At 38.0% G+C, this 71040-nt stretch overlaps 5 protein-coding genes and 5 long non-coding RNA genes across 15 annotated transcripts in view; 6 read left to right on the forward strand and 4 right to left on the reverse strand.

Annotated features, from left to right (window-relative positions):
- The first annotated feature begins 1095 nt into the window (after window positions 1–1095).
- On the forward strand, window positions 1096–4783 carry LOC110047130 (uncharacterized). Its single transcript, XR_002296458.2, has 2 exons — window positions 1096–1288; window positions 4066–4783. It is a non-coding gene; the product is annotated as an uncharacterized LOC110047130 (long non-coding RNA).
- LOC110047127 (carnitine O-palmitoyltransferase 1, liver isoform-like) lies at window positions 4525–18875 on the reverse strand. The gene is made up of 14 exons (XM_020752868.2): window positions 18591–18875; window positions 15643–15932; window positions 15233–15444; window positions 13935–14122; window positions 12281–12412; window positions 11893–11947; window positions 11347–11476; window positions 10632–10771; window positions 9867–10066; window positions 9128–9296; window positions 8618–8689; window positions 7948–8268; window positions 7221–7340; window positions 4525–6847 (listed from the first exon to the last, which is right to left on the reverse strand). Exons 1-14 carry the CDS (start codon window positions 18722–18724, stop codon window positions 6620–6622), a joined length of 2391 nt encoding a protein of 796 aa, XP_020608527.1. The 5' UTR covers window positions 18725–18875; the 3' UTR covers window positions 4525–6619.
- An 87-nt stretch (window positions 18876–18962) lies between these two features.
- On the forward strand, window positions 18963–24461 carry LOC110047129 (dihydrofolate reductase-like). Its single transcript, XM_020752871.2, has 6 exons — window positions 18963–19120; window positions 20207–20256; window positions 21250–21355; window positions 21839–21962; window positions 23484–23596; window positions 24193–24461. Exons 1-6 carry the CDS (start codon window positions 19032–19034, stop codon window positions 24269–24271), a joined length of 561 nt encoding a protein of 186 aa, XP_020608530.1. The 5' UTR covers window positions 18963–19031; the 3' UTR covers window positions 24272–24461.
- Window positions 24462–25092: 631 nt separating this feature from the next.
- On the reverse strand, window positions 25093–27544 carry LOC110047128 (peroxisomal membrane protein 11C-like). The gene is made up of 3 exons (XM_020752869.2): window positions 27261–27544; window positions 26463–26698; window positions 25093–25993 (listed from the first exon to the last, which is right to left on the reverse strand). The coding sequence occupies exons 1-3, from the start codon at window positions 27498–27500 to the stop codon at window positions 25708–25710; spliced, it is 762 nt and encodes a 253-aa protein (XP_020608528.2). The 5' UTR covers window positions 27501–27544; the 3' UTR covers window positions 25093–25707.
- Window positions 27545–29105: 1561 nt separating this feature from the next.
- LOC110047224 (uncharacterized) lies at window positions 29106–36826 on the forward strand. The gene is made up of 4 exons (XR_016201826.1): window positions 29106–29172; window positions 30296–30365; window positions 31366–31488; window positions 35378–36826. It is a non-coding gene; the product is annotated as an uncharacterized LOC110047224 (long non-coding RNA).
- Window positions 36827–37517: 691 nt separating this feature from the next.
- On the forward strand, window positions 37518–44622 carry LOC149118787 (uncharacterized). 3 transcript variants are annotated; one of them, XR_016201818.1, is made up of 4 exons: window positions 37518–37821; window positions 43514–43643; window positions 44077–44117; window positions 44239–44622. It is a non-coding gene; the product is annotated as an uncharacterized LOC149118787 (long non-coding RNA). The 3 variants fall into 3 exon arrangements; XR_016201819.1 differs by having other exon boundaries at window positions 37518–43643; window positions 44077–44122; XR_016201816.1 differs by having other exon boundaries at window positions 37518–43643.
- A 15945-nt stretch (window positions 44623–60567) lies between these two features.
- LOC110047155 (HEPACAM family member 2-like) lies at window positions 60568–65460 on the forward strand. 2 transcript variants are annotated; one of them, XM_020752899.2, is made up of 3 exons: window positions 60568–60700; window positions 62726–62856; window positions 64050–65460. In XM_020752899.2, exons 1-3 carry the CDS (start codon window positions 60679–60681, stop codon window positions 64191–64193), a joined length of 297 nt encoding a protein of 98 aa, XP_020608558.1. In that variant the 5' UTR covers window positions 60568–60678; the 3' UTR covers window positions 64194–65460. The 2 variants fall into 2 exon arrangements, with proteins under 2 accessions (XP_020608558.1, XP_089128956.1); XM_089272830.1 differs by lacking the exon at window positions 64050–65460 and having other exon boundaries at window positions 62726–63261.
- On the reverse strand, window positions 63422–68052 carry LOC149118788 (uncharacterized). Its single transcript, XR_016201833.1, has 2 exons — window positions 67338–68052; window positions 63422–64558 (listed from the first exon to the last, which is right to left on the reverse strand). It is a non-coding gene; the product is annotated as an uncharacterized LOC149118788 (long non-coding RNA).
- A 134-nt stretch (window positions 68053–68186) lies between these two features.
- LOC110047231 (uncharacterized) overlaps window positions 68187–71040 on the forward strand; it is an 11329-nt gene continuing 8475 nt past the window's right edge. Inside the window, exon 1 of one of the 3 annotated variants that reach the window (XM_020752977.2) lies at window positions 68187–68273. Coding sequence is in view for 1 of the 3 variants with exons in the window: in XM_089272817.1 (XP_089128943.1) it covers window positions 69448–69466 (19 nt within the window). In the remaining 2 variants the exon portion in view is untranslated. Of the gene's footprint in view, window positions 68274–69057; window positions 69467–70093 lie in introns of those variants that run through there. The other 2 variants (XM_089272817.1, XM_020752976.2) reach the window with 2 other exon arrangements.
- Window positions 68588–70001, reverse strand: LOC110047232 (uncharacterized). Its single transcript, XR_002296474.2, has 2 exons — window positions 69604–70001; window positions 68588–69060 (listed from the first exon to the last, which is right to left on the reverse strand). It is a non-coding gene; the product is annotated as an uncharacterized LOC110047232 (long non-coding RNA).

The raw sequence follows: 71040 nt of genomic DNA on the forward strand, positions 1-71040 counted from the left end.
GCGAAGGTCCTTAAGGTGATTCGTCAGAATTGCATTGCGCATCCCTACTGCGCACGATTTTCGCGTCATTAGCGCGCGCTCACGAGTGCGTGCACATACACAACAGATACAAAATCGTGGCTCTTGGCTTGTGAGAGACAAATCATTGTTGTTTTTTCTCGGAAACAAGTACCGGGACCTAACGATTTTTTTATATAGTTTGAATGCAGAGATCACATTCTTTCTATACAGTGAATATGGACCAATTTCTATTGCAGAGTAAAAAATTATCACGGAAAATGAGAGCATAGCTAGCACTCGTAAAAGATAATATGTGGCTCCAGAACACTGCATGCTTGGTACATATTGTACCCCTGACAACTAAATATGAGTGCCCTTATCATGAAACGTACATCAAATTGCTCCTTGACCAGTTTATGCAATACATCAATTGTTGTATTTCTCGCTTAACTTTCTCTCTATTTTTCTGCTCTCTTAATGCGTAAGGTGAAAGGTTCAAATATAAAGGTTTCTGAAAGCAGATAATTTCAGGAATTATGGGGTTTATTGAAGGTCCTCCTGCTCCTAAACGAATATTGGGACCCCCCTTTTTTATTTCAAATTTTAAGTTCTCTTAATATAGGCAGCCAACAAGCAAAGTTTGAAAGAAAATCTATTGTGAGTTCTATTTCGATGGAATTACCTTAAATGCACCCTATTGATCTCGTCAAAGATAGATACGCAGTGCGTACACAGATGTTCATAAAAATATTTTTTCGCGAAAACACGTTTAAAAAAAGTGTGCACTATTCATCAGTATTGTGCGACATTTTTCACGAATTTGGAGAATTTGTTCACATGTCCGTTATTGAATCGGCCACTTTATTTTTTGAGTAATTTCCCCTCTACGCCGCGCGCCGCTTCTGCATCTTTTGGCAGGGTTTTCAGGAAATCACCGGCTATATAGGGATGGCCATAGCCAGTTATATCAAACAAAAGGTTTTCTTCCTTAAGAAAGCAGTTAAATAATTGTTACTGAGAAATCATCAAGTCACATCCAGGTGAAAGATGGTTTCCGTTCAACCCGTTAACCTGTTAGTTCGAAGGAACTTCAGGCCAGGTCCCTAAGCTACTCCATGGACTTCTCCAGTTTTCCCACGTAAGCGTTTGATCGTTCCATTGAACTGAAGTATTTATTAATGTTATTTTCTCAAGATGGTTGATTTAAGTGACCCTAAGTCCCATGAGAAATTTTCCGTAGACGTAAAGCTTCTGCTTATACCAGGAGCCCTTCTGTTTCTTTTAGTAGGTAAGTTGAAACAGTTTTTACTATCGGTCGTTCTTATAAGCTTACTGATCATGAAAAAGTCACAATGCCTTATCCCTAATCATTTAGTCTACATAAGCTATGCATCTATTTCCATAACATAAAATAGCCAAATGTAGGAGCATTTTGGTAAATTTTGTGCGCGGTATCTTCTTGTTTTGTCCATGCTGTTCTATTTATTTAATTTTTTGTGACAAAGCTCAGTGTTAAAAACCTTGCAATATAATATTGAATGAAAAAAACTTATGATAACTTTTGTTACGGACAAAAACCGGTGAATGATCTGCAATTTTAGCACGCAGTAGCGTCAGTAAAAAGATTTTGATCACTGAAAATTCTGATTAAAGTAAGAAGCTAATTAACTGGAATTCCCTAAGAGATGGTAGACTCGCACCTTATGGCCCTACAGAAGGCCATGTGTATGGCTATTTTCTCAAGCAACACTTGAACAGATTTTCCCCTTAAAAACAGTGGCTGCTGAAAGGTACACTTCTTTAACTCTTTAGAAATACAGAATTAGCATCAGTTGTTGATGTATTGATGGTGCAAGCAGAGAGAATGTATATTTTGATCATCACAATAAACCAGGCATAGTCAATCGATAAACCGATGATCGATATTAATCGATAACAATCAATATCAATCAAAGATTGCCGATAGAAATTGATGAAAGTCAATAAAAAAAATTGTGAGTTTAATTGTGATCGATTGCCAATAATAATCGATAACGATTGATTCACCGATTGATATTGATTATTATTGATTGTTATGGGAAATTGCTTTTGTCCTTTTACAAGTAACACTGATAAAATGTTTGACAAAATTTGTCTGTAGTGGTTTTATTGAGTCATTTTATCATAGCCTGCATATCTTTTACAATCATTGACAAAACAACAAGAACAGAAACAACTAACAAAAATATTTTGGGCTTTACATCTTTATATCTTGCCAAGATCCTGCTTTAGACCCTAGAAGACCTAGAGAAGAGATCACTCCACCTGGACTTTGAATTCTTAGTTTTTACAAATCATGTCATGTCAACAAAAATCCTTAAGATGAATGCCTGTCTCATATTGTTCCAGGTATTATTTTACACTATAACAAAGCCATCTTTGAATATTCCAGGTGGTTATTGTCGTTTCTGTATTTCAAGCGATAACAATTGATATTCCTGAAGACAGGAATTATCTATTGTTATCAATTTTTCCCAATCGATAGCAATTGATAAATAAATTTTTCTTTGAGTTTGATTGTTATCGATTGCCAAAATCAATTGATAGCAATCAGCGATTGATATCAACTGAATTCTGATATCTATTTTTGATTGACTATGCCTGAAATAAACAAGTCATTTTCCTTTTGTTCGTGCAAAAAATATTTCCTTTGAATTTAGAAACACAGAAAAAGTTGAGAAACTCAAAAAAAAAGCTGTAGAAACAGCTTGTGTGCTCACAGCTTTTCTAATTCTCCCATATTTCCACTTGTGTTGATGTAAAAAGGTTTTCTATTTAAGAAATAGAAAACATTTTTCATGTTTCTTTAAGATCTAGATGTTACATGTTAAATCTAGATGTACATGTAGGAGTTTGGGAGATCAAGAAGTGCTGTGGGAACACTAGCTGCAGGCAAGTGTTTCCACTGGCTCAGAGCTTTTTTTGAGTTCTCCCAAACTTTCACAAGCATTTCTGTAACTCAAGAGAAACAGAAAGAGAAAATGTTTTCTGTTTCTTTTGGAAAACACCATAACAAAACAAAAAGAAAGGAAAGCCGTATGTTCATTTCGAGCATCAAAATGACGTTCTTTTTGTCCACGCCATAGTTAGTAGATGCCCACGCCATCATTACATCAACAGGTTGTGCTAGTTCTGTTATATTAACTATCAAGTTATAGAAATGCATCATTTAGCACCGACGTTCTTACAGAAATTGTTTCATAAAGTTGAAAATGGTAAAAACTAGCCATTCAAATGTTCATTGGTTATTTTTTGCGTCAATTTGCGTAGTTACTTTCTGTTATTAGATGCCTGTAGTGTTTTGGAACCAAGAGGCCATTGTTAGGATTGGGGTTACCAGTAAACATGACGAGATGTTATGATATCAAGCCAACTGATGAAGTACTTACAAGTGTGTGCATTATTTTGGATTGCACAAACAATCTTCTTTTCCCAGTGGTCCGGGAGAGAAGGTAGAAGGTTGAAGACTTGTGTCAATCATCATCACTAAATGGTGACAACCATTAATTAAAATAAATGTACACTGAACACTCCTGATAAAGTCAATCATCAATTTATTCCTGCATTGGCTTGAAATGTTTTTCAACACAACTGCTAGGAATGCATTCCTGCACCACTCTTTCCAGTACTGTGACACTCAGATGTTTTTTCAGTGTTCAAAGCAATAACTGCAAGATGGCAAGGCTTGTTTGAACACAGCAGCTAGACTACAGGCCTGGGTTGTTCGAAAGGTAGATAATGTTATCCACCCCATAAATCACTATCCAGTGGATAGCATGGTTTGTTTTGTTGACGCTTATCCACTGGATAGTGATTATATTTATCTAGTGGATAGCATTATCCTGCCTTTGTACAACTGAGGCCAGGTGATCACATAGCAGGGATAAATGCACCATGACTTACATTCAAGCATTTGCGTTTGACCTTGACTTGCAGCGTTGCTAGAAACATTGTTGGGTGTCATGGTCAACTGGGAATATTGACACAGGTTCAGCTGACTCACACCCTCTGCTTCTCTGGTTTCAGTGTTCTTTATTTACCGGATATTAAAGGCCAACCATGATAGGGTAAAAGCCAAACAAGAGAAGAAAAAGATGAAGCAAGAAAAGAAGAAACAATAACAGATGGCATTCATATTAGGAATAATAGTACAGTTTATGAGTGGTGCTTTTCAGTTGTGATAACGAACTGGATTCTTCAACATTTGGATTTCGCCATGTTTACTGATCTCAGGTCGTAAGCTGTTTTTCTGGATTCATGGAAATCCCTTGTGACTGGATATTTGACATACAGTGCAAGGCCGCTGTATCATTTTTAGGTTAATGGACATCCAGTGGTGTTCAAAAAGATGCCATTACTGGGAAATCTGTGCTCATAATAATAAAATATTTTAATTCTACTTGTAACAAATTTTATAATAGTTAAAGTCTGCAACAGCTGGCATTTAGTTAGTAACGTTTTTTCTCACTGAATAGGAACCTCAAATGTTTATTCAAAGCTTTATTGTGTCATACACAAAATAATTGTCTTTCAACGTGGAATAAGGTAGAAATTCTACATTGGAACTGCAACTAAAGAACAGGACTCTGACAATAATATTCTGACAATTATGAAACTCTTGCCAGTAACAAACAGTTGCATCAACTTGAACTTGATTCTAACCAAGAACCAGTACTGAACTGAATAAAATAATATGCTTAGTTTGTTACGTCTTTGAAAATAAATATTAAATAATTTCACTTCAGATTACATTGACTTTTTTTCTCCAGTGAGCCACAAAAGTTCACTTTCAATAGGCTACTTAGTACTTACACTTGGAGGTAATGCAGCCTACTCCAGCCCAACCTACTCTAACCAGAATTGGATAGGTAAGGGTAGGAATGTGAGTGCAATTAAGGATTTACACTACACATGGTGTTCGAAAATTCTTTCAAAACTGCACAAGCCTTTAGGTGTGTGTAACTTGAAAGAATTTTCAAATATCACGAGTAGTGTAAATCCCTCATTACTCAAACTCTCATACGATTACACATTCATTATATGACTAAGAAATTTATGAACATGCACACAGCAATTTGATGTGCAAATTAAAGATTAACAGGAAATTGGCCTGCTCTCAACCAATCACAATGAAGTAATTTTCTCAGTGATATAATAAATTCTGTATCAACTGCCTCATCTCTTGGTGCATTTGCACTTCGTAGGTGAAAGGGAGCATGATGCTTGATGGTTAGGTCTCAGTTTTTGGGCAACACTATGCACACTATGCTCAAACCAAGGAAAGACACCAAGACGAGGCAGGATTTAGAATACATGACATCTAAGTGCAAGTGGCCTTTTGACTGGCAACACTTCTCAATTATGGAAATCTTCAACTTGCATATTCAAATTTGAAAATTTTGGCTTGATGTCACACAATGGCATGTGACATCATGATACTAGCAAGTGTTGTTTCATAAAAAAAAATTAATATGTGAAAGCACTTTCACAGTACTTTTCATAACTTTGCACACCTTACATGTACTTGATGTGTTGAAAACACAACTTTACATTCTAACTATCGAGCAATTTTTTCAGAGGGAAAAACTGATTCAACACATGAGAACAGTAAATCAACTACCAGCATAGCTGTTAGTTGTTAGTCATCAAGGTTAAGATAAGTCACAAAATGTTCCTGTTACTCCAGTGAACAAAATTAAGATAAAAATGGAGTTTCAGGGCACATGTCAAAATATTTGTGAATTGTTGTCAATGTCTGATTTCCATTTAGACTCTTTCTTTGTTTTGTGATTTGAAAGAACTCTGGTTCCAAGGAAGAGAAAGATCAAACAAGTACAGAGGCACCCCACCTTATGGTCACCCCATTAATACGGCCACCTCGTCATAATGGCCACTTTATTCTGCCGCAAACTAAAGCTCAGTAAATAAGGCCACCCCATTAATATGTCCAGATTTTTGTCAGGCCCGTTGGTGACTGAATTAACAGGGTTCCACTGTACATATAAATTACTGGTACCAAGTAAGTGGGTATGTTTTGGCTTAACACCCTTGGTACAATTTGGTATTTCCCCTGTATAATTTGTTATAATATAGTTGTAAAGTAGGTGAAACAAAGGATAACACCTACATTGCACTAAGGGTGATATTGATCCATAATAGGTACAGCCACGCTCCTGTTGCTGTAACTACTGGGGATTTACAAAAAGTGTTAGCTGTCCTGCAAGCATTCTGTTTCTGCTACCCTACATTCACAGCGAATCATTCCTCATGGGAGAAACAGACTCCCTGCAGGGCAGGTGTTATAATCACAAAACTATTTGTTTAGCTCCAAGACAACAGGATTTCTTCGTATTTAGGTGCAACTACAGATTTTTGAGGTCGTGGTATGGGAAGATAGCGTCCCCTGGTGAACAGTGTCTTAGAACCTGTAATTTTTTACAAGGAGGTATGACTTCAGACATCCAACAAATCTTAGATCAGGCACCACACATGACCCATGACAAAGTACACTACTGTTTAAATACTGTACACAGATGGTTCTGCTACTTTATAATCTGCTAAAAGTACAGTTCATGTTGTACTAAGAATGTGGGCTTGACTCCTTGCTCTTTACTGCTTTGGCAGCTTCAAAAAGTTCTTTAATCTCTGCCATGCTTTCAAAGAGCAACTTGACAAATCTATCAGAGTTTGACTGCTTCGAAGAAATCTTTGAAGAAATGTGAAAGAAAATCCTGTGATCATCAGGAACCATGTAGGAAACACCATAACCATCGTCAGCCACAGGGCCAAATCCTCCTCCAGGAGAAATCTGTTGACAGAACAAATCCACTACATGTCAGGTTCATGTCTATTCTGAGTCAGGGAAAATTGACATTCTGAAGAAAAGACAGCGAAAATTGAAATAATTTAACATGGCTGATGTAAGATCCTTGAGGGATGGAAGAAACATTTGGGGTCATACAGATCTTTTCCTAAAACACAGATCTTTTCCGTAATGAAGAGGGAAAGTTTCTTGGAAACTTAACAGTCGTCAGCCACATCTTATTTCTCACAGAAAATAGCCCCCAGCCTTGTACTGGTCATTATGTCTGCATGACATCTGACTGTTAGTTCCAGCTACGTACACGGTCACAGACAAAAAGACTACTAGCTGAAAAAAAACAAACAAACAAACAACCTACCAAATGCGTAAGTTCTGGTTCTGTAACACTAAAGTGCTGACCAGACATTTGTTGTTGAGGTTGCTGGCTAGTTGAAAGTGTCCATGGAAGGCTCAAGGCACTCTTCAGAAATTCACTTTCCTGGAATTGATGACAAATACATCACAAATAGTTAAGTTGTGAACTATGTTGTGAACAGTCTAGGTTCCTCCTATGCTGAAAGCAAAATCAAAACTAGGAGGTACTGCACCAAGGAAGTTATCTTTGGTGGGGGGTGAGCAGCTCAATTCTGTACATTTTCACACCAAAATGCCACAATTCCATTACTAACTTTCAGAACTGGCAGTTTGCATAATTTAAGTAGTTAATTGTCAGGGGTTTCTTTAAGGGCCCAGCACCGGGCAAATTGACAGACGGTGAGGATGATTTTGCCCGCCTGGTTTGACCATCTAGTGGAAAGTTTTTCCTATAAAGAAGTTCAGTTCCAATAAGTTCTGCCTGCCTGTGAAAACCAGTTGCTCTCCTGCTGAAAACGTTACTGAAACCCCTGAATTGCGCCTACTGTATGATATTTTTGGTGTCTGTTTGTTCACTTTTCTATTATTTTTATGTGTAGAATATGAATTTGAATAAACATGTATGATATGTTAGCTTATATACACTGTAAGTGTGCCTAGCTCATTGAACAAATGTATATACATAAGTTTGTTTCTTTCGATGTTTTTTTCATAATTTTTTTTATACTCACATATCCCTGCCCCCTACACACTACATAGAGTGCAAAAAGATGTCTGTCAATGCCTTTCCCATTCATACAGTCCTTGTACATTTTGGCATGAAGCTCTGCAGCTTTGACAAGCAGTTTATATTTCTCTTCTGGAGAAACTGTTTCATCTACAAATGCTCTCACAAAATCCTTAGCCTCTATTGTCAAACTGCGAACAGTTTCTGTCCTTCCTTGGAGATACAGGCGTGTCATGGAGGACTCATAAGTAAGAGGGTGTCTTCCACCAGAATCTCTGTAGTAAGCAACTTGCAAGGCCAGCTGTATAAATGCATCCGGGCTTACCTGTCAGAAAAAAAGATCATAGGTAATGAAAGTTAGTTCTGAAGGTCTTGCAGACCTGACTTAGACATAAACAACTAAAACTCCAATGTGTGGAATGCTTGCATTGGACACGTTTAGTTGTCAATAACATTTACAACTGTAGTTACTGATAAAAAATTGTAGTTGACAACTAAATGTCTAGTCTGTGGAGGCCCTAGTAATGACAGAGAAACTTTGTTGACATTGAATCTGAACACTGAAATCAAAGCATCATTTTCAGTGAATTTTTGACACCTTTACAGTAGTGTGCATACAGATCTACTAAAAGTTACTTTTCTGTTTTAAATTGTTTCAATACCATTAAACTCACCCTCATAGTTTTGATGAATCCTTTTCCAAATGCATCATGAACTATCACTTTGTGTTGAACATCATCATTGTTCTAGAATGCAAATGAAACATTTCCTAGTTGTTACTTTAATGTGCACAGCCTGATAAGTGCTATAAACTAATGACAAACATAATTTATGTGCAAACCTCGTGTACCTCATCAATATATTAAGAGAGCTAGAGAGGGCAGGATCTGATAAGTCATTTAAGGGTGCATTCCTTTGGGGTGATCTGGATCAGGATCAGTGATCCAAGATCACTCGGGTTATGGCACATCAAAGGAACTGACGAATCCACTCTGGTCACAGATTCATCGGTTCCTTTGATGTGCCATGCATGATCCAAATGACCTTGGATCGCTGATCCTGATCCAGATCACCCCAAAGGAACACACCCTAAATATGTAGGAAAATTAAAGGGATTTCCAAAGCCTAAAGCTCCCTTGAAGATAAAAGTTATAACCGCACAAAATAATGAAGTCTGCAGCTACCTTTTGAGCAAACCTGACGGCATTTTCAATAATCTCTGCTAGTTTGGGAGTTATATCCCAGTATAGCCTGGAGGGCTTCTGAAGGTTATGGGTCCTTAGACTTGAACTTCTGTGAGCCCCACCAATGGGGGTACATTTACCCTTGTCATTGTATGTTCTATAAATGTACCTAATGGACAAGAGAGTAAAAGAAAAACATCACTCAACAACCTCTTTAAGAATAGCTAATTTCTCATTAAAAAGAATTTGTTTGACCAATAAAAGTATCATAACAGACCTCAGAAATGTGTACCAGAGGCATTGCACTGCTCATAATAACTTAAATTTAGCATATCGTCGCTGTTGAAATTATGTAACAGGAATGACATTTCTCAGTTGCCAGGTGACTGGCCCCATGAGAGACCAAGCTCTTGGCTTCCCTTATGGCCATCATCAAGTTTATTAATAGTCAAACTGTTAAAGAACTGAAGAAATTCCTTCTGAGAGATTGCTACCTTAGGCCTTGATTATATCAAAACCATATATCATGATCAATCCTCTCCACAACTGGTGGTAACATGTATACAGAGCCTCAAAATTCTTCTACGGCAACCCCTTTTCTTGAAAAACCTTTGCATTCTAACAGAATCTTAGATATAAGATGTACTCATTGATCACATTTTAGAAAGATTTTACGTCAAAACTTAGTGAGCAACTTGCTCATAATTTTGACAAATAGTAAAACATTGATCAAGCTTACTCGTAAGTAAGAGCATACTCCAACATGTGCCCAACAACCGGTGCATCAGCCCAAGAATGCTCAGCATTGATTCCACATTTACCATCTGAAAACACTATTAAGCAGAAGCTTTTGTCAAACCAGAAACTACGGCCATCGCCATGAAGGAGATACTTGGCACGGTCAGTTAACTCGGTGAACGACTTTTCTTCCAGAATAACCTAAAAGGTCAAAACAACAAATTCATGGAAAACACTCAGAGCAACTGTAGTTCATCTTATTTTCGACCTGCTAAATTCTGACAAAGGCATTACAAGTTCCAACTAGTAATTGAAGTATTTGTTTTGTATATCAACAAAATACAAAATAAATCTTGCAACACGCTGATTCTTGGATGAAGGCTCATTGTTTATTTATACTGTGCTTACTAGTTGAACCCCTTAATTCTTCTGATATTCCACATTAATTTTAATACCACAGTTCAACAATATTCACTTATAGACACAGAGGCCACATAACATCCATCAAACATACATGTAAGCCTAATTTCTTAAAATTAATGTTGTATATTTACTTTTCAGGCAGAATTAGAGATTTTACAAGAATTCTGATTTTCTTTAACTTACATCACGAACAAGCATTCAAAAATTCTCCCTTAACATCAGAATAATAAACGTACAAATCTCCTTTCTAACATAAAACAGGCAAACTTTCAGTGCCCAAATGCCACCAACATCTAAAAGATAAGGAAAGCAACTTACAGTGCACTATCCTGCATTGTCTTACCAGAAACATGGCCTCCTCTATGGCTTCCAAAGTCTGCTGATTAAGGCTCTCTGAGAAGTACTCCTTTCTGATTCTGGCCCATTCTGTTCTAGGTAATGTTGTAAGAGCTGGTACACTGCCATCAGGTTGGTCTTTAGTAACTGTACATGTTTGTTTGCAAATGCAACAGTGTTACAAAATTGTTTGAAACAAAATAGAGCCAGGGGTGAGGTTGTTAGAAGTAAAAATAGCAATACAAGGTTCGCACTCCTTTGAGCTTTTGAAATTCCATGACTTTCCATGACATTTTCCCATGACCTATGTTAAGCAGTTGTTCTCAAAGTATTGTCAAAACAATCTATTATTTAAGGTATTTTCCCAGATTCTGATGCATAAAATGCGTGCTAGTGTTTATTATTTTTTTTACTGGAATTAACTTGTTTTCTGACTTGTCTGTTGCTTTTTCAACTTTTGATATTTTTTGCCTGTTCATTTTCAGAAAGTTTATTGCTTGTCCATGACTTTCCACGACCCATACTTCAATTTCAGGACTTTCCAGGCCTGGAAAATGAAATTATAAAATTCCATGACTTTCTTGCTTTCCCATGACCCATACTAACCCTGCAAATAGCAAAGACATAAGTAGATCATTGTTATTTGCAACTGACGATCAGCACCTACTTGATTGTATACGCAGTAAAAAATATTTAGTATTCACACAGAATACTTTTCTCACCATCAGAATGTTTTGCATCTGCAGTAATCCACTCAAACTGGCTCTCCAGATCCAGCACTGATATGAATTTTCCTCTGCTGTTTGTGACAGGTAACATGTAGAAATTACCTCCGCACACCACAACTATGTGCTAGAGAAATGAAAAATAGTTGCTTAGTTCATTATTTAAGTAGAGAAGCCAAACTATATCAAATATATATACATGTATATTGGTGTGAGACCCAGAAACCTTGCATGGTGCACTTGTCTGGAATATGGAGCAAGAAATCATGAGGGTTAATTGCGCTTTGGATCTAGTTGTTGGGTTCGTGAGCAATGCAACTTTACTATTTCATCGTTGTTCAGTGCTGCATATAAATAGGTACTGGCGAACTACATGCATTTGGAAAAAGAGACTTATTGGTAACCATCTGACTAAGGTGAACTGGAGTAGAAATACTCCTGTTCACTTCAACTGCAAATGATAAGGAAAACTTAAGGGTTGGTCAAGCACCATGCAGAGTACTGTTAATATTAAACTTTTGAATGAAGCATATGCAAACAAACCTCATGCTCTTGGTGTTCAAAATGAACAATTTCATCTACATCCTCCTTTGGAATTCTGAAAGTAGACCATGGTAAAAATATAAACACCTCTTAAATGTAACTCAATCTTTTGCACAAATTAGTACACATTAGGTAATTGTATAAATGCAAGTGCAATTCAAAAAAAGTTTCAAATATCAAATGTACAATTGCACAAGTACAGTTGTACATGTAATCCCAGGAATGACTATCACAAATAGACTACCGTAAAATTGTTGATTGCACATGTAAAACCACAAACAGACCAATTCTTTAAGAAGCAGAAACAGGTACACATTTAGTAGGTCACCTGTCACAAAATTGCATATTATTTCAACACACTGAGACAGAAATAAACAGATACAGGTACCTTGTTGTCTTAAACGTCCTTTCATACTGTGACATACAGATAGGAATGGTTTTCCTGATCAGAAGAGGTTCCAGGTCCTCTGTTTCAATCTCTTGATAGTACTTCAGAATGAGATAGGTCATTGTTGCAGCTCTGCATGAGTAAAAACAACACAGCTGACAAAGATAATATTTTTATTGTGCAAGATTTCCCAACTGAAGTTAAACCCAGAACCATTCACACAAGGCTGTTGCCTAAGAAAATTTTTAAGGAGCCCTTTGGGCTCCTTTCACCAAAAGTTGGGAGCCCAAGCCACCTTTTTAGGGGCCCAGATAAAATTCTCCGTGGTCAATCCGGGGGGTGGGGGGGTGGGGGGGTGGGGGCGGTTGGTGAGTTTGAGGAAGATGGAGGGTTAATTGTGGAAATTTTGGGGAGGGGTCCTGGGGCAGAGATTTTTCATAAGACACTAATATGGTCTAATATCAATCAAATTTTATAAATAAAGCATTCAGCAATGTGATCAGGTCATGGCTCAGAAAGAATACTATTTATGGTCAAACTCAATAATTGGTGTATCCATGCAAGTGCTGCCGCTTTTTTTATAAAAATTTATATTGCTGCTTTTGTTTTTGAGTTTTGCAATTCTATTTTAAAAAGACAAAATATGTTGTACAAATCATGAAATGCAAGCTGCAAATGAAACCAAATAAAATGAAAGAGGCATTGGAGGGGGGGGGGGGGTTGAATTTGGCCTCACTGAAATGTGCGTTCCTTCCCCGGGCTTGGGACATTAGTATAAACTAAAGGTGATTTTGAGGCAGCATTACAGCAATATTGGCCACTTCTTTGGAGAAAATAAATTCTTGTATATTGGGCGGAGTCGCGACAATTCATTTGATAATTTAAAATATAGAACCCTAGTATGCAAAGAGAATTGCAATGATGTGTTCTTTTTGCTGGTTACAGATTACATGGGAATGAAAAGTTCATGTTTAGGCGCCCACTCGGGCTCCTTGAACAAAACTTTAGTCGCCCGCACTCGTAACTTAGGCGCCTCAGGCGACTGGGCGCCCGTTAGGCAGCAGCCTTGTTCACACATCACCAAAAATAGTTGAATCCTCTACATGTATCACAGAGCTACAGGAGCCACACAAGAGCTAGGCCAAACATTGCTCATTTCAAAAGACCACCAATAAAATAATGGAAAATGGATGGACAACATCAAGGTCAGCACAATGCTTTTTTTGAAAATCAGAATCTGGATCCAGAAAATTAAAACAATGCACAACAGAAAGGAAAACTAAACAAGTTTATTAAGTTGTTCAAAAGGTGGATAAAGCTATCCACAAGATAAATAATCAATATCCATGCAGTGGATAGCATGGTTTGTTTTGCTAACACTTATCCACAAAGCATGGCATAATCTATCCTTCAAACAACTGGGGCCTGACTGTTTTGTCCATTGATATTAAATAATGATAGACAAATCTGAACACAAATCCAAAAACAGATACAAAAATTCTTGTAAAGGCCCAAGATTTCCGCCATAAATTGTGTGGCTAATTTGCACCTTTCACAACTCACACTGCCTTCAGGACCACAAAATGTCAGTTACAAGTAAGCAATGTGGAAAAAAGAAAAATCAACAACCAAAAGCAATTGATAGTGACAGTACCTTGATGCTTGATCATATGTTGGGTGCCAGTTCTGGTCTAGACAGTAGTAGTTGCTGTTGATTGGTAGTGGTGATCGGCCCATGCAATACACATATTTTTCCCACCAATCCGTGTGATAATTCGGTGCCCACCATGATTTCAGTTTCAGGATGAACTGCAGTTTAGGACCCAGATTCTTTTCAAAATCCTAAAAACACAAAACATCAAGATATTCCAGGACAATTTACAACGGTTGTAAACTTGTAACACCTGTTATGCCCGAGTACTCTTTGTATGCTTGATGGGACCTTGATGTAACTGATGAACATGCCATTGTTGATACAATTCACCCACAAAGTAACAAGTTTGTTTCTGGTGTGAAGATCAAAGCAACAGATAACTAAAAACGTAATCACATGTACAGTCCCTCCCGTCATTCTGTACGTATAATGGTTTATGATACATAATCATTTACATTTTTGCCAAACCAATTAAGCTCTGTTTGGATGTTTTTTAAAATTTCTTTTGAATTATTCTAATTAAACAAAATTTGTTGGATTCACTGTTCAAGTAGGCACAAGGCCTCTTTCGAGCCTACAATCACAGTAGTAGTTCAGATTTAATTCTGATGTTCATAGCATGAAGCCAAGATGATATCCCATACCATATCACAGGTTATTCACCCCCCCCCCCCCTCTCCCAACCCAATTACAATCTGTCAAAAATTCTAGGATGGAAAATGGCACATTTAAAAAAAACAAACAAATAAACACTGTCTTGCCAAAGAACATAGCCTGCAGTGCAGGCGTTTTCCATATGTTCACGAGTTAGCTGTATTAGCTCACGATCAAGTAGACTCGCTGCCATGTTGGTTTAGAAAAAGTGGGCGGGGAGGGGGTGGTTACTCCTCTTTCAGCCTAACTCCACTCCCTAGGACACCTTTTTTGTCTCTCCCCAAGCGTCTTGGATCAAGTTTGAATCCAAGATGGTGCTCACTTGGTCAAATGCGCTCTCTCGCCAAAATATGCCTGCGTTGCAGGCTACAAGGAACACAATGACAAAACCTTGCTAAGGTTGAATACTAGCCACGCTATCCAGGGTCTTCATCATTGCCAATTCCTATTCAGGCATGTTCATGTGCAGTATAACAAGAGTCAAAGAAAGGAAATTCAGAAGAGATTCTCTGACCAACCAGCCAAGAGACAACTAACTGTTACTACCCTGAAACAAGCTACAAGTACATTGTAGTCTTACAACTCAACACTTAATCAATTGCTTTTCTAGTGGCCGAGAGCTGCCAAGAAATTTACAAACCCACCTTGGCAAGTGTTTCCATCTTTTTGTACTCTTCTTCATCAAAGATTGGTTTTATAGAACGTAAAAGTCCTTTACAAGTGTCACTCAGATTTGGCACAGGCATTCTTGGAAGACTGTTCTGATAACTATAGAGTTTAGGGTAATGACCAGCACAAAGCTTTACCATTGCACCCCACAACAATGTCAGTTTGCTCTGTGATCTTGGAGGTTCATCTTAAAGAAACAAGAATTACCAAAATGAGTTAAACTTGTTCCAACAATTTGTGTTCCTACAACAAGTAGTAGTGCCAATAAGTCTCTTTGTGTAAACTAAACTTTTTCATCAAAATAACACTTGGGACTTTTGGAACTTTAAATTTGGTGCTTTCACCAGTGAAGGGCTAAATAATGAACAAATGCTGGATAACTTACACATCCATTGCCTGTAGGATAAAAGCATCCTTAAAATATACTGTCGCAGATAGAGAAGTGTGACAAAGAATACCACTCCCACCAGAACTGACACAACTATAAGCCGGAAGTTATAAGGATATGCTTCATCAAGATTGAGAAGGTATGTCACTTTCCACAAGACTCCTGTGACTCGCTGAAGTGACGAGAGCTCGTAGAAATCAGCTGCATACAAAAGGGCAGCGATAATGACCACAGCACCTAACAGGTTTGACCATGTTGTCGGCCATAAGCCATTAGTTATCTGTCGGCTGAAAACAAAATACAGAACGAAAGGGATTAAAATACACTATAGATCAGACCAGTGGGATCATAATAATTAGTAATATTTAACAATTAGACCCGTAGCCCTTGCGGGCTATGGGTCAATAGCCCATGAGGCGAAGCCGAATGGGCCATTGAACCGTTGCCCTAGAGGGCGAAGAGTCTAATTGTTTTGGTATCACCCAACTAGTCGGACAGAAAAGACAATAATAAAGTTAGCAAATGTAAATTGAAGAAATATTTATTTGGGAAAAGCGTCACGCTCCATTGCGCCAATTTCGCTACTCGAGGACTATTACTAATAGACCTCTAGTAGCGTAGCCAATTAAAATGCAGGATTTGCATTAGTCCACCAGTTGGGTGATACTATTACATTGTAGATTATGGGTGTAAGATTTCTATGAGGGGATACATGTAGTTGATGGGGTCAAAGGCCAAATCAACCATCACCATATGAGAATTGAGCATGAATAGTCTAATTGTTACAGTAGAATTCTAACTACATGTGAATTTCCTTAAATATTGATTTCTTCTTTCCCTACATTTTAAAGTGGTACTATGATTGAATTTTTCCCCCTTGATTTTTCAGGTGTATCACATAGAATTCCATGAAAGAATAAAAACGCCGTTTATCTGGAGATATTCAAGCATGAAAAATGTGTAAAATATGCAAATGAGATGACTGATGACGTCATACACTTAACCCAATTTTATATCAAGTATATAAATAGAGCTATCTTGATCAATTTGCAGTGCAAACCATTGAAACTTGGTAGACTAATAGTTCTACAGGAAACACACCTACATGTGCCGCTATAAAAAATTCTGTTCCCATGGCAACTCACTCTTTTCCAGTCCCCACCCACTTGATCTCAATATGCTAGTGATTTTCAGCTTGCAAAACATTAAACAAGGTGACAAACTTGAGCTAACATGTGTATATGCTTGCTGGATCAAGCATATGAGGTACCATTTGCAAATATCAAAATGGAATGCCAAAGGTGGCCAGAAATGCCTTTAATTTTGGGGAGGTCTGAAACCCACTATGTTGTCATGGTAACCAAACTGTTAAGTTCATTTTGTGGAGCACATTTAGTAGAATCTTACTGCAAAGAATCAAACATTTCTGATACAAATTGGCTGAGATATCTTTTTTCATCATATTTGATCAAAATTTGGTTCAGAATCAATCAGAATCAAGTAATTTTTTTCATGTATATTATTAATGTCTAAGTGGGATATCTTTGTATAATTGTACATGTGTGAGGTCTGACAAGATGGCTGGATATTGGCCAAGCTCTTTTTCTGTGTTTTTATGTATGGACCAAGAAATGGTTCCATAAACAAGGGGGAAAAAAGAACAAGGCCAATATCAAGCCATCTTGACCCAACAAACTTAGTCAATAAAGGATTTTAGACGTGGTATAAAGAGCACCATTTGCTTGCAGGTGATACCAAGCAGGCAAGATAGCCCCAACTTGCCAACTCAGGTAACCAATCACAGGGCAGGATTTAATTCATTGTGCACAATCATGTCACTTGTGGAGCTGGCCATAAAAGAAAGCGAGTTAACCGTTGCCTGAAGAGTCTAATGGGATAAAAGAATTCAACCCTTGCTACTGTCAGTTAATCAACTAGGTGAAACTGTATTTGATTACAAATTTACATAAGGAAATTTCAATAGAAATATTATCACACACAGTAAAATTAAAATCTGGTCTCTATATAGTCTATATAGATAATAACAGACGTAATTTTTTATTTTAAACTGAATCAAATGACAATTATCAATAATTGGGCGCAGAAAGAATCTCAGAAATCAGCGGGATACCAACATTTCTGGGTTCAAAGTCCGTTCTGAATCACGCGGAAAATAAATTTAAAGGTGTATGGTGTTTTAAAACGCTTCAGGGAGCCAAAACAATAAGAACTACTGCAGTCGAGAAAATGTTAATCGAACATAAAAGAAAAATTCCTCTTCCGCACAAGACAGGGAAACTGGACAAAATCAAAGTTTCTACAAGAACTAGAAGCATATCAGTACTTGTCGTATGTGTCATCAATAGAATATCAAACACATGGTTTCAAAATAACACGAGTATTCCTGGTTTTTGCTCAAAGCTCTAAGGTACTTCAGTTAACGAGCAAATTACAGGTACAGTGATAGCCATTATTTTTTGAATGTATTAGAATGAAACTGAAAACCGGAAATCGTCAATTGCACTCTGTGTACGTGAGCTCCAACTCACACGAAATACACAAAATGTCGGCAATAACTTTTGGTGAACTTAAATAAGAAACTTCTATACAAGTTTGTCAATAACAAAACGGAAGAAGATTTTTATTTTATCTAATGGGTAAAAGAGAGTTTCCTCTGCTTTGTCCAGTAGGTAAATTTGGTAAAGAAGGTTAAGCGCGAGGCTGTAATAACAGACAATGCAAATGATGTAAACACGAACTGCCTCTGAGAAACTGACAACCTAAGCTTACCAGTAAGGCGTTTGAAAACGAGAAATCGTAGATCGTGAGCGAGATAACACTTAATAATTTGAATTAAGTATGGATGGAAAATGACATGATGTGACAGATATAAACTTGAAACAATCGTGGGAATTTCTTATTGTAAACCACGTGCCCCAACTCACCGAGTTCTGAAAGCGCATCTCCTGAGGGATTTGAATGTACTTTTTAGCAATTCAACTTCGCCTTCTGTTGTACTTGTTCCCTCGGCGTGCAGGCGAACATCGGGCCGCGTTACTGCTGCCCTGGCTTCAGCCATGGTGCCTTATAGCGAGACTTTCCCAAACAAAAAGTTCGCTATGAAGGTAAAAGTCCTTTCGACCCGACACACTTCCACTTCATCAAAGTTTAGTTGTCGCTTGCTTCTCGCTCCGCTTCGTGTCTGTTTTGCTTTGATTTGAAAACCAATCATATTTGAGCTAAGAAATACAACGAAACAATGATAACCAATCAAATTTGTTCTTAGTTGATGAATATTAACGCTACGCTTGATTGACCTTGATTGACCTCCATTAGTCTCTGTCTCGCTTCGTTTCCCGCCAAAGTTTTTGAACACAGAAACGGAGATGGCTTCTGCTCGAAAGTTTGCTTGCGTCGTAGCTGTGGAAAAAAACGGAGGAATTGGGAAGAGCAACTCTCTTCCTTGGAAACTGCCGTAAGCTAAACGACAATTTTAACTTAGCTAAGTTTGAAAAACAATACTTGTGTAATTGCTTGCTTCCCTTCGAAAACTTCACGATCTGAAGTAGTGATTTGCACTCAACATCAACATTTAACATGAACTTACATTAGTTGAAGTGTACAATGGAGATCTTGCTTGGAAAGTGAGTTAGAAGTCGATTTCTACTCATGGAAGTTAGGTCTCTACCTCAATTCTTTGCGCGATGTTCAAATTTCATCCTGGGCATAGCTTCACGTCCTACATGTACTGCTAGCAGTAGAAGTGAAGCAGCTCAGAAAAGCTTCGAAATTCGAATGAAGTTGTATTACTCGTACTTGGGAATCAGAAGGATTGAACGCCTCTTTGTCCTGTAAAAGATTCATTTTTGCAACATAGGGAATTCCAAGATGTAATTTCTACTTTTTCGATGCATTTTCTTTCAAACCACGGCGTGACTGAGATGAGAAGGGAGGGGGATAAATGTATATGCAGGGTGGGGAAAGGGTATGGACGAGGTGGGGCGTCCACAACAACACATTGATAAAAATATCCGAATTGCAGAAATAAAGTACAAGAAATATATTAGGGTTAGCAAACCGTTGAAGAAAAGATCAGTAAAATGTAACAAAAAAATACGGGGTGTAAGAAATGTGTCCCATCTCTTGCTCCTCTCCAATATGACCTCTCTGTTATTTTTGTTCTGTCTTGTCATTGTTTGATTGATTGATGCTTAATTGTTTTGATTACTTTCAGTCCAAATAGATGGATGTGTTTGACAACAAACCTTCAATTAAATTTTTAGATTTCTGAATTTTCAATTCTAAGGAAGAAACCAATATACCGGTACCAATCAGTGAACTGAAAAAAATAAATAAATAAAAAAACCACTATGCTTACATATGCTAGCATAATTATGTCACCAAAATAAAGCTTTGTTGGCAGGCTTAAATCTTGGTTTAAAAGCTTTTATCTATGAAACACTTTTACAGTAGTAAAAAGGACTAATAATTTACCATTTGATTTCAGCAGTAGTTAAACTTGTGTATGAATTCAAACTTCTTTTGTTGTTCTTGTTCTCAGTGGAGATATGAGGTTTTTTTCACATCTCACAAAACGAGTATCCACTAAAGGTAAAATACTTGGGCCTGGTTGTTCAAAGTACAATTTAACAAATCTAGGATTGACATGAAATTTGGTTTCACTTTATAATTTCAGTGAGATTTTCTTTTGGCTTCCTTCCAGTGTTGTGTTGAGTAATCGCATACCTCTATACAAGTAAAATTTAGACCACAATCACCTCCTAGATTATCGTTAATTGTTTTCAGAAAAACCCTGCCCTGATCTTTAACCTTGCATGTCTCAATAGTAATTTAATTAGCCTCCTATTTTTCCCTAGGTAAACAGTGAGCTATGTAAAGTAAGATTCAAATAATAAATCCCCATTCCTTAAAAAGTAAGGTAAACCTTCCCAAAAATACCCCCTCCCCCCATCCCTCATCTTAACATTCTAATATCGTTCTGATAAGAAGCCTTACCAAACTGTCCATGCACATAGGCTTGAATTTAGATTTAGCTCTTAAAGAAAGATATAATTTCTTCCAATAAGCTCAACAAAATGGGGTTCATAATTATTATAAACCCCATTTTTGTTGAGCTTCTTTTGAATTTAACATTGCTCTAACATTCTCATTGGTGTATTGTGTTATTAAATTCAGAAAACATTCATACTTCACCACAGATAGTTTTTGCTTTGAAGCCCTTCATCAAGTAAAAATTAGCAGTAAGAATGAACAAGATTTCGGAGTCGTCATGACACCATTTTCAAGTTGAAAGATAGGAAGTAAACTGTCAGAAGAAGATTATCAGTATAGTTTCATACTCTCGTTTCCTCCTGCCCACACAACATTTCCAAATTATGACCTTCAATAGGATTGATATGGATATTTTCTGGAAGTGCACAATGTACAAGTCTGTTCAAGTGAATATTATTATGTAAAACATGTTTTATGTTTCGTATAATTATCACGTTTACTAAACAATTTGACCATATGGCATTCACATACAAAATAACAACATCTCAGGTTATTTTAAAAAGATTGTGTTTGTTTGGTTTTCTGTAATAGGTAAACAAAACGCTGTTATCATGGGTCGAAAGACATGGGAATCCATACCAGGAAAGCACAGACCTCTAGGAGACAGAGTTAATATTCTGTTGAGCAAAAGCCTGAGGTACAGTTGTTAAACTCCACATAAATGCAATTAGGATATTTTCATAAGCTATAATTTTTCATGTATAATTTTTTGTTAGTGAACTATGTCAAACTTACCCAAAACTAAAAGCAAAACAAAAAAAAAACAGATGGAAATTATCAAACAGTCTAAACAAAAACCATGAGGATTATTGACAATGTTTTAAAGGAGCTGTTTCATTTTTTTTTTTTTTCTGGAAACTGTTACAGACCATGTTATTTATTATATGCAAGGGAAATTAATTTTTCAGTTTTTATGTTATTTTGAGAAGTGAACCAGTAAACCATTGAAGCAACCTGAAAATTAATGCTAGGTAGGGTAGGGGGGTGTAGAAAATAGCCAGTAATGGACATGCATCCCATCCTGGAGACAAAGATTAACCTCTCTGAAAGGGACTACTTTGAGCCCAGTGCATTTACATGTGCATCACTGAAAACATTGGTTTCCTCTTTCTACTTGCAGTACAGCACCTGAAGGCACCCACCTCTGCTCCAGCCTGCAAGCTGCCTTTGACCTGTTGTCTACTGACTCATTCACAGAGTCTGTGGAGAAGATCTTTGTTATTGGTGGAGCAGCAGTTTACAAGGTAGGTTTTCACTTCTGCATAAATTTAACAAAAACTGATGACAATGTCACCCTGCAAAATTGCATGGAGAGTGAAAAGCTGATGAGGCTGCAAGCTGAACTGCCAAAGACTTACTGAACAGTAATCAATCGGGTTGCAAGCTTGCCAATAATTAATTAGACTATTAACTGAAGTGGACCCCATATTAAGCGGACAACTCTATTACCAGTAAGTGGACACAAGCTGAAGTCCTAAAATTTTCTTCCCATATTTACAATAAAATAAACCAGCATTCAGCAGACACCTCTGTTAAGCAGACATGGGCACCAATATCAAGCCATTTTGTTGCACAAAACCTGCAATAAGCAGACACTTTAAGGGCTTTTTACTTCTAAAAGTCCAGCTGAGACTCCTTTAACATTGTTCAACAATCTCGTTCTAAAGCTAAGTGATTATTCCAGATTGATGCATCGGTTGATTAGACATTGTACTATACTTGTCTTTGATCTTACACTGTGTTACACTGTGTTACATGAGTTAATTAGACAATAGCTTTTTGTTCAAACTTTGTCCACTGAATATTTGTCATATGATAACTTAAATTTTGAAATAAAAAAGGGGGTGCCCATGCTCATTAAGGAGCAGTGAGGCATTGAAAATGCCCCATTTTGGCATTATTTAATGCTTATTATTTATTATAAGAACGCATTCCCAGTAATTGTAAAATCTTTGTGAGCCCAGACTCATAACAACATGCATTAAACTACAATCAATACATTGTGTCAGACACAAATAAACATTTTAAGTTTGATTCAGACAGAAAGCTAAATCCTTGATTAAAAATTTGAACCAAATTTTTTGACGTGGTTACCGACTGCAAAATAGAAAAGACCACAGTGTATCTGCTATTTTTCTTATTTATTCAATTTTCGGCAATAGAAATTACATCAGTCTTTTCTCACGCAAAGCTTATGATTAGTTGATTAAAATGACTGGAAAAAAAATTGGGGTGCCCGTGCTCGTTGGTGAGCTAGAGCCATTTTTCAACTGACAGAGCTCACTATCAAGGCAAATCTGTCATGTTTTCAATATGTGTGCGCACAAGCGCGCGCTAATGACACCATAAATTATGCACAGTAAGGATGCACAATGCATATGTGAGGAATGACCTTAATACAGGTTTCGCTGTATACACCTGGGTGGAGAGTCTCTGTGAGAGTCAAGTGTCTTGCCCAAAATTGCAGATACCATATGCTGTGACTCCTACCAGGGCTCCACTTTTGACTGCTCAATCCAGGGTCTGGACATAGTTATGGTCTGGAGTGCTAACCTTTTTTGCCACCATTCCTCTTGGCTTTTATGTCAAGTTGAACTAGACATCCATTATGGTGGCAATTAATGACAGTTTTCAAGACTGTTAACCGTATTAGTGTTAATCATGATCATGGTGGTTATTGACAACTGAGATTACCAGGAACAACAAACGTACATGATTAAGTAAAATGTTCATGACTGCCTAATCATGTTATTTCAATCCTTCAGGAAGCCTTGGAGCATCCTAGTGCGCACCGCCTGTACATTACACATGTATTGGAAGATTTCAACTGTGATGTGCACTTTCCAGACTTTGACAAAAATGTTTTTAAGGAAATCAGGTCGGTACATTACCACTTACATGCAAGACAAACCATTTCTTGCAATGCTTAGATGGCATTGCTTGTAGCAGATTGGTCAGTCTTCCACAAAAAAATTGCCTTAAGTTTATTATCATGGCAGTGTGATTTGTTTTTAGTTGGAAATATGGAGTGGCTTAGCAAAGCGGTGCTAAGTGATGTATGCTTATGTGAACTTCAATTAAATGTTACTTGCAAAATAATTTTTTTTGGGGGGGGGGGGGGAGGGCATGTGCTGCTTGCTATAGGTAAAGTACGGGCATGACAAGAGATAAAGGATAAAGTTATTTATAGCTGCAATAATCAATTCCAAACAAAAAAATGTCATTAGTTGAAGCTTCTGAAGGTTTGATATCAATAATCTCTCCTTTTGTATTTCATTTGAATTCAGGACCTAGTATAATTTTTGAGACTAACAGTGACAGCAAAATCTGGATAAATGTTAGCAACCTAGAACTAAAAGGGATACTCACTGTCAATAAAATCAATACAAATACTGACCAAGAAGTTTGCTAGAGTAATAAATCAAACTGTGCATGAAATAAAGTCAATCATTATTGTCTCTTTTTAACTTTTAGTGACTCTGATGTTCCAAGTGAGATGCAAGAAGACAATGGAATCCAGTACAAGTTTCAAGTGTACCAGCGAGATATCTAATTCCATGTATTAGATAGTTTTTATATATATGGCTGCATCACTGCATTAAACTAAATCAATAAAACATGAAACAGAATAAGACGTCACTAGTAAAGCAATGGAAAGCAGCTCTGAAAAGCCTTTGAGGCTTCACAGCACAAATATTAAAAGAATGAACTTAATTGAAATAAATAAAACGATCATTTAGTGATCCTTTGTTTACCTGTGTTGTCTCTATGGGTCATATGATAGTCTAACAGTTGGTTAGAGTCCAGATTGAGTCCATGTCTGTAGTATGTGGCATGCTTGGGAAGGGCACCATCTCTCTCCACCTATGAGTACCTAAACTATTAGGGGAGGGGGGGGCCCTTAGGGATGGACCAGTTTGAGAGGAGTGATACATCTCAGTCACTTGATGCTATGGAAACCAACATAAACTTTGCTAGAGAGGGAACTTTGGCTTGACTGCAGATATTTCAACATTCTTACCTACAAAAGCATATCTAGAGTCACTTCTACACAAGGCATAGAGCCAAGAGAGTTCCTAGCTTATCACAGGTTACCCTAGGCATTTTCTGTCATGTTCCCTTGACAATACAGTGGTACCCAATTGGGAAAGTTGCCATCCCCCAAAACACATAATAGGCCAAGCGGTGGCTACAGTGGACAACACACTGAGCAGTAGACCTCCTTCCCTTCCCTTCTGCAGATAAATTAGTGTTGGCATTCTGCTGTCAAAGAATCACATGCTTGTAAGCACTCGTAGTTATTGCATGCTTAACTGGAGTACTAACAAGGATGGACCACCAGGTTCCTTCAACTCAGAGGAATTAGACAGACTCTACCTTTCTTGCCATTTGTAATTGAAAACAATAACCTTGTCAAGCATTTCACTGTTTTATTTTAGTTGTTTTAGCGTCGCTATCAGAAACACATGCAAATGAATGTAAATTAAACATTTGTAAAGCAACCCTCCCTTCATCCTACTTTCCAATCTAAATTATCTTCCTATGAAGACTATGAAGGTAATACAAGTGTCATATATATTGGATTTCTCATTTCTTCTCAGAGTCTATGGGCAAATAATTTAGTTATTTTTATTGCGTATGCACTGAATATTTAATAAACAATGGTCGATATTTTCAGCACTGTGTTTATCTAGTAATCTGATGAGACGTGGTGTATTTACCAACCATTGTATGATTTTTGATACCTCTTTCTGTAAAGCAATTATTAGTGTCTTACCAGTAAAATTAAATAAGTGCAACTACATGTATATCTTTGACTCTTCTGGTCTGTAAACAGCTCTTGTTAGAGTTCTACCACCTATATACATACATGTACATGTAAAGTAGGTTTATACAATTTTGATGAGCTAGGTTAAAGCATTAAGTGCTAAGTACGAATGAGGGATAAGTGATAAGTAATGAACGTAAATGCGACCAAGTCATGTAACATTAAATGCTACCCAGAGCTTCATCAGGCATTGCAGATGCAGGTCTGAAGTATTTGTATAACTCACAAAGAGATGATATTGTCCCAAGAAGACCAACAGATCCAATTGATAGCTTTCCTGCCCAAAGAACTCCAGAGGGTGCCCAGTTGATTGCCATCCCTAAGTCAGCAGTAAACCCAACGACAGAGATGAAGAGCCGTTTCTGCAGAAATCTTATTTGATCTTGCCTTGTTGAACTGCCTGATTCTCTGTGGCTTTGTGGAATGCTGCTATCAGTTGATTGTGTCCTGGACAAAAGAATGAAACAATAAATTTTCAAAATTACCCAGTACCTGTACTGGCCAGTTAGAACATAGTTCTAACTATGGTTAGAACTTCAACAATTTTGAGACATTTGGAGACAACTAATCTTTTGTACCACCAATTCTTTATGGGACTAACATACAAGCTAAACAACTAATGACTATTCTAGAGCTGTTGTTTTCAGACTCACCAATAATGCACATCTTTGTTACCATTATTTAAAATAACCAATTATAAGAGGGTAAATTACATGCTCAAGACAGTAAGTTTCTTACATTTTCCACCTTGCAAGTACTCTAAACATCCTTTTTAACACCCTGGAATTTTTCTTTGCCTTTTTCAATTTTTTAAACTTCCAATAGTTTAGTCTATCTTAATGATCACATAGAAATGTAAACATTGCTACCTAGTTTGTTGCATGTAACTTAAAAACACCATCCAAAAAAGTCTGACCTGGATAGCTGCTTGTTCTTTTCTTGTTGATGAAGCTTTCTGAGAAGCCATAAGTCTCTTACAATGCAAGCTATAAGTGATCCTATCCAGCAGTAAAGAGACCAGTCCCACAGTTTGTCAGATTTGCCATGAAGTAATTTCTTGTCCCTTGCCCAGGCAATGTGCTCAAGAGGGTAAAAAGTCAAACCACAGAAGATGTCAACAAGATTACTCCAGCGGACAATGGTATCACGCTCCTGCAAGAAAGACAAACTACATCCTTCATCCCAGTACAGTATATAGCAATGCAATAAAAATAATTCATAGTTGTTATTTTTCCCCTGAATCTTACAAACATGTTTCATTAAAAAAAAAAGATGATTCATGGATTAATGTTTACTTTGAAATTAATTGTGACTGCCTGTCTGTCTGTCTGTCTGTCTGACCCACTGACTGACTTGAGCACTAATTGACTGTCTGTCTGTCTGCCTGACTGACTCACTGTCATCGACTGACTGACTGACTCACTGTCATTGACTGACTGACTGACTGACTCATTCACTGACTCACTCACCCACTCACTGACTCACTGACTGACTCACTGACTCACTGACTCACTGCCTGACTCACTGACTGACTCACTGACTCACTGACTCACTGATTCACTGACCGAGCGACCAACGACCGACTAACTTAACTGATCGACCATACCCCGACCGATTGATCTACTGATCATCGACTGACGACCAATAATCGATCAAAGACTACCTACCGGCCGACTGACGAATTGATTGACTCTCCATTCTTGCTATTACTTACCTGTTTACCAGTTCCATAACTGCGTGCATACGAAAACATAGCAGCGTCATCGAACAAACGAAGGACCGTCCGACATTCGCTTATCGCTTCAGCAAAAATTCGAAATTTCTCCCCACTGGATTCACGCGACAACTTCTGTAACCCTCCACTTGCCAAAAAACTGGCATATTGAAGAATTCGCATTAACTTCTCTCTTCCTCTGTACGTTTCCAATACACTTGCTAGATACTCAACTGCCATGTTGTTCCGGTGAACTTTGGCCGACACCGGTTTCTTCCAGGCGTTCTTTCTTCACACGATAGGACCTGGAAACAAGCCTCTCAATCGCGCTAACTTGCTGATTTTTACAATAACGTAACTGCCGAAATTCTCGCGCGTTCATTGGCTAATTTTCATTAGTATCACCCAACTAGTAGACTAATGCAAATCCTGCATTTTAATTGGCTACGCTACTAGAGGACTATTAGTAATAGTCCTCGAGTAGCGAAATTGGCGCAATCGAGCGTGACGCTTTCTTTCGTTTTATTCCCAAACAAATATTTCTTCAACTTGCATTTGCTAACTTTATTATTGCCTTTCCTGTCCGACTAGCAGGGTGATACTAAAACAATTAGACCCTTCGCCCTCAAGGGCCACGGGTCAATAGCCTATTCGGCTTCGCCTCGTGGGCTATTTGTTAATTGTCAATTTGCGGATAGACACATGACTTTACAATATTTGTATGCGTCAACTAGCGAGAGCTAGCCTGCGAACGCAGACGTATTCACGGCTGTCGCTTGTCTCCGCCGAAAATAACGTCTGCGAACCCGAGCCAGGAAACGATTTCTGTGACGTAAAACTTTTGTTTCTCCTTGGCCAATCAGATTCCTTGATAGAATGAAACTCGAGTGCTCCTCGCAGCGAATACCTCGCGCAGTAGTTCTGGGGCTACTTGAGCTAAACTGTAATTGTAATTAAAAGTAGTCTGCGGATCCACCTGGCTGCTTTGACAATGTTATAACAAAATTCATGATCAATAACAGGAAACACGCGGGAAAAACTGCGTAAATTTGGTAAGTCGAATGTGCCCCTTCAAATCTCGTTCCTCCAGCCTTCGTTCCTTGCTGCACTACTCGAGGTTGCTACACTTCAAGTAATACCGTGGCCACTGAAGAATTTTTCTGTTCATTGAGCGATCTTGAATGCTCGGTGACCCTAGATTACTTTTTCTATAGCCTGTTTCTGAGGCTCTCGTAGCTGGGGACGTCAACGCAAAAAAAAAAAAAAAAGAAAACAGGGCAGGGCATTCGTCTCCAACTACCGAAAGCCTGGAACAGGCTACTTTCTCTACCGTTTCCTGTGTTTTACGAACAAAAAAAAAGAAAAATAAGCTAATATATTAGAAGTTTGAAGACTTTGAAGTTTTTGCCCCATGCACCATCGAGTTCTTCTCTTTTGAGCTCTTCGTTTACTCACCTTCTGATGGTTTCATGGAAATATTTGGAATAATCAACGCAACAGACCCACTTATATGCTCGGTTGTTTGTCCTTGGACATTGATATTATGTTCCTCGAGGCTCACAGTTTTCCTCGAGCTACCCGAAAACTCTTGAATCAGTGCATTATTCAATGATCAAGTTTTTAATAAAATGGAATATTCCGCGAGTCCCTTGTATTTTCTCGGTCCTGTTATCGATTTGCTATCTTGACCGACAAATGGAACTTACAGTAGTCATTGTAGTATGGGTCTGGTATACAATTTTTGTCAGAAAGATCTCCCGCGTGCGCTCACAAACCACTTTATGACTGTTACACTCAAGTACTTACCCTCGTTTGTGGCAAACCGCTGACAAAATGAGACGTTCACTCGGTGCACGCTGGGAAGAAGAAGGGAAATGTTGTGCATGTGAAGGCGCGGGAGATTTTAAACCAAGTACGTTTTTTTGAACAAACATGTTGCTAATCTTTAGTTTATGGTAAGATGAGGGTGACATAGCTTTAGCTAGCTTTGATATATTTGTTTAACCAGGTTAGAAGCTTCTGTCGACCGTCGCCGAGTCTGTTTGACTTGTTCACAACGCTTTCTATCGTTCGTTGTAAAAAGAGGTGAAACGGTCACGTTGTGCGTTGCATTTCATTTCATTTTTGTTTTAGATACGTCATAGTTAAAAACTTGTGAACACCGGTTACTTAAGTTGAAAGCAGTGCTGCATTCCTTTGAATACGAAGTCATCATGATGAACTGTTCACCAGTTGATCCACATGTACAATTGTTTTTACCAGTTGTTCCTTCGGTGCAAGTGTTTAAAGCTTATTTACTGCTTGGAAAATGTGATAAGATCAAATGTAAGCTTTTTTAACCTTCCCTCTTCTGCGAAGACAAGTTCATGCGAACATTAATTATTTGACAACTGTACAGAGTTTAAAAATAGGTTTCACATGGGCGTGTTGGTCCCACATCCTTCTGTTTGGCTTGAAAGAAAGTTTGTCAGTTACCAGGAATAATAAGCACTTAATGACTGGCCCCAAGGGAAACGGTGAGTTTTGTTTCCCTGAGACCCTCAGTGTTCCCCGAGGCGAAGCCGTGGGGAACATTGAGTTCGAGGGGAAACAAAACTCACTGTTTCCTGCGGGGCCAGTCATTAAGTGTTTTGTGATACTGTGAAGAAATCGTTTGCTTGATGCCAGCTGCCTCACAAATTTGCCGCAGTTTCAAAGGTGTACGACCAGATCACGTGCAAGTCGAAAGTTCAAGTTGTGGTTTCCCTAGGGAGTTAGTGAGTTTTGTTCACCCTAGGGAGTTAGTAAGTTTTAACCCATGACATGTGACAGATTCTCTTCCAATCGGAAAACATATTTGGGTTGGGAGGTATAACAAAAATACTTGATGAACAGTGTAGCTTCAGCGTATAGGGTGATGATCACAGAACAAGTGATTACCAGAAAAGTGCCCTGGAAAGGGAGAGCAAGGCTGATGAGCTCATTTCATATGTTAAACAATTGTGTACCTTGCGGGGCAGCTATTAAAATGAAAGTTTGTCTTGTTGGTATTTCAGTGTTGTTACAATTTAGTACCCTGATGACAAGTCCATAAAGCAACTGCTTATAAATAACAAGCTGAGAAAGGTAGGACTGTACATGTATGTTGAAAGACAGATATCAGACTTTCCAAAATAACTGTAGGCTTACAGTGTAATAACTGTACAACTGTGCACAGCTGGTCTGCCAATGATATTTAATCTTACATCAAAGAAGAAGTTGTCAGTCTTAAAAAGTGCTCCACGTACATGGGCAAACCTTAGCCTCAAGTCAATTTCCTAGTTGTGTCATTGTGTTTCACTTTAATTTGTTACTTGCACTTGGGTAAATTTGCAAAACATTCTCTCCAATTGTATTTGGTTTCCATTGTACACTGATTGTTGGATATTGCATTGTCTATTTATTTTATTGTATTACATGGCATCTAAAACAAATCTAATACAGCTACCAATAAGAATGGGTATCGGCCCAGGCAGTCAATGAAACTTTCATGCAGCAGTTATGACATTTACTGCATCTGCTTTGTGCCACAAAAATTAAGGCTGACACAGGATCATTACTGGATCACTTAACAGCTCATGGGGTTAGCCTCCACACACAAATAAAGGGTAACAAGGAGTTTACCTCTACTGTAAACTCTGCGACCATCACAAACATCAATAATCCTCAGCTTAAAAAGCATATAATGAAATATATGATGAGTGATCGTGTTGTGAGAATTGCCCAGACACCCAATGACTGTATACTCTTGTTGTCCATTTTGAGTTTAATAATTATTGTCTCATATTGCTAGAGCTAATATATCCTGGGGTTCAGTAGTGTGAAGAAAATGGGAGGTTTTCTACTTCCCCCTGGATGAGATGACGGTCCATTGTATCTTTAGATATCTCAAGGATTAAATCCATATCTATGTAATCATTTATACACCTGGGTGTATCAATGGGTACACAAAATTATGCTTTCGTAGACACATGAATGATTCTTCAGACTAACAAAGTGGTGTAAAATAGAGCAAAGAGCAAATAAGTTCAGCTATGTGCTACCTATTTACTGATGGAGGTGGTTTCCATTTCATTTTCTATCCCAGACTCTAAGAAGTCGTGGTTGTCCTGTAAAACATAACCTGGAATGTTCCATTATAAGTCCCACCAGTGGGTATACCAGACAACTTTAGTGTGAAAGTTGGGAAAGAACTATTCATGCTTTTTTGGTAAGTCAGAACATTTAAGTTCATTCATTGCTAGCTGCTATCATCAACCAAACACATGTAACAAGGCAGGTCAAATTTAGCTTCGTATGAAGTATCTAAAATGATGTATGGCCTGCTGTCAAACTGTTGAATCAAAATTCTTTGTGGTTTAAAGGTGTGATCACAAGTGTGCACTGTGAACAATAACTGTTTTGCCATTGTTGGAAGGGGTTGGTGCGGTGTTAGCCAGAAGTGGTGAGTTGATGGCCTAATGGTTAGTCAGTTGCACTCTGGATCAATAGGTCTGAAATGGAGCCCAAGCTGGGTTCACTGTGTCATGTTCTCAGTCAATACATCCTACCCTCTCAATGCCTCTCTCCGCCCAAGAGTGTAAATGGCACTGGCCAATTTGTGAAGGCAACCTGACAATTGCTCGGGGTCACCTGCAGTGGACCAGCATCCCATCAAGGGCGAGAAGCAAAACTCCTAGTCACTTCATGTCACAGAGACTGGAGTTGAGCACCCGTGCTGATTATCCATCTGGCTTCTCTGATCCCTTAGGAATGGAACTGGCTTCTATACCCTGTAGCCAGTGAAAACATCACTGGGATGTTCTCATTCCTAGCCACAAAGACTGGAAGGGGGATTTGGTGTCCTGTGTGAAGCACACCTTTTACCATTTAAGTCCAGCACCCTTCACTAGATATACCACAGAACTTTTAAGTGAGGGAGGGAAAGGGCTTTTGTTAACATGCACTTTTAGCAAGCACTTCTACAACAGATGACTGGAAATGTGGAGTGGAAGATTGGGTCCAGGGCAGTATTGGATTGTGGAATTGGGTAGGGGAAATCAGGGAATGGTACCCCTTGAGTTTGGTCTTACTGTCAGGTTGATTCAAGAATCCACAGTGAAGGACAATTCCTCAGTAGTGTTTTGGTTGGCACACAGTGTTGTGGCCACCAAAGTCAGGATTCAAATCTCTGAATGAGTCTTTTTTGTGATAGGAAAAAGATGGGTCAAATAAAACAACAGTTATTTCTACCTGATATTCAGATGACACACCTCATTTGGATGATGCACAGCTTCTGATTGGCTGTTTAAAATTGTGGGAATGATATTGTATGCTTGTTTGGGATGATGTCACATGTCTTATGCCATAAAAGAGCAGCAGTTGGATTGGAAAGTAAGTTATGGTTGGTGATCTTTTCTTATTTCAGAGACTTCTCCATCCTTTTCACATTTTGCTCAAGATGTTTGAGTGTATTTCTTGCAGGAACTACAGTGCAAGGACTTTTAGCTGTGACAAAGCATCATCTTCCATGTATTTAGGAGAAGTCCCAAACAATGAATTGACACACCTTGGTGAAGAAGTAGCTTACATCAGTCACATGAACTGGAAATGATTCACCATGTGCTTTTGCACAAAGGTGTTACAGTAACAAAGGTGGAGGCAATGCAGTTGTTTTCTTTTTTTTTCCTTTTTTTTTGGCAGTTTGCAGGTAGGAGGCAAAGTTGGTGGTGCAGGTGGTGGTGCAGGCAGGGGTGCAGGTGCGGCATCTCTGTTGCTGTAACACCTTTGAGCAAACAACGTGAATCCTCCTCAGTTCATGTACACTGTAATTGCTGTTAGCCTCTTCTTCATCAAGATGTGTCAGTTCATCACCTGGTTCTTCTCCTGAATGCATGGATGATTTTGCTTCATTGCAGCCAGAAAATCCTTGCACTGTAGTTCTCGCAAGAGATACACTTAAACATCTTGAACTGAATGTTGAAAGGATGGAAATGTCTCTGATGAAGATCATCCATCATGACTCACTCTCCATCCTACCTACTGCCATTATGGCCTGGAACATGTAACATTATTTCTACTGAGCATGGAATGCATTATTTCTTCAGTTTTCAACAAAAATCAAAAGCCGAGTTTCATCTCTGTCAGATGTGTCATCTAAATATCAAAAGGAATAACCGTTGTTACAAAGGCAGCCTGTCTTTTTCCTATAGCAAAAACAGGACTCCTTCTGAGATCTGAATCATAGCCTTGGTTACTGCTACACCATGTGCTGACCACATCACTACTAGGGGATTATCCTTCATTGTAGGTTCTTGAATCAGCCTGACTGTACAACCATTCTAGCGGAGCATCACTCTCCAATTTCCCCTCTTCATTCCATGATTCACCATTGCCCTCATCCCAACCTGCCATTTGACATCTCCACTTATCTGTTGTGTAACTGTCTGTTTGAAGTGCATGTTAACCAATGTCCTTTTCCCTCCCTCACTTAAAAGTTCTGTTGGTACATCCAGTCAAGGGGGTTAAACTTCTATGGTAAAAGGTTTGCTTTACATAGGCCATTAAATCCTTCTTCTGGTCTTTGCAGCTCAGAACGAGAATACTCTGGTGATCATTTCACTGACTACAGGGTAGAGAAGTTTGTTCCACTCCCTAGGGATATGGAGGAGCTAGATGGGTCATCAGTACCGGCGCACAACTCTGGTCTATGTAACATGAAGTGCCCAGGGGTGTTGCCACTCTCCCTTGATGGGATTCTAGTCTATCACAGGTTACCCCTAGTTTTTGTCAGGTTGCCTTCACAATTTGTCAGTGCCATTTCCACTCCCTGGAGGGGAGAGGTACTAGGAGAGTTAAGTGTCTTGCCCAAGGACATGACGCAATGATCTTGGCTTGGGCTCGATTTTGGACCTATCAATCCAGAGTCCAACTGACCTACCATTAGGCCATCAACTAACCACCCCCAGCCAATACCCCTCCCAAACCATCCAAACATCGACATTATAGTTATTGTTGACAGTGCATATAACATCTTTAAATCCTGACAAAATCTTATTCAATGTCTCATCAGTAGGTGAATTTTAGACTTCTGATCCATAGTCTTTACAGTCACCATTAGATGAGCATGTGTGTCTTCTACCCGAAGTACAAGCAACTGATACTCACCCCATGTAAGGTCATTGGAAATCTGTGGGGACCAGGTAGAGGTCTCAAAAAGCCAGTTTTTTTGCAAGAAAGTTAGCAGCTGAACCAGAACTTCTTAAGGTTCGGGGGCTCAAACCAGAATACATCAAAATTGCTTTCAGAGGCATTAAAAAGTCCTTGAAAATTTGCAAGATGTTTGAGAAGGCCTTCAAAATTTTAAAAGGAAAATTTTTTCCTCATTGAAGTCTTGGAGTTCTACCCCTTGCACTTAAATTCTCTTGATAAGTTCTTGAGTAATAAATTATTAGACTACAGGAAGCATTAAAACTATATTTTTCCACCACAACATGGCTTGGGAAGCATTATCGACATGGACAACTCGAGAAGAACATATTAAGTTTTTGGTTTCAAAAAGTAAATTTGCAGGATACCAGATTTATAAGTGACCATTATATGAAGTACCCAAGTAACCCCACTAAACAAGGTTTTGAGTATTTTGCATTTTGTAACTCCCCTTGACCAATTTTATCCTGATTATAATGAGTTTTGAAATATTCATTGGCTGAATTGTCTGGGCTTGAAAATCTTTGTCTTTATTAATTAATAGTCCTTAAAGAAAATGTGATGACAGATGTCTGTATGAATCCTGTGGATACAGTGTATTTAACAGCTTCATTTGACCCATTTTGTTGTATGCAGTTGGTTAATGCTAGCAGCTGGCACTGAAGAGACTTAATTTTAAGTCCTTCCTGGTAGATGACAACTGAATAATTATTTTCCATCCTTGCTGTAGAGTTTTTCTGGCTCACCCAGTGACAGGACTTATGCTGAAACATTAAATTTTGGTTTCTGTGTCACAGGACACTGAACGTTTCTTTGGGACTTTACATGTACGTACAGACCCACAATGAAATGAAAAACACTCAGAAGAGTGAAGAGGCCCATTGGAGTTTTATTTTTTTGTTCCATTTCAGCTCATGTTGTTGCTCTGGAGAGTGATGTTTTAATTTACCATTGTATAAATCCATGCTTTTGATATGTATAAAGGCAGACCAGAGGCCATTTCCAGGGAATGTTGTACATGTTAAGAAGTCTGCACACAGCTTTCTAGGTCATAAGTTAAATTTTTGTATGGAATTGATGAAACTAAATATGAAATATTCTTTGAGGTGTTCTAAAACAGGCATGATTCTTGACGAGTACAATCATGATGCTTAAGGAATAAAACAGACAGCATGGGATCAACGAGAATGGTTCATCTGACATAGAAGACCACAAAATGATGTTTGAGCTTGTGGATTGTCAGGACAGTACAACAGCTTGAACTTGATGTAAAAATGAATCACCAGCCCCTGGAAGCTAAGTATCATGACACCATGTGTGATTACATTGTGTCAGGGTTCGTACAGGTCCTGGAAAACCTGGAAAGTCCTGGAATCTTATTGTGGCATTTTCCAGGACTGGAAAGTCCTGGAAAAGGGCTACTGGTCCTGGAAAGTTCTGGAAATCTGTTAAACTCAAGAAAAAAAAAAAATGAAATGTATGGCAGACAGTAACGAGAATTAACATTAAGATAATGGGAGTGAAAGGGTTAACGTGAATTTTAGAGTCCTGGAAAAATCAATCTGAGTCCTGGAAAAGCCCTGGAAAAGTCCTGGAAATTTGTTTCTGAAAAAGGGTACGAACCCTGTTGTGTGGGTTGAGTTGCTTGATGTGGATTACATTCAAGGTAATCTGATGAAGTTAGTGCTGTCAGGTTTTTTTAATTATCATGTTGCTTTATGTTTTATTAAAAAATAAAAAAATAAAAAAATATTTATTATGTTGTTCTAAATTGTAATTAAACATGTAAAGTTTTATTGGATATATTTTAACACCTGCAGTGCACCAGGTGCTAAAATATGCCTCTAAACTTAATCATCCAACAAAAAGCAAATTATTTCTTTAAAAGGAGGAAACAGATATTTACAGGTGTCACTCTAAAGATTGGACGATAAAAATACTCTGTCATCCATTTTAAAATTTTTAATGAGCAGTGATAGAGTGTATTAAAAATACCCTGCTATCATCCATTTTTAAATTTCACGCTGCTACTCATGTAGAAAGCAATGGTGGGGTTCATACAGGCCATAGAAAACGTGGAAGGTCATGGAATGTTATAATTTTATTTTCCAGGCCTGGAAAGTGATGAAATTGAAGTGTGGGTCGTGGAAAGTCATGGTTCTGAGAATAAAAAGGCAAAAAGATCAAAAGTTGAAAAAATAACAAGACTAGTCAGGCAACCAGTCAGAATGTGGGAAAATACCGTAAATAATAGATTGTTTTGGCAATACTTTGGGAACAACTGCTTAACATAGGTCATGGATACTCAAAAACATCATGGAAAAGGTTATGGAAAGTCATGGAAATTTAAAAGCTCAAAAGAGTGCGAAACTTGAATCAGTTTCCTAAGAAATACCAATTGTAACTTGGTGGCATTCATGTTCTTGTGCTCATTTGGCCAATGTGTATTTGCCTCTACTTGTCAAGTCATTGGTTATATTAATTTGTTGTTGTTTGTTGTGATAGTCATAAGGCAGGACACTCAAAAACTACTCTTAAAACTGTAATGCTCTTATATTGATGCAAGATCTAGCTTGCTCTCATCTTAATTCTCTAAAACAATCAAACCCATGCAAAAACAGCAATAGAGAACTTTGTGTGCTGACTGTTGGCCGCATGTTTATTGAGTCGGGCCAATACAACAATTACAAAGGTGCCTAAGGCAATAACAGCTTATGAAAGTACATGTACAACCTCAAATAGTGTCCTTTATAAGTTCTGGAGCTCTTGTTAAGGTAATCCTAAGGGCTCTGACATCTCAAGGGCTCTGAACAGACTGAACAGACTGAGGTAAACCTTCAGAGCAGTTGATTTGTGCAGCTGAGCTGTAGTTTTCCAAGGCCTTGACAGGACAAGTTGGCAGATCTGACCTTGCAACAACAATCCATGTCCCATCAAGAAATTGGTCAGCTTTTTAATGATCCTAGAAAAATGGAAACATACGAGTGGAAAACTTGATATTGCAAGCCTTTATATTGCATTACTCACTAAGACAGAACCCCGTCCCCCCCCCCCCCCCCCTCCTCATAATCAACACAGCATAAAGCAATTGATCAGAGATCTTAAAGAGAAAGAGACTTATCTGTAATCCTCGATTCCACTGGGGATTTTGACATCTCAGAAGTCACAGGATCTTTTTTGACCTTAGGCCTGCCCAGAATCCTTCGAGATGCAATGACTATTGAAGAAACCCGAGGATGATCAGAGATTTTTGACAAGCCAGCCATCTGCTGCACCCAGTCAATTCTAAAGGAGGAATAGCAGGAAAGTGGCAGATGTGACTGGAGGAAGCCCAACATTTCCATCTTCCTCCAAGGTAGGTACACACAGTACTATCCACTTCAGATGCAAGAACACTGGTGCTCTTCACCAGGGAAGCAGTAGGGAGTTTAACAAAACCACAAGGACAATAGGAACGTCGCTAAACAAAAGGTTTAATGAGCAGAACAGTGGCTGTGCATGTGCGTTATAATTCGTGGTACATTTCTTTGCCATCCTCTGCAAAACAACAACGTGAAATGACCAAATTTTGCATTGTGGGAGAACGTGAGGCACAGGAGAAAATTTTTAAAATTTATATTTTGAATTTTACGCTGTGTTCCATAACCAGTTTCAAGATAGTTTTGACAAAGAGGAACAAGCTAATTGACTTTGGAGTATCGCAAGATTCATAGGTAAAATATAAAGTATTTAATTGACGTTGTCCTCAGAGAGTTGGAGATGATTGGGGTTGAGGAGAAAAATTCTGACCACATTTCAGACTGGAACACACCTGAAAAGAGACAGAACTAACTGACAAGAAATGAAAGAAAAATTAGTTGTGCCACCTGACCGACAGTTAACTAACAGAGTGATAAAATAATTAATTATTAAATAAATACCTAAATAAATATCTAAATGAATAAATAGTTACAAATGAAATATCAATGAATGAATAAACAAAAATAACACAAATGAAAAACAAGTTGATATATAATTGTGATAGCAAGGATAAGAAACTGCTAATAAACAATGATTAAAGCAACTAGACAGAAAGTGAATTATAAGTCAAAAACATCTGGATGGCACAGATAAACCAACACTCATGGGCGCAGGAAATCCAAAATCTAGCAAAGGGCTCAGGTGGTCCTTAAGCACAAATCTAAAAGATGTTGTGTAAACACAAACCAATTGACACTTCACAAGTGCAGCTCCACAAGTGCAATTCAATAACACCACCAAACACGTGCAAAACAAGCAACAGGGAACATGACACAGTATTTGCTATATTGTTTGCTAACTGAAGGCTGCACAGCCCCTGAAGAGTACAAAAAAAAGAAAAAAAACAGCCTGCCAAAAAATGGTACATCAAAGAAATAAAGATACCTAACAATTGAAGTGGATTCTCAAAGCAATTATCCTCAACTTCCAAACGTGCCATTACAACTGCCTGAAATGAAAGCTCCTTTCAATGTGGCAAGTTCCATCCAGTCAACAATAAAACTGGCAAAACGTCTTCCATCTGGACAACTCATGGGCCAAAAGAAGTTGGAATCCCACAGAGGGACAACAGGAGAACCTGAAGCCTTACAATTATTATGCATATGAAGTTAGAGGCACAGGAAAAGGCAAACAAGTGGACAGGCCTAATTATTTTATCCACCCAATTACTAAAAAAAAAGGCATCTTACATTCCTCCATTTTCATATCAGTAATGATGTTACATTATGGAAGAGTTATGCTATTTGGTCTTGAAAGTCAAAATGCATTGATTAGGTGGCAACAAGATGCATCTTTGTGGAAATCGACAAAAAGTATTCTTGTAGACTAATTCAGAGAAATTTTAATTACACATGCTCTCATTAGTGCTTGAACATATGGGGAATCTGACATTGTGGAACATGTCAAAATTCTTTGCAGCATAAAAGAATATTAAAATAAAAAATGAAGTGAACAGTTAAGAAAGCCTACAGTGTAGATAATGATTAACTTGACATCTCTGCCAGGTGCTGGGTGCAATGACTGGGGTATACTGCACTTCAGTGTTGTAGTCCATAGTTCTGAGGAGCATAAGTTGTGAGTGCTTTGGTGCCCTGTGATTTCAAGTGATGGTCTCGAGTAGTTTGTGAAGCCTTTTGGCCTTCTCATGTCAGCCATAGAAAAATATATTATTGTTGCCATTTTTGCAGTGCATAGACAATGGCTAACATCTCTTTCTTTATGGTTGTATATAGTGGTCTCTTGTATATGCCATCTGTCGGTGCCCTAGAACTGACAGCGCCAAGGCCCAAATTGCTAGCATCGCATTCTGTGATGAGTTGACCGCAGTAGGCAGGGGTTGGGGTTTGTGTAACCAACTGTCTTACTTCAATGAATTTGGAAATTATATTAATGTAAAGTCAGCTCATGCTTAGGTCTGGAACATCATCTGCATACTTTTATAGTCATCAATTACTCAATGTGTCTTCCAGCATGGACTGAGTTTTGGATTAGACAGTGTTGTTTGATTTCACTGCATCAACATTAACTGTGATGCCCTCTTTTTAAGTATGATGTTTCAATCTGAGGAAGGTTGCGATGGGTCTCTTCAAAGAGTATCAGTAGCAATGACTGAATGTCAACAGAACTATAACATCATCATGAACTCTGAGTTAAAAATGATATTAACTATATTTATGTGTCTAAAAAATCTACAAGCTCCCTGTAAAGACTGGATGCTTATTTAGGGACAAAAACTATGGGTGTTAAAACATTAAACAGCTTTTACTAATTAATTACAATTAAAAATAATGTGGAAAATTTTCAATGTATACTATCGTAAAAGTTCTAATCTAAATATTGTACTACCTTTTTTTTCTTTTTTTTTCTTCAAAAATATTTGTCATGATAATTGTTTACCCAAAAACAGGTGATGGTGAGCACTGTCAACCATATCATCACTGATGTCTAAACAAATTTCTCCCTGCATAGCGTTACAAATTTAGCCACAATTTTCGTCAACTTCATCCGCAAAACTCTTGCATTTTGGCAAAGAGAATACTGCTCGCTCTTGTTCACCTTCACAGCCACCTTCGTAATGGTATCTTCCAAAATTTTGACTTTCCCCTTCAAAACAGCAATTTTACCTTCTAATTCTTGCACATAATCCTCCAATTGGCCTTTCGGCCACTTCCTTGAGAGCCTTTGCATTTGTATCCCTAAAGTCCTGGGAGTATATACAGTGTGTAGAATTAAAAATCATAAATTCTATAGTGGCTAGAATAAGAAAATTGATGAATTGTCACATATTGTGGGCATTTACATCATTGCCCTGAGAGTTTTTCACAATTCATTATTCTTAGTTGTCATTTAAATTAACACATTGCTTTTGCACATGCGTACTGGTTACAATATTATGAACAACTCTTTCTTATGACAGTAACCATGCAATTTTGTGATTAACAGGTGTCTTCATGGTTGAGAGCTGGAGTTCTCTCAGAAAAATGCTGTCATTTTTCGTGGTAGTGTCAAAAATATTCTTCAACATGCTGATTTCAACAGACACTTGGACAAGGTCTTGCAGTTATACATGTATGGCTGCTTGATCAGAATCTACTGGTTTATTGTCCTTCAGGCTGACCATTCTTGAAACAGATTTAATTTTATCTATCTCCTAAAACCACTCCCCTCAGCTTCTTCATCTGTGCTCAAGGCAAAGATTTGTTGCACAAAAATTGTTCACCTTTCCTCTCTCAAAGTTACAAGATAAAGCTAGCTTGACTAATTTGGACCCAAATGGTAACACCTGGTTCAAGTTTCCTAGGGGATCTTTAAATTGAAAATGAGCCAGGGATAGTATATACAGCTCTGTTTATAGGGCTGTATTGGTACTAGTTTGGTGTGTCGACGGAATGTTAACCTGTTATCAGCTAGGGCTGCTTTGGAATAACCAAATAACTGTCTTCAAAATTGCTGATGGACTTGTTTAAATCTCGCTAGGCAATTGCCTGTGAATATGAATTGATGCTGTCGAACTACATGTATAATGACTGCTTATTTGGACATGATGTCGTTGCTGTCATAAAAGGCTTTTAACTTTGGGATTATGCAAAATCATAGCCAGAAAGAATTACTCTGGTTAAGCTACATGTAAGCTAGCTGCCAATAGCTGTGATAGCATTTATCATATGGAAATGTTATTTTGCCTAGACAATTCCTCTGTTCTCTAAAATTCTCTAAAAACACATCTATGGCTGGCAATCAGAGATCCTGGTTTAAATCTTACAAAGCTAAGTAATAATTAAACTGACATAACTGTCTTTCAATTAACTAAATGTATAGCATACTGTTTGTGATACTTAAAATTAGTAGACTGTATTCATTACATTTAAAATTATCGTACTAACTAAATGTTTTGTTACATAGGTTAATTAAAATCTCTTCAAGGTGAACAAATGAGTCTTAAAGAAAATAGTAGTTGATGTAATCATTAAAGTCGACCAAAATGATTTCCATAATAATGATAAGATGAGAAATTATACAAATGCTGAAAGGTATAGAAAAAACATTCAATTATTTTTACTTGCAAAAGAAAATTGCTAACATATGTATGAGCTGCACCAGTTTGCCATATTGGTCCTTTTTTCACTTTGCTGCTGGATTTTATTTAGCCATAACAGACAGAATGATAGCCAATCAGAAGATTTTAAACACAAAATATGTTTCAACTCAGTGGCCAAGACAAGGAAGGAAGAGAAAGAAGTGGCACTGACAGCAATGGACTCTATAGGTTGGTGGCCATGATTGACTCTTGCCATCATCTTCATGTGGCTTGAAGTTTTTCATGGCCTTTGCCCTTGTGTGACATTGCTTTTAACTTGGAGCAATTTCTCTAAGCTCTCAAAACATTTGTCTCTTTTCAACATTACCACAGAAAGCACTTTTCGCGATTTGGCAAATCCCACTTTGGAAACTTATATCGTGTCAAACATAGCACACTGGTATTGGGAAACAGAGTTTCTTAGCTTTGCTTAAACTTTCATTCAACTTCTGATTTATGAGGACTTGAGAAATCAATGTCTTCACACATTAAATTCTCATTAATAAAAGGTCTATATTTCTGCAAAATGCTATTTTTCATGGCAGCTTTTCTTAAGTTCAACTAAGAACTGCAGTAATTCAAATAAAGTGGAATAAATGGCTGCTAATCATTTTTGCCAGAATTTAAGTATCGTTGAACCACATGAAAACCATAGAAGCCAATTAAACTGAATGACAATCAGTATGGAGAATTACTATTTTAGTTCTGACACTGAACGAGATCAAACTGAATGACAGTGATCAGTATGGAGACAAGACAAAACTGAATGACAATCAGTATGGAGAATTACTACTTCAGGTCTTGTACTGGACAAGATAAAGCTGAATGGCAAGCAGCATGAACAGTTGCTATATTTCAGTTCTAACACTGGACAAGATAAAACTGAATGGCAATCAGTATGGAAAATTGCTATTTCAGTTCTGACACTGGACAAGATAAAACAGAATGACAATCAGTATGGAGAATTACTATTTCAGTTCTGACACTGGACAAGATAAAGCTGAATGACAATCGGTATGGAGAATTACTCTTTCAGTTGTGACACTGGACAATATAAAACTGCATGGCAATCGGTATGGAGTAATACAATTTCAGTTTTGACACTGAATGAGATAAAACTGAATGACAATCAGTATGGAGAATTACTACTTTAGTTCTTACCTCAACAAGATAAAACTGAATGACAATCAGTATGGACAATTGCTATTTCATTTCTTACACTGGACAAGATCAAATTTAATGACAATCAGTGTGGAGAATTATTATTTTAGTTCTGACACTGGACAAGATAAAACTGCATGGCAATCAGTATGGAGAATTACAATTTCAGTTGTGACACTGGACAAGACAAAGCTGAATGACAATCAGTATGGAGAATTACTCTTTCAGCTCTTACACTGGACAAGACAAAACTGACTGACAATCAGTATGGAAAATTACTCCGCTCCAGGTACTGGACAAGATAAAGCTGAATGATAATCATTGTGGGGAATTACCATGTCAGTCATGATGCTGGACGAGAAAAAACTGAATGGCAAGCAACATGGAGGATTACTGCCTCAGTTCTAACACCAGACAAGGTAAAAATGAATGACAATCAGTATATATGTATTTTTAAAATAACCGAGCTACTACACACACACTCATTGGTTGATGGGTGTGTTTAGATGAGAGTATGTAAACAAGGTTGTGACATTTAAGATTTGTGGGTATTTTTGAGAATTTTTTTATAAAAGCAATAGAGCACCTTTTCCGTGTTTACATAGCCTCATCTTAACACTCGGAGGGTTGGGAGAATTCCCGAAAGTTATGTAAACCCTCGACTATGTCTCGGGTTTGCATGACTGTCTCAAATTGTCCTAGCCTTCCGAGTGTTTAGATGAGGCTATGTAAACATGAAAAAAGTGCTCTATTGCTTAAATATGGGTTATCTAACAAGTGCAAGGTCAAGATGGCTGGATGTTCTAGCTGATGTATTTTAATCTACCATTAAATATTTGATTCTATCAACAGGTAGGCCAAGGAAAAGTCAAGAAAGTGAACAGTGACCTTGGGTAAGGTAAAAGTGAATGACCATCTGTATATATGGGTTACTTACCATGTGTGAGATCAAGATGGTTGGATATTCTAGCTGACACGTTTTAATGTACTATTAAAATTTGATTCTATCAACAGGCAGGATGAGAAATAGTCAAGAAAGTGAACAACAACACAGCACCACAGCAAAGATCTGGCTACAAGACATGTGCAGGAACATTTAAGAATAAATGCTTTGGAATCAGCAGTAAAACTTTAACAGAAAAATCATCGTAATGTACATCTTTCGATCCTGACATGGTCGTGTAGATATATTAATATAATAAAATCATGTGAGAACTGAGCAGCAACAGGATTTTCACAGTAACCGAAAGAAAACTTAACTGATGTAAAGAAGGCGCTAAGAGCAAATTAAAGACTTCACTCCAATAAGCTCTTAAAACCTTCCTATGATAAATAACTAGAACCTTGAACACAGAAAAACAAATGTGCTGCAAAACCTGAAAAGTGAATGTGGTTCAACTTGTGTCGTTGTCCTTTACTTTTACATTTAAATTTGTATTACTCCTATCAACATTACCCTTTTTCAAAGCTGCCAGTAATGCCAAGATGGTTAATCCCATAGTGAGAAAAGGCCTTCGTTCAGTATCCAGCCCTGTCTCAAGGAAGAAAATTAGAGTTTAACACCACCCCTCCCACAATCCTGTACTCTTCTAGACAGCATTGTGGAATGGAGTTTAAGTCTTGTAAACAATTTTTCCTTCTTTCCTAAGAACATTAAGCCTGGTGGTTTCCCTCCAATTCAAAATCCTCTGCTTTCCTACAAATGAAGATTATTAAAAGAGCTGTAATTCCTGTCCCGAACCCCCCTGCACTCACCTGATAATAATCGTCAATGAAATCCGCAATCCCCTACTTTCCCAGAGTGATGAGTTAAGGACAACGTAGCCTGCAAACAAGCCCCCAGCAAGGACGGAAAAAAAAAAATTCAGCAAGCGCAAAACAAAAGAAATCGGAGAGTGAAGCGATCGGGGCGTCCCTCGCTTCGTTTGGGCTCACCGGGAGCCTGTTCGCAGGCTAAAGACAACGTTTAACTCTCAACAATCCTTCAATCATCTTTTTTCAGAGCGTCCTCCTCCCAAACTAATTCCCTTTGCATTGATATAAGAGACTACTCAAACACTTAAGGGTTTATGATGTTATTGATAATAGCTCCTCCACTTCAGACCAAAACACCAAGAACAAATGTCTAGCAAGTTCCCCTACTGAAAGAAAGAAGAATTAGCAGATAAGAGTTAAAATCCAAATAAAACAAAAAACAATCTTTTCAACCTTGGTCATTTTCATTTGTCATTGCCTAAACTGAATAAATTAAGCTTAGGAAGAGTAATCTTACCCCCTCCAGCCTCCTCTCCGGAGGGGTGGAGGAAGGTGGGAGGAAGAGTAATCTTACCCCCTCCAGCCTCCTCTCCGGACTTTCCTTTGTCATAAGGTAAGAATAATGGACAAGGAGACAGGTTTTCTCCACACTGACTGTGTGGCTTGTTTTATATCCTTTGATGTGTTAGTTTAGCCTTAATTTTTTTAGATGGTTTTAAGAGCCCTTCGTCAGATGTTTTTAATGAGGTCTTACTCCTGCTTTACACTAGAAAGTTTGTGAAATTTTACTTAAGTATCGTAGTTTTAGGCTTGGCCTGTAATTCTTACTGTGCTAAGAACAAAATTATGGTTGGCTCATTGATTGCATGATTAACCTTGGCCGTATGAACCGGGCCTTAAAGATTTCAAATAATGTCAAAGAGTTTCAAAAAATTACTGAATGTATACTGCAGAGGTGTTCACATTTAAGTGTTGAAGACTTTATTTCAAGCTGGTTGATTTAAATATCATGAAGTTCCACAGTTTATTTTCTGGCCTCGTTATTCTCATCTCCGTGTGCCTGTTGACAAGAGTAAACATTGATAAATTAAAAGGCAAGAAACTTATTTTCAACTGCCCGTATATTTTGTAAGTTATCAACAATATGAATGCAAGTGCTGAGAAGTTATACGCTAGTTTAACCACGACACTTTGACGTGCTGGTTTAACAAAGAATGAGCGTATCAATTCGCAAAACTCTATAATTGTAAATTTTGTTCGTTTCCTAATTCTTTTGATATTTTTTAAACTCAAGTTAATTGAATAAATCAAGTTTGAGATGTGGACACCAATGTTTTAACGCTTCACAATATCTGCCACTTTGGATTCTGTTACCATTCCAGAAGAGCAGACAAATAGCTCTTAGTTGACTTAGGAGTTGAAAAATGAGAAAATACTCAGATTTTATTAACTATATAAAAAATCTCCTGGACACAGAAAAGTTACTTCTTAAAGTTCAACCTGGAAATCGAAACTGGAAGATTTACCATTCCTCAAGAACTCCTGAAAGCTTCAGGGTCTCAACACTGCACATTCAACTCGGTTGAAAATGAAATTTATGCACTTTTTATTTCATTGCTTCGATCCTCCCTTGTTTTTCAAAATTCCAAGAGCGTATTGTTTACAATCGCATGTTCAGTTATCTAAATGATTTCCACATTCTTTGTGATAACTAATACGGGTTTAGGAAAAAAAATCCTTCAAGGACTCATGCACTTATTGACTTGTATGACAAAATTTCGTCTGCTCTGCGCAAAGAGCATGCTGTTGGAGTATTTTTAGATTTTTTAAAGGCCTTTGACACTATAAATCACGAAATTCTCTTTGTCAAACTTTATCAGTACGGTATGCGCGGACTGGCGTTAGAATGGGTAAAAAGTTACTTCAATGAGAGGTCTCAATTTGTCGAATATAATGGACTGAGATCAACCCCGCATAAGATGTACTGTGGGGTTCCGCAAGGGTTAATTTTAGTCCCGCTATTTTTTTCCTATACATAATTAACTTGAACAATGCTTCAAACCTCGAGTCAATCTTATTCGCAGAAGACACGAATTTATTCAGCTCGCACATAGAGCCGGATTTCCTAATTAGTACTCTAAACTGAGAATTAATTAAACTGTCAAATTGGTTCAGAGTAAACAGACTCTCTTTGAACTTAACTAAAGCAAATTTTATGCAATTTTAACCACGGCAAACAAAAAAAAACTTTTAACTTACATGTTGTTATTAATGAGAGAACCATATACGACTCATCCTGTAAGAACTAATCACACCATTTGTTTTGACCGTACGAACATGAACTTTTCTGTGTACAGAATGATTAAAACAACAGTACAGTTTTTAATTTATACCGTCGTTTTCTAACTGGAGCCTAGAGGAAATTCTGCCCGGGGTTTACCATGGAATTTGTTTCCTATGTTGTTGAACAATTCTTGGTCATTGTGCGGCGTTTGAAAATCATGCTAAGTTTAGCTGTCACAAATCTAAGAACGGCTTCATGTCTTTATCTAAAAACTAAGGCTTTGACGTGAAATTTACAGGTTTAATGCCACAAGAACAGTTGTTACAACCTGTGGGTTATTTATTGAGCCAGTTTCTAAGTTAAAAGCAACGGTTATTTTGGGAACATTAATTGAATTCACTTGTTGTGCACTTGGCGCAATTTTTAGTGTCACCCAACAGTAAACTTCAATAACGTTTTCAAACAGCTGGATCAATTTAAAAGAAACAAATTCTGATAATTGAACGCTTGAGAGTTTGAACATTTTACAATTCTTTCACCTACTCTGTTAACATTTAATAAAGTCAGCTTTTGCCATAAAACATATGCAACTGAAAATAACAATCCAGTGCTATCAAAAAAGAAATCGGTCCAAAAAATTATCTTTCATTTGATGTTTTCTTACTTAAAAATTTCAAGCTTATGATCTTAATTGAATTCTTTACTTGCCGTTTATTTCTATATGGTTAAAACATAGATTCGACAATATAATCAGTGGAAATTTTGACATAAAAACAGTATTCCTTGGCTGATGATTTCATTAATTCTCATGACCTGTCTGCTTGAAAATGTCTCGCTACAGTGAGGATAAATTTTCGTTAATTACTAGTTCTTGAAAAGTGAACAGTTTATTGCTAAATAGCCCCTACTTTGTAATTAAGTGACAAAACACATTGTTCCTTTTCTCATCCACCATAAACTTTTAACCTTCATTATCCACAAGACTATTATCGTTTACGTTGGCTCAATCACTATGTTATTAAGCGCCCATGAAATGAATTTTTAACTAAAAATCAACTCATTTATTAAGTAAGACTCAAATTGCTCTACATTTTTTAAACTGAAGATTGAAGAAACGTTCATATCTTTTTTACCCTTTGAATGATGGCAAAGAGTTCTTTTCCTTTTGGGGGACTGACAGCGAGGCTCTCGCGCTGATCAGTTGATCAGCGGTAAACTCAAACAGAAGGTCTTTTAGTTTTACATATGCTGTAACGGATTCGTTTTTGAATCGATGCCTCGCTGAAACCGGGTTTTAAAACCTTCATTTCACCTCAATCATTAAATTACCTGTTTGCAAATAGAAGGCTTTCTAACTTTTTGCACTGATCAGTAGCTGGAACACTATCCACTCAAGAAAAGTGGAAATCTCGTATTGGCTTTCCATTGATACTAAAGGAGCAATTTAACAAATTACACACTGTCATCCTTCCAGGACAATACAGTTATAAATTCTAAACATACTTTCTGAAACACCAGCCCTAAGCTTACTGGTTACCAGTAGTTCCAATTTTCCAGACACGAGCTCATCCATTACGCAAAATTTATCCATGCATCATGAGAAACAGACTTTTTACGTTTCTTAATTAAATCGAAAGCAAAGATATGTTTTCAGTAAACATTTGAACCAAGAAATGTTGGTCTAGGACGAGTATACAACAAGACAAATTCCATATATCAAGCAAATGATAGCTGAATATGTTATGGAAGTAGGTTGAAATGAGAACCGAATAGCACTTGACGTACCTTGAAATTCAATAAATAAAACCAATAAGGTAGAGCTCAGGTGCAAAATTCTTTCTGATAGTAAGCTCTCTCTAAATTTAATTGCTAATGCTTGGAGTTTGAATTTATCTTTTGAGACATTTAATTTCTTCTTGTTCTAGAGTTTGTCAATTTTGCATTTCTATCGTAACAGAATGTTTAGTGGCTTCTGATGACTGGTTCAGCTATTTTGTGTTTTATATAACCGTGATTTTCATCCAGTTTTAATATGATGTGTTCTTAGCAAAATTTGGGATTTTTTCCTCAGCACAAACTCCCATCCAACAAAATGGCCTTCCAACAATACCACCTTTTCGCTAGTTAAGTGTCAGTCAAAAACTTCCTTTACACGTATTATAAAGGAATCCACGAGAAATTCGAGTGACAAGTGGACACAAGCTTTGTACCAAGATTATTTGCATCATATTGCAAACGTCTGTGCAAATGTTTTAAGTACCTTTTAAAAAAAATCATTTCTAAAGTTTACCTGAGAATTTCTCTGAACTTTGGAATTTATTTTCTCGAGTTCCTATGGGAAATTGTTTTTGGTGTTATTGCAGACAATTATTTATAGCTTTAGCTTTTAGAAGATACAAAAAGGATTTTAAGATACTTAATATTATTCTGGTAAAATTTCGTTTTTTCTGACCCAATTATCCCTGAATCTGTGGAACATTTAACTCTCAAACTTCTGAGGCATTGTACAGATTTTAAAGTGCCAATGCTTAATATGGTTCCAAAAACCAGGAGCCCATGCAAAATCTAGGTCACAAATCTGGAATTTGGTAATTGATTTTGTAATTCGATCTTGGGTAAAAAAAAGAACAAAAAAAAAGCAAAGACAGTTCTTCACAATGTGCTTTAAGGAACATTCTAAATATGAAAAACTACTTATATTATAAATTATTACTTGTATTATAAATACTAGCCATATTGCCAAATCCTCCGTTTAACCTCTGTACTATCACAGAAATACCAAATTGACCGCATCTTATTTTTATCTAATATGTCGCCAAGTATTTACAGCGGTGCAGTTTACCACGTCTTATTTGAAAGGACACAAAAATTACTTTCCAGAAAAACAACAACTAAAATGACTTTATGAAAACTATAATATTAATTTCACAAAAAGTTTAGTCAGTAGAACTTGGCAAAAAGGTACAAAAGATACTATATAGCCACTCTGCTGTTTGAATTTGATGCAGAAAGAAACGTTTCTGCTTGATATATGAGCAAAAGCAACCTGAAAACAGAGCAGAAAAGCTGGAATTTTATGTACTCACAAAGAAAAAGACATTTACCAATCACATTTAACAATTAGCTTTGCAAAATTATCACCTAAACCAATGTAACACAAGATCTACAAAGAAACTATACATGGAATATCATAACACAAATTACGGTAAATTCTCATTAAAAGCCATAGGAACCAAAATATGAAATGATCTACCTAGTGACAGAGGAAATGATCTTACTCAATAAGCAACTGCTTGACTGTCTTAATTTTAATATATAAGTGCATTGATTAGCTTCACAATTAGTAAGTATCATCATGATTGCCATGTTATTATTCGCTCTCCTTGTAGATCGATACATTAGAAAAATTGGTAAAAACTTGCTGGGATATCCTGCCGACAACTTCACTGCCATGTAACGAGAATTGCAAGAAGTCATGGGCCAAACAATAAATTTACCATTGAATTGAAAATTAACCATGATTTTATCATAGACGTAAACTGAAAGATCGGGTGTCAGTCACCACGGCAACCGCCCGTACGAGCAAATTAGAGTCCACAACGCAACGATTGAAAGTTATTGAACTCTGTGCTTCGTAAGTCGTCGACTCAATACACAATCCAATAAATAAGCGAGATTCTAAACATAAAACTGTCGATCCGAAGAGTACTTACACGCGTCTCAGTCTTCTCTAAAGAGTTCTGTATTCTCTTAAAACAAGAGATTATCAAGGTAAGAGAGTGAATTCCCCATGTAGGCGTTATATCTAAGGTAATCCCTCTTAAGTTATTTTTAGACATTGAACGCAGTTCTTCCGCGGATATTACTCGCGCGTTGCGAGGATGTTTTCGCGGAGGATCTGTTTATGTCGTTTCGTTTCAAAGCAAAGGAAACCTCCGACACTGAAGGGATGTCTTCTTTGATATTTTGATTTCAAGCAAGGAATCTTCGGCTCTCGTTATGCTTTAATACATTTCGAAACTTAGATATTAGTTTAAATAAGAGACGGATGTCCCCTGCACAAACAATAGGGAGTTTACGAAACCACGACGGCGACGCCGAGGACAACGTCGATTAAAAAATGAATTTATATTTGCCTACGAATCTCGCGATACTGTCATTTACTTTGTTGAGCACTGTCAAAACTAAATCCCGAACACAGCGATAAATTTGAAATAAAAAGTTAAAAAATTAGCCGTCATGGTTCACGTTCTCCAGACAACGCAAAATTTGGTCGTTTCACGTTGTTGCCTTGCAGAGGACGGCAAAGAAATGTACCAAGAATTATAACGCACGTGCACAGCCATTGTACTGCTCATTAATTCTTTTGTTCAGTGACGTTAATTGCCGCTGCCGTTGCCGTCGTGGTTTCGTAAACTCCCTAATATCAACTGAATGAACGGCAGAGAAATGTGTAGACAAACGAGTGCAAAGCAAACAAAGCTAGACAAGCTAGCCAACCGAACAAACAGATGGTCGAAAGTGCAGGCAGACGCTCGCTGCCCAAGTTGCAAAAAGCAGTTTAACTGAGCAGCAACGGCAACAACGCCAAAGACAACGTCGATTTAAAAAAACGACTTAATATTCAAACCACGAATCTCGCGAGAATTTAGATTTATTCAGTTTGTCTATACTGTCACAAAATATCCCAAATAGAGTATGTAAGACAGCGTCAAAACTCGAAAAAGAAATTTCAAAAATTGGCCGTCGTCTAGTTCACGTTCTCTCGAATATGCAGAATGTGGCTATTTCAAGTTGTTGTTTTGTGACCTTTTGTAAACAACGGCAAAGAAATGAACAAAGAATTATAACGCACGCTTACAGAGGCCCTGTACTCGTTACCGTTGTCGTTTTACGATTGCTTAATTAAACTCCCTAAAACCGAATAAACGGCCAAATAATGAACAGCCAAAACGAGCACAAAACAAACGAAAGCCCGGCCGAACAAAAAGACGGCTGAGAGCGCAGAAAACATCTCTGCCATGAAACGAAATCCAAACATATACAATGACGTTCCCGCCATTTCGTGTCAGCTAATTTCGAGAAAGTCACTTCGACTGTCCAAGCATCGCGCGAGTAACATCCTTGGAAAACCTGAGTACCATGTCTAAAAATAACTGAAGAGGGATTATCTTGGGTATAAGGTCTATATGGGGGACTCACTCTCTTACCTTCGTAATCTCTTGTTTAAAATTCATAGAAACCTTACAATAACTAGAGATTGAGAAGATTTTCGAGTTACTTCAGTGCTCAAATTGTACAATTTTTTCTGTCCTATTTATATATATTTTTGTAAAGCTGTCAATGTTCGAGTGAATAAAATTATTGCTGTTGTATTTAGTCTAATGTGAGCGCAAATGTCTGTATATAGCGAATTTGTGCATAGCCCACGTACGATTTTTTTTTTACCTTAAATTCTCGCTTCGAATTTCGAGTTAATTTTGGAAATTACTTTTTTTAATTACTTACGAAACAAAAAAAACCATCTTCAGGATCTTTTAAATCGTTTTAAGTCCGCTATTTACGCATCCCTTCTGTGCACGATTTTCGCGTCATTAGCGCGAGCACACACAACATCAAGAGATTTCCAATAAGCTAAGCGGAACAGCGAAATAAAAGCTAGTTTTAGCTTAAACGAGCATGGCGTACTGTATTGTTTATTACATAATTTTGTTGAACAAATTACCCTCTTTAAGTCAGAAAAAAATTAAAAAAATTGTTCAGAAGGAAACAAAGATAGCTCAAAGCCTACACAAAACCGTTACCCGAGAATGCAAACTGTGAACTTGAAAAGTGTGAATGCAGTGGCGGATCCAGACTTTGAGCTAATGGGAGGGCCCCGGTTTAGTTTTACTTGCCCTGCCGGCTTTTCTTCCTTCAGTCATTTCTTCTTTTTTCACCCAAAATAAGGGGGGTCCGGGTCCCCCGGGCCGCTCCACTAGATCCGCCACTGAAATGTAAATGTTCCATAAATTATATATTACATTGTTCCTTATTTTCGAGACTTTCTACCTATCAAGTTTTTTTTATAAAGTATTAAAAATCTTTGCTTTCAGCTACCGCAAAATGTAACGTGAACTGATGAAATAATGCACCGGTGATTAGGCATAAATGGGCTCTTTTACGAGCATGGTGACTGCTTGGTAGGGAACATTCACAGAAAGTTTAATTTCAAAAGAATCGTTCGACAACTTTTATTTCTGAGGAATCACCTTAAAAGCTCAATTTTGTAATTCCATCAGCCCGAACTCCAAATTTGGTAGAAATCAGAAGTAACGAAAATTTCTTAGAATTATCTGAGTTTTACTCGATCATCGAGTTGCTCTCCAAATCTCTTCATTGAATTAAGTAGGACGAACTATAACTGTTTAGAAGGAATTTATATCGATTTTTATTATCTTTGTATTCACTTTATTCTCCCGTAATGTACTCACTCTACACAAATCGTCTCGTAAAAAGTTACCATGCTCAATCCAGTGTTTTGATGTTCTCGTGTTTATAATCAAAAACATTTGTAGCCTGATAATCTGTCTAGCAGTTACCTTCAAACTGAATTTTTCTCAAAAATCCTTGTTTACTTCAAAAAAAGAAAAAGGCAACATAATTTCCTTTGAATTTGAACTTTTCGAACAAATTTAGTTTAAGCTTGAAAAATGTCGAGACCCTTTCATAGCGATAGGTTGTAAGAATATGTAGCATTTGTTCGTGAAGTTTACAGTATATTAATTTACGAACTGGAAGTTTAAACTCTTTAACTGCGGAAATACTTCACAGTATACACTCCAGATACTCCTCAAATTTACAGGATGAAACATGCCAAACAACTACAGTAAGTCTTCTCGGACTTGATGCGAAAGACAAGAAAGCTTTCACAAGCTGGTTTTATTCATTTGATAAACCATGGGCATGTTATCTGTTGCTTTTCATTTAAATTTAACTCGTAGAGAAGCGACCATTGCTTTCAGTTCTTTAGGAAAAATGTTGTTTTCGCATCAACCTTTTTGAAAACGTTTGGCTCTGGTTATTGACGGAAATGCATTATATACGCATTACAAATAAGAAAGACACAATATTCGACAATTTCAGGGTGATCCCTAACATAACGAACTCAGTGGTAACTCTTGAAGTACATCCCTTGCTCAAAACGTTATTTCTCATTACCGGTTCGTCATCTTCTACTAAAATAATATTAATTCTGCGAATTTAGTTCGTCAGCAATACAGTTGCTCCATTAAATGATTTTCTTTTCGTATAATTCTTGCACTGAAACCGTTAAATGGTTACAAAGAGCACAAATAATGCACTTATCTGAAGTTGATGTTTCCAATGTAGCAACTCAGTTGCTACAGAGAACAAGAGCACTCTGCGATCCAGGATGGCGGCGCTTTCTTTCAACACCAGTAGGTTTCCAACCTGGAGAAAAAAATTGAAATATCAATAAATAACACTATTTTTCTTCACTTAGTCAACTGATTAATTTGCGCTCGCGTTAACAATTTCATAAGTTTTGAGAAAACAGTAGTCATTTGATGTGGTTTCGCATTTGTTTAAGAAATCTTGGCGAAACGCGTATCCGCCCTCCTTCCACCCCGGAGGCCCATCCAACAGATTATAAAAAATTCAGCAGCAGAGCAAAACCAGCGATTGAGATGAATCAATTTGGAAATCTAGTACATGCCTCGGAGAAATTCGGAACTTAATGGAGATGGTTGAGGGGAAAGCTACTCGGGTGTGTAAGTGACCCTTGAAAGGGCCTCACACTTCCCAGGCTCTATTACAGTTTAACCTCGGTACCACGAACTCCTCGCTATTTCGATCTCACTGAAATTACTTTCCCTTGAATATAATTTTCCGCCATTTACTATAATTTTCCGCCATTTACTATAATTTTCCGTCATTTACTAACGGTAATCTAAAAACCTCCCTATATCTGAATATCCCTAGGGTTCTTAACTGGACTTATTAGGAAGACCTCGTGCCAAGGAAGAAGGAAAAACCAGATTAAAAAAACGTCTAGTCGAGGTAAATTTAGCGACAACTGTGATTCACTTATCTGCGATTCATTTGAATTGTTTCCAACGTGAACAAACCAAACAAGGTATAACAAACAGCGGCTACACAGGAGTCCATTACTTGTCGTGTCACACTTCATTTGAATTGATGATGATCGCGTTGGTCGTGAAAGCAGTGCCAAGGCTGAACATAACACTCCAATACAATTCCTTTGGTTTCACCTTTGCTGGCTCTGTTCTACTTCTGGAAACAACAACAAAATCATGTTTCAGGCTCAAGCGATAAATAAACGCGATTAGACTTGAACTAACTTTGTAACTGAGTAGCGTTGCCCGACCACATTCACAATTGATAAGAAGTCTCCCTCAACATGTGAAATTAAATGTTAAAACAACTACCAGCAATTGCAGGCGCCGAGAGAGTTTTCTGTTTTCATCGTAAGGGAGTACGTGTAGATGGTCGTGCTTGGAAAGGAACGGCGATTAGAATACACGTTCATCATGACCTCAAGACTTTCACGACGTGAAGGCTATTTTGAGCTATTAAAAGGCTAAAACTGAAAAGCTAGGGATACTAAAAGAAAAGCTAGCAACTAATTAAACAAGAATTTACATAAGAGAGGAAGAGGAAACATAAACTTGCCTGAAGAAAGTACATCAACGAAGATGTCTTCGCTCTTGCCTTCCCTGCAATGCAACGGCGACTGACGCTAAAATGGGTGTGTCATTTTACACCTCTTTATATACCGACATGAAAATTCATTCCAGCGATGAGAAATATGCTTTACACAAAAGGAATGTACTGCACGTTGCGGTTGTGCGCTTTGAATATATAAACAGTCAGAAAAAAAGAAACTTGACGGAAAGCTCGCACCTGAAAAGAATTCTATTCGGGGTTATTGCCAAGAGGGAATAGATTAAATTTAAAGCTGTATTATTTTGCATGGACATTGAGAAGCGAATAATTGTGCGAAGGCTGGATAACGCTATCCACCGGATAAATCGCCATCCAGTGGATAAGTGTTAACAAAACAAACCACGCTATACTATCCGCTGGATAGTGATTTATCAGGCCCCAGTTGCTCGAAGACTGGTTAACGCCATCCATCGGATAAATCACTATCCAGTGGATAAGTGTTAACAAAACAAACCACGCTATGCGCTGGATATAGATTTATTCAGGTGTATATAGCGTTATCCAGCGTTCGAACAATCCAGGCCTGGTCTTTATTATAAATATGTACGGTTGCCCGCTCTCATCCCTCCCTTCCCCAATCGTCACCAGTCTACTCGTTACACTCGCCTAACTCGTTAAGTCGTTAACTCGCCTAACCCGTTCCTTATGCAGTTTCGAGGAGCCATGAGTGTTCATTTATGTTGAGCTATTTTGTTTTAATTTCCTACGTTGTAGACCTGTTCATAATATGCAGATTTTGATTGCAGCGCAAATCAGATGACTGTTAAGGAGCTAGAAAATGGGACCCGTTTGTATTTTCGCCGCGGGCATGCACAACAAGCGGGCTTCTATAAAAAAAATCGAGAGATTGATTGATTTGCATTTAGTGGGTTTATTTCTGTTTTCATTTTCAAATTTTACATTTGGCTTTCACGACTTCATCTAAAATAGGTGAAAATAATTGAACATGACTTTTGAACTGGCGCGCGGGAAAAAAAAATAGTGGAGAACAATTGAGACAATAGAGCGTTTATGCCTCGGAACTACCGGTTTGATAGTTGCCCCTTGAGAATTTGACAAACTGCATTTTTCCGTTTTTCCTCTTGAAGCCGAAACCAATTACGTTAGCTGAGAAATAAAAAACTAGTTGGACAAAGCGCTGAAGTAAAGAGGAACAACATTTTGGGCTTGGCCTGGATAGTGTTCGCTGGCCGTGAGGAAGACTTGTCAAGGCTTGCAAATTGCTCCGAGGATGAAAATCGTGATTTAATTCCTGTGTAGGCTGTTCCATTTTATATTTTTTATAGTTGCTGCTTCTTTTTTTTTTGCGCCTCCTAGTTTATGTTTTTAAGGTCAGCCGCAAATACACATGAACAATGTTTCAAGCAATGATCAGTTTTATTCGAGAAGGAGGCTCTCGGGTGGCCAATGTCAGCTATCCCTTGTGAGTAAGAATCTTCATCGGTTGCTCCTCTGTGAACTGTGAACTTTTGAGCCACGCACCAAAACCTAACCTTGCGACCCTTAAGGGAGCACCTTTCAAATTCCGATAAGGTTTGTTATTACTTTAATAAGAGATTTTACCAACATGATATGTGCTTTATGCCTTACAAGTGTCTGCATATCTGCAGCTCTGCAGGTCTGTGATCTACATTTGACAGAGCCTGTACATCCAGCCAGCTAGGAGGAAACGGTTGATGTGACATGTAAACAGATGCAAATGTAGTCCTTGAATATGCGATAAACTACGGATTAACGTCAATTCACCTCTGCGATGTTTTATTTTACAGCGTTGCGTAATAATGTTTGCCAGGAGCCATAATCGGGGACGCGCGCACCTATGATATGGGACAATTTTTCTATTTTTAGAACAAATTGTACCATCCTGACGTCATATATCCGCGCGGATCCACGCACATGTCGGGGGTTCTCGTGTGGATGTTGTCACGTTGCATGATCAAATGGTGAGAGTTGAGAGATTCTCTTGCGTATCTTTCACAGCGATGGCAGGGAATAAGACAGGGACTAAGAACCAGGGCGCTTATATGTAGTTTTATGCTCTGAGCCAACGGAAAAGGTGGGTTTTTCAGGGTCGAAAACAAGACTTCAATCTCGCGCTGGTAATGAATAATAAGATCTGCTCGCGCTAGTTGTAAGCTTACGCGTATGTTTTTGTGTTTGTTCTGACTTAAGAATATAGCAAGAAAACTCTCTACTCTGGTATCGAGTTAATTTGTGAGTTTCTCGGACAATGGTTAATCATAACCAAAACCTGTTTTGATGGTTTCTTATTGTTTCTGCTTGTTTGGTGAGTTTGCAAAAGTTTTTGAAAGGAAAGTCTGACGCGTACAATTAGCTCATTTGCATAGTGCGGCTCGTGCACTTTCAAGTCCGAGTCGGTGTTTTCAATTGTCAACAAATCTTGACAAAGATTTCTTTCGTTATCTTTTGTGCTGAGATGTTGTAACAAATTTCAAGAACGCAAAAAATGCTACTAACATCATGTGTGTTTCTTCAACATAAACATAGTGAAGTTTTGCACTGCGAAAATGAAAATAGACAAGAAGTTTGATAACTCGATCAACAAAACCGAAATGGTTATTCGAAGTTGATTAAAGAAAGCGTCATCGTAACTTTGCTGATTATTTCTGCTTTATTCGCATATTTTCAGCTTAGCTTTTAATATGTTCTCAAACATTTATCAAGCTTGAACATATTTAAAAACTATAGAGTTATTGTTTGAGTTCGATGTACGCTTTCACACGAAAGTGCGGCGGACTGTGCAAAACACGCATCGGCGGGCGCTCTCATTCATCGACAACGGAGAATTTACTGGATTTTTACACGAATAAAACTGAGCAGTATCTACGGACGTAAAGTTATTGGGCCTTAATGAAACATCAAGCGTTGCTTACAATTCAGGCGAAACTCAAACTAGCAATTATTTTGTTTTACTTTTCGGTCGCGATAGACTGGCAAATTCCTCGGAAGCGTGTGGCAAGAAGAGCTAGGAAACTATGAGGTCCTGAAGCTCTGCTGTATCTAAATATATCGAGCTAGTTTTTTGTTGTGTAATGGAAAAGCTGTTAATCTTTAACATATCTGAAATTTAAAGTGGAGTAATATACAGCTCATGTAAAAGAAGCATCCATCGGAACACAACTTGGTCAGCGATATATATCTAAGCTTAAATCGGAACATATCTAAATTCGACACTGTCTTACTTCACTCAAACTGGAGCAGCTTACGACGAAAATACTTAAGCAAAATTCCAACAGACGTAAACGCGTTGAGTTGTGGGCCAAAAACATAAAAGATTTCGGGAATTTCGGACGCCATTTCCCCCGCACGACATCCGCAAAAATCCTCGCAGCATGTACGCGCGTGTGCCGCAGGCGATGGCGCAATTTGTTCTAAAAATAGAATTATTGTCCCATATCATGGGGACAACCCCAATACTAGAAATGGCGCGCGCTTACGGTCTCCGTCCCCGATTATGGCTCCTGTGTTTGCTCAATAGCATGTGCTCTATTTCGCCGGACCCATGTTGATAGCAGTTTTCATAAATGGTCATCCTGCATAAATATAAATTATTATTATTATTATTATTATTATTATTATTCTTATTACTATATTACTATTAAAATTTAATTTGGCTACCCCTCTAGCTTTAAACCACTTTTAGCCCTTGCATATGTATGTCATTTTTTGTTTAATTTCAGACTTATAAGACCTGACTTATAAGATCATCGACTGACAAACACTATTCACTTGACTCTGAAGATGACTTCCGCTCAGGTTGTCGAAACGTCAGTCACCAACAAAAGTTCTTTTCAGAACTACACTCACCCGGACGATCACACTATACGAACTACTAAAGGGAGCTATGTTGGAGAAAACAAAGTTTAAATTATTACTGTGTGGTGTATTTTTACTTCAGCGTCTCACTTTCTTCTTCTTTTGGCAGCTTCTCCCAAGGCCAGGCAGGAATCAAATATTGATGCCTCTTCGTCAAGACCGTCAAAGAACTAGCTGTGATCGATTGCCATGCATAGACTGCAAAATTAAAGTGCAGAAATTGGAAACGCGAAGATGCCTCCCACAATAATCCTCTCGGAATATCATTCAGTCAAGAAAGCCTCAGGGCTTATTTTCGGATTTTGTGGTAGCTGGTAACAATTTTCAAGTTGTTTTGATAAAGTATTTCGAATTCTTGATGACGTTATTGGCACTGTGCACATTTTAAAACTTATGTAGTTTGCAGTTCAATGATTCAAGGCCAGCAAAACGAAGCCATTGACGGACTATTTCCTTCTTTATGTTTTACCCAGTACATCGATTAGATTTTTGCCGGAATTTCTTTGATATCCGGTTTTTGTCAACAAGAGGAGACAGAAGAATCGAAGGACGAGCTAAAAATTGCCCGTTGCCTCTTCTTTTCAGAAAAGGCACGACACATGAGTTGGAAGTTTGTTGATATGCTGCTTTCCTTAATAATTTTCTGCCAATAAACAACCCGCTAAAATACCAAATGCACATGCTACATACCAGCAGCTTTGTATTCTCCTAGGGCATGTTGGGTTTTCGGAGAGCCAAGCGTGACAGAGTCAGGTGGTGCGAGCGGCGGTTGCATCTTGACAGAACAGTAAAGTAGGACTGTAAGACTTTATATAAGAGCAAAGCTTAAGATGCCCTCCATACTGAGCGAAGGTAAGTTGCGGGATAACATTACCTACCCTGTACACGTACCCAAAGGCACTTGTATCAGCAAATATTAGAATACAGTATTTCAATATCACGTTCGTGATGACACTACCGTAGAAGTAGCTCATTCGAACTCAAGGCTGTTATTAACGAACCACTAATAGTTTAGTGAAGTGAGGAAATAACACGCATTTTGATATTGTTTTGAAGAAGCTTCATTTCAATGATGTTCGGCTCAAGATTCGACTGTGGTCATTTTTTGATTCAGTAGTTTGCTTTATGATCGAAATACACCCTATCGATCTTTATTCGACTCAGGAATACTCATTACAATGCCAGCTGTCTTTCCACATCTGTTACTTTAAAAACATCAAACTCTGAATTAAGTTCTTTTGTCGTAACTTTATTGAAGATTTTCAAAAGGTCTTAGAAGCCATGTGTGTATAAATGACGCCGATCGATCGCACCCGCCAATTAACACTACTTTACCTGTAATGTCATCAAACACACCTGTTGATGACGAGAAAAACCACATCATTTAACAGTTGTCTTTTAACAAACAAATTGATTTTAATTTGATGTCGTTCAAGTAATAGTTTACTGCAGTGCGTCTGTTGTATTTTGTTAAAAAAAAAAAATTCAAAGATTCTCGTATTTAAATCAAAAATAATCTTAAATATCATTTTGGTGTGTCTGACTGAACGTTCCGGCACTGATTGACCAGAAAGTCGCCCGTTTTCCTAAGTGCCACCACGTGTCTCGCTTCTTTGAGCCCAGACTAAAAAAACAGAATTTTACCGTCAGAACTGCCGTTTGGAAAGACATATATTGTACTAAGACCGATAGTAAAATGCCAATTAAATATGACTGTCGATGGCCCGACTTGTATTAATTAAACCAGTTCTAAACGCCAGTCCGTGTTCATGACATGGATTGCACGAGGACTTGTTTGAGCAATTCAATAGACCACATGCATGAATGTTAACGTGACTTAAATGTTACCAGCAAACTGAGCAAACAGGATTATATGCAGAGGAACGCCAGCATTGCCTGGAGCGCTGCAAAATAACCTGCATGGCTCTATTGTTGCATGCAGAATTAAAGTCATTTTCTGCTGTCTGAAGGAGACTCCATCGACACCAACGTGTATGTTAATAGCGGAACTACCAGAGGCTTTTCTCTCGAGTAACACCCAGTTCTCTTGCTTAATCTCTCAATCACGGTTATTTCTGAAACTGTTTGGGTTCATCTTACGTGTTCCTGGCATGGACCTATCTGGAAGTAAATGTCAAGGCTAAGTTTGTCATGGTTTGTGTTAGGAATCGAACTGGCTGTCCTCAAAATTTTGTTTCTTTCAGTCCGTTGGCACGTTTGGATTTTATTGTAACAGTTGTTTTGTCCTGATTTGTTTGGACCATCTGGTTCGCATGCTTTAGAAACTGAAATATGTCTGCAAAGCAGTAAATGCTTAACAGTAGTTGAAGTGTAGCATAAAGGAACCAGCTGTCGAGAGTCCCAAAAAAGCGTTGCTGAACTGCAGGAGATCGTCCTCTTCTTGAAAGTCCTGGGTACCTCTTCACCGACAGTTTGTATTCTCTTTCAACTGTATGTCGCCATAATTATTTATTCAGACCAGTAGAAAAGGAATTATGTACGGATTAGCGACTATTTACACGCATCAAGAGTCCATTAACTGAGTTGACCGTTCTTTTTTCCAAGCACGAGTGGGGTGTCTAACTTTTCTGCAGAAATTAAGGGATATTACGTAATTAGCCTTTACACGAGGTAGCTTATTTGACTGCACTAATGCTAAACCCTCTGTAGGTAAGCATTGATTTCTTAGGAATCTCTTAAACATGAAGGTCTTCAAGATCATACCTGTTTTTTTTCTCACTTCGGCAATATCATTGTATAATTCTTGCTAATGCAACATTTTATTTACCCCAACAGCGAAGATTGATTTTTTGGTTTATTTTACTCCAAACAAACTTGAATTAGTTTCCATCTTTTTCAACCCGTATATTCCCTTAGTTCCTGTCATAGAAAAACACCCTGAGTCATGCACAGTTCAATTAGGAAGAGATTGCAAGCTTTTCTGTCACGTCATTGGCAAGAATCTTAAGTATCGCTGGTACAGAAGATCCAGATGCTTAGAGGGAGAGGTGAGTCCCAGACTGGTTCCCTTCAAACGTAGTGTTATAATTTGTAGTAACTATCCTAACAACGCGGGAGGCGCGGTGGCTTTATGGTTAGTGCGCTCGTCTCTGGATCGAGCGGTCTGGGTTCAAGCCCAAGGCTGGGGTCACTGTGTTGTGTTCTTGGACAGGACACTTAACTCGCACAGTGCCTCTCTCAACCCAGGTGTATAAATGGGTACCGGCGAATTTAATAATGGGGTAATCCTGCGATGGACTAGCATCCCATCCAGAGGTGAATAGAAATACTCCTAGTGGCTTCACGCTACAGGAACCGGGTTAAGCTCTGGCCTGATGGGCCACTTGGCTGGTATGTAGACTTTACCTTTTACCTTACCATCCCAACAATGTAGTGACGAAACTAGTCACTTCTATCGCATAAACCTAATCGCAGTTTTGCTTCTGACGTGTTTGCGCACACAAGTGTTTTACGATCGTTTTTACTTGTCTGCGGTAATGTACGTATTTGATAACGCACAACCTTTAACTTTTGAAGCGTTTTCCCCAATCGCCCACACAACAACAAGTCTAAAACGATAAAACCCTTCAATCAATCTTTATTTTTGTTCCTCAATTTACAATTTCACAGTTAGATTGGCCCGCGGATGGCTAACGCTAGTCTAGGCGGGCCAGTCTATCAAGATCTAATTACAAACATTTCTATTAATAAATGGATTACAATAGAAAATTAGGAAAGAGTAAATAACATAGAAAGGTGGAAAAAGAATAAAAAATCTGTTATTTTTATTTTAAAAACGATTTCATTGTCTCTCATTGCACTTCTTTTCATATGAAAAGGGAACCTTTTTCATAATTCTTTTTGAAGTGAGTTACAAAGTATCTGATTCGAGCGTTTGTTTTAACGTTGACAAGAGGCAAACACGAATTACAAAGGATTCGTTTTCAAACGAAGAAGCTTTTACTGAATTACTGTCGAAAGGCACCTGGGAAGTTCAGATTCGAGTTGGGCTAGGCCGCGGTATATTGTTGGCATCTGAGTACCATTAGAAACAGGAAATAGTTACAGCAAGCCGGCGGACTTCACTCTTCGTCACAATTTAACAATGTTAATAAACTTCTGCCTTGTTGTAACTTACGGTAAGGCTCAGAATTGGCCTTGGCAACTTAACTGACAGTTTTCTGTATTCTTTTGCTACCAGACCTCATCAGTACTCCATATAAGGAAGGCCGCCATGACTGACGCCGGGCAGTATTCTTGCATTATTTCAAATGACAAGGAATCTGTGATCACGTGGGCAACAGTGGACGTCATATCAGTAATCTCTTCTCCTAAAGTCAGATAGCAGAACTGAAGCAAAGATTTTTATCTCCAATCATTTAATAAAGAAACTTGATGACTAAGAACACGCTTTTCAGAACTGAAGAGATACTTAGCAAAGTCTATTGTTTAAGCTTGTGTTTGGTGATTGAAACACTGCATTTCCTAATACAATTTTGCACATGGTGGAGTTTATAAAGGAAGACCTAGGTTAGCTGATCAATTCTGTACACGGAAATCTAAGAATTCTCGATGATCAATCGTCCAAGGAGCCGTGCTGCTTGTAATATTTGCACGACTACCGTAAAAGCTCTGTCGCCCTCTCCACCGCTTGACCGTTTCTTGCTGACTTATGATTTGAAATAAGTCATCCTTTTTTCCTACGTTAGGCTTGCAACCCAAAAGAGAGACAGAGAAAAAAAACACAAATAAGCAAACAAACAAAAAAAGAAGTCTTCTCCTAGAATTATATATCCACTGCCACGATTGTTTCTAGGATTCTATCACTAATTTTAACGATAATTTTATGGGCCAAACCCCAACCAAATTGTATATATTTTATGTTTTGCTGAAAGCCTTAAAAGGCTGAATAAAATTGTAACAAGTGTAATGTTGGGCAGTCGTAACAGTCCAGTTGAAATGAAAACAAAGACTATCAGGTTTGCATTATAAACTTTGCATAACTGTATTTGAAAACATACTGCAACAAAGCAGAATCAACTATCAACTCATAGAAATCGAGAGTGAATAACTTAATTGCTGTAGACGAAGTAGTGCCAAGAGAAGATTAAGGTGAGACTTACCTAAGGAACTATTGGCTGAAAGTTGCCTCTTGGAAATTTGATGTTCTTAAAACAAATATTTGCCCGAGAAGCGAAGCTTGGAGAACAAATATGCTAGTTTTACTGGAGAACATCAAATTCCAAGGGGCAACTATCAGACCCATAGTTCCGAGACATAAACATTCTATTGTCTTTATTCTTCACCACTAAATTTTCTTTCGCGTGCCAGTTCAAAAATCATATTGAATTATTTTCAACTCTTTTAGATGAAAGGCGTGAAAGAAGATATAAAATAGCCAGTCTTATTACAACAACTTGCGTCTTTCATTTTTTTTTTTTATGAGCCCGCTGTTTTACAGAAACACTTTCAGGGACGAGTGCTATTCATCCGGGTATTTTCTTCGGACGGGCACTATGGGTAGATAGTGTCTCTCCACAGATGAACGCTAACGCTTCACGTGATCAATTTAAACCAATAAAAATTGGAGAAAATTTTGTGATGAACTATAATTTTGTGGTGAACTATAATAGCTGATTGTGTACGGTAGCTCAGCCAATCAGAATGCAGCATTTGAGTTAGTATCATACTAGTAGAATCTAAGTAAAACTCGATAGAACCACGGAAGCCCAAGCAGTTTAAAGCCCTGGCCAAACGATCGCAACATTTCAACGCATCATATCGCAGCATTGTTGGGCGTAACATGTCGCGCGCATTTGGCCACCCTGTTGCGACGTGTTGCGAAATGTTGCGTGTTGTTAGCTCAAGTTTGAAGCCCCGGCCAAACGATCGCAACATATCAACACAACCTATCGCAGCATTGTTGGCCCAGCATTTGCAAGCTCCGGCCAAACGATCGCAACATTTCAGCACAACATATCGCAACATTGTTGGGCGCAACATGTTGCGCGCGTTTGACCACCCTGTTGCGACGTGGTGCGACATGTTGGGTATTGAAACTCGAGCTAGTGCGCAAGCCCGGGTGCAACATTGTTGCACGAACGTGGCCAAACGACTACAACATCATGCAACATCCAAAAATGTTGCATGAAAAATTTGACCAGTTTCAAATTCAAAGCCCCTGCCAAACGATCGCAACATTTCAACGCAACATATCGCAACATTTTTGGGCGCAACATTTTGCGCGCGTTTGGCCAACCTGTTGTGACGTGTTGTGACATGTTGGGTGTTGTTGGCTCAAATTTAAAAATGATCAAATTTTTCACGCAACATTTGTGGATGCTACATGAAGCTGTGGTCGCTTGGCTAGGTTCGTGCAACAATGTTGCGCCAGGACATGCGCAGTAGTTCGATTTTCGACTCCCAACATGTCGCCACACCTCGCAACAAGATGGCCAAACGCGCGCAATGGACACCAGAAATGTGCATCACAAAAGAAACAAAATGACACCTGTTGTCATGTTGCCAGGGCAACAACTTTGTCACTGGTCCCGTCTTAGTTAAAACTGAAATTCCCAGTTTTTGTCTTAAACAAGGATCATCTACTCCCAGCAATCTAATGAGGAGAGTTTACCTGATATGGGAACCATGTGTGTTCCGAGTAGGATCCTCTGTCTTACTTTAAAGGGTTGCAAATGGGGATGTTTGGTTTTTGACAGAAAGAATCTGGAGCCAAGAGAGTTGCCATGGCAACGGCACTCCGGAGTCATTTGATTTCTTTTGTGATGTAAATTACTGGTGCCAATTTTTACGAACACTGCTCCAATATTTCTAGAGATATTCTTTGGTCAATATTTTACCGTGTTAGCTGCACAACTAATGATTTTTGATTGATTTTGAAGTGATGACGTCATCACTTTCCTAATTTGCGTAATACAGAACGTCAATATCTCTAAAACGAAGACAGATATTTCAAAAACAAAAAAGCTATTCTTCTGTATTTTGAAAAGCCTTCCAAATAGGCAGCAATTATTTTTCAGTTCATAGGCACTTTAATATAGTTGAGAGATGTGTTCTATTTCTTAAATATTATATTTGTCCTTTATTTTATTGAACAATTTCGAGCGAAAGTCTCATATTTATTAGTTATTAAGCATCAATTCAGTTAAGTATGCCCCATGCAAACTATGACATTTCAAAAGTATTATAACCCATAACAATGACTAACTGAAAGTACAATAAATTTTGACAACAATACAAAGAGACTTACCGCTTGGATCCGAGTTAGTTAATAGTATTTAAATGAGTTCAAAAAAAGAGTGTCTTCTTTCTTACTTAAAGTGGTTTTCACTTGAGTGCAGAAACTAATTCGCATTTTCTTTGGCTTAAAAGCTCGCTCCACTCTATAAGCCAATTACGCCTCTAATCAATCGTGATTCGCTCGCGCTCGTTGTCCCGCGCTTGGCGTCAGCTACGTGCATGTACTTACCTTAAGTTTTGATTGATTTACTGGGTTGTCTGTGTCCTTGGTGATTGGCAGACTTGTGTGTGACAGTGAGTGCTGCTTCAACCGGGCCACTTGACTTCATAGACTTGCTAAACAAGACTTTCCTAGATCACCGTTTTTTTTTCAGGCGAGTTGATCCTTCGCCCGAAAGCAGCGTGACAAAGTCGAGAATCAGTCGTGTGTTTATATGTCTTTTTCCTCGGTGCCGGGTGCTTGCCAAACTTGAAAAATTGACAGCTAGTCAGAATACCATTTTTTCCTTGAACAAGAGAACACAATTGCAACGTCATCACATCTGTTAAACGAAGGGAAATGAACCGACAAACAGAATATCTGAAATAAGTATTTTTTCTGAACTTCACTGCACTTTAAGTCAAGGGGGTTTGACCTGAGCTACCGGGATATCTATAATCAGCACATATGTCAGTCCACTATTAAAACTCGAGCAAAACAAGTCAAAATGACCAGTCAATCAAACGCTCATTTGACAAAAGTCAGTTTGGGGATAAATTTCATTTTGGGTCAAGGGACATCATAATCGCGTGAGCAGATGGTTGGGATGCGAGATTCATTCGCGGAAAGTCAATTTGTCCCGGCGGCGATAATTGAGTATATTTTCATCCATAAAAGAGGGCACCAAATTTCCTACTTTCCGGATCACTTGCTTGGCCATTAAAATCTCCATTATCTGAATGTCATAAGTGAGACTGGTTTATACCAGATCTGTTAGCCAATGGGAACTGCAGTTTACTGTCGAGCTTTTGAAAACGCCACTTATCAAGCGTGTCGCTTTCGACGGTGTTTGTTTAAAGTTCTTAAAAGGCCAAAAATGGAAATTTCTCAGTCAATTTGCTGTTCTTACAGACCGGATTTGTCTGCTTCAAGCGGAATACTTAGAAAAGGACTAGATAACTAAAGGTAGGTGTAACATTAGGTGTCTTGGGAATCAGATGCTGAGGTGAAACAAAAGAACCGTCAGTTCAGTCATGCCTGGCCCGGCCAATTTTATTGTGTACAAGTGGAACACATCTAAGAGAAAAAGAAAAGCACCTTTACCGTTAAAGAGTTTGACACTGTTTTTCAGTGAGGAGTTTTCACCGGAAAGGGAAAAATCATGTGAATTTTGTGGGCACTCTTTTTTTAGAACATGTCTTTCTTCAACGTAAATTCTACTGCGTGGGCTTTTGAAAGAATAGCACACCGGACTTTCGCTTGCAACTTTTGCAAGGGTATTGTTTTTGTTATTTGCTTCTGTCTTTTTTTACTTTCCTCTCCCAAAAGATTTCCTGAATCTAGCCAATGTTTTCTTGATTCGTTTGATGACTGAAAATTCGACGCCATACACGATGTGCCTGAACTATCTTCGGTAAAAGGAAAGATATAAATATATTTGATAGCAGGACGTTTAATTTCTGTAAATAGCAGGAAAAAAAATAGATCTTTCTTTTTAATCGCCTGTTAGTTCTTTCCCGTTGGTTAAATGCTTTGGCAAGCTCAAAAGATAAAAAAAGCCTTTTATTGCTTCCTCTCATTACTAAAAGTTTTCTACAACACTTACGACTCGTAGCAATTTATGCAAAAAATAGAGCCAGGTTTACAAGTAGCATAACCCGCCTTCGTTTTGACAGCTGTCAAGAAAGAATTCTGTCTATCATAACACCATTATATCTTACGCTTGTGGACCAGTATAAATGCGATGCTTTCCCTGAAAGGAAAAGAGAAGAGAAAAGATAGTTTTGGCTAATAAAGAAATATCCCAGAGGAAGCTGCTAGCCCCCCAACGGAGGTTTTGACAAAATGAATGTTGAAAAAACATCTGGCTGGTATTCAAAAGCCGAGTGTACTTGTTTTAGATGAAAATACCCCGTTTATTAGCTTTTACTCCATGAATATTTCATTTCATGCACCAAACGATCTTTTCGCGAGATCAGTATATCGTTCGCACTTATAATTAGCACCATGCCAGAAAGCTGTTATTCCAAGCTTTAAAAGCCCTTCGAACCGGCGCTGAAAATATATCACCGCGGGCTAACGGACGATTGCTAACGAAGCTTAAGTCGTAAGGTTTTCGACTGAATGACTGCCATCTTGAATGAGCTTGGAAGAACTTGGTAAGCTCTATGTTTAATATCGTAAACTAAATATGAATCTATATTGGTTTTATCTCCTGTTGCTTCTATTGGTTTAAAACGTCCAATACAAGAGTTGAGATCAAATATTCAACTGTCAAAATATAAATATAACTTACCTGAGTTTATATTACCCCGTATTTCACAATTCCCTAAATGTGATCTCGGTGTCAAACGGATGTTGTGTTTTCTATGAATTTAAGAATCGATCTTTCGACGGAGCCATGTATCTTCTTTTTAATTTCCAGAGAGTTTGTTAAAGGAGTCAGTGATGTTTATCTTACAGACCCACCAATGAACTTAGTTGTCTTGATAAGCAGATGAAGCGAACAAGTTGATCAAACAAGCCATTATTTGAGCGAAACGGGAACAAAATGGAATAAATTTTCAATTTCGCGGATATTTTACGTAAACATTCGCCATTACTAATGTTTGCGAAATCGAACTGGTTCTAATGAGCAAAGTCATAAATTCATAATCGAACTCGGGATGCTTTGAAGTTCGCATTGCTATTGAAAACTCTGTAAAAATTTAAATCAAAATTAGATTTCGCTTTAGTCTAGCTTTATTACCATGTAAAAGAATAACACTTTTTGGCTATTCTGAATAATTTCTTTGCTTCTAAACACCTGTCTTGGTTCTTCATTAGATTTGTTAACATAAAAATGCTTTATACGCTCTTCATTGTCAATTCGTGCCGAGAAAAAGCCAATCCGAACCGCAGTGCAGGACATGATCCTGTAAATAGCTTTGATGTCTAAATGGGCCCATTTTAATTTCCCTTCAACGAAATGGGAGAACGAGGTCCTAGAAAGGCTCACATTGAAAGGAACAGTTTGATCGTGGGATTCGATCTGTGTCGGTATTACGCAAAGAAAAAAATATCTCATGTTTCATGCCAAAACATTTTCATTTCCTTCTGTAGGAGATCGACAACGCAGGATCGACGAGTATTTTGTTGTTTCCGATTTTCAATTCCGGCTGAAGCTATGAGAGTCATATATTATAGGTAATGAAACTAAACATAAATACAGTTAAGTTATATCTTCACGTGCCAGTCCATAACGAGTTTTCCGGCACAGAGTATGAGATAGTCGTTCAGTGATTGGTTAAAATGTACAATGACAAGAAAATTTGCACTCCAGGGCAAAGCCCGATTAAGCGAACCCTAGGATTTGCGAGAATTTTGATTTCATTTTTATAACTTCTCAGTGAGGTTTTCTGTTTATATTGTTTGACCCTCGGGTTTGAGTTGGAATAATCTCTAACTACACGAAAGAGACCAGAAGATAAGCAGTGAAAATAGTTTTTGTTCAAGGAAAATTAATACTTCGGTTCACTTTGACTCCTGGGCTAACATCAACCGGCTCTTGAACAACCCAGCCCAGTAGAGGAGCAAATCAACCTTTGTTCGGAGTGTTTTTCTTGCGGGCCCGGCAATTTATTTTGTGGGCTTTCCGCTTATCTTCGGGCAGGACATCCTTCATATAAGCACACACAAATTACCGCTCGAATTTCCTCAACTGATAGATCCAGCACAATACTGTTAAGTAGTC

Source organism: Orbicella faveolata, unplaced genomic scaffold (genome assembly GCF_042242905.1).
Source record: "Orbicella faveolata isolate gen_17 unplaced genomic scaffold, um_ofav_v1 contig_1, whole genome shotgun sequence".
Classification (NCBI taxonomy): Eukaryota; Metazoa; Cnidaria; class Anthozoa; order Scleractinia; family Merulinidae; genus Orbicella; species Orbicella faveolata.

Coding starts and splice junctions, on each gene's coding strand:
- LOC110047127 (XM_020752868.2), bottom strand. CDS start 18,724: ATGGCTGAAGCCAGGGCAGCAGTAACGCGGCCCGATGTTCGCCTGCAC. Junction 8,690..9,127: donor CCGTCAGGTTTGCTCAAAAG/GTAGCTGCAGAC, acceptor TTTGCATTCTAG/AACAATGATGATGTTCAACA. Junction 7,341..7,947: donor TGTGTAGGGGGCAGGGATAT/GTGAGTATAAAA, acceptor CATCAATTCCAG/GAAAGTGAATTTCTGAAGAG.
- LOC110047129 (XM_020752871.2), top strand. CDS start 19,032: ATGGCTTCTGCTCGAAAGTTTGCTTGCGTCGTAGCTGTGGAAAAAAAC. Junction 19,121..20,206: donor TCTCTTCCTTGGAAACTGCC/GTAAGCTAAACG, acceptor TCTTGTTCTCAG/TGGAGATATGAGGTTTTTTT. Junction 20,257..21,249: donor AAAACGAGTATCCACTAAAG/GTAAAATACTTG, acceptor TTTCTGTAATAG/GTAAACAAAACGCTGTTATC.
- LOC110047128 (XM_020752869.2), bottom strand. CDS start 27,500: ATGGCAGTTGAGTATCTAGCAAGTGTATTGGAAACGTACAGAGGAAGA. Junction 26,699..27,260: donor GTTATGGAACTGGTAAACAG/GTAAGTAATAGC, acceptor TCTTTCTTGCAG/GAGCGTGATACCATTGTCCG. Junction 25,994..26,462: donor AAGAACAAGCAGCTATCCAG/GTCAGACTTTTT, acceptor TCTTTTGTCCAG/GACACAATCAACTGATAGCA.
- LOC110047155 (XM_089272830.1), top strand. CDS start 60,679: ATGCCCTCCATACTGAGCGAAG. Junction 60,701..62,725: donor GCCCTCCATACTGAGCGAAG/GTAAGTTGCGGG, acceptor ATATTCCCTTAG/TTCCTGTCATAGAAAAACAC.